This window comes from Phaseolus vulgaris, chromosome 4 (assembly GCF_000499845.2).
Source record: "Phaseolus vulgaris cultivar G19833 chromosome 4, P. vulgaris v2.0, whole genome shotgun sequence".
Lineage (NCBI taxonomy): Eukaryota > Viridiplantae > Streptophyta > Magnoliopsida > Fabales > Fabaceae > Phaseolus > Phaseolus vulgaris.
Window position 1 is genome coordinate 33,495,006 of NC_023756.2, and position 72,089 is coordinate 33,567,094.

At 33.2% G+C, this 72,089-nt stretch overlaps 5 protein-coding genes across 7 annotated transcripts; 2 read left to right on the forward strand and 3 right to left on the reverse strand.

Annotated features, from left to right (window-relative positions):
- Positions 1-6,094: 6,094 nt before the first annotated feature.
- On the forward strand, positions 6,095-11,114 carry LOC137837544 (receptor-like protein EIX2). Of its 2 annotated transcripts, XM_068646562.1 has the most exons (3): positions 6,095-6,488; positions 6,749-9,661; positions 10,788-11,114. In XM_068646562.1, exon 2 carries the CDS (start codon positions 6,956-6,958, stop codon positions 9,656-9,658), a length of 2,703 nt encoding a protein of 900 aa, XP_068502663.1. In that variant the 5' UTR covers positions 6,095-6,488; positions 6,749-6,955; the 3' UTR covers positions 9,659-9,661; positions 10,788-11,114. The 2 variants fall into 2 exon arrangements, with proteins under 2 accessions (XP_068502663.1, XP_068502662.1); XM_068646561.1 differs by having other exon boundaries at positions 6,095-9,661.
- Positions 11,115-12,163: 1,049 nt separating this feature from the next.
- On the reverse strand, positions 12,164-19,388 carry LOC137837545 (uncharacterized). Of its 2 annotated transcripts, none has more exons than XM_068646563.1 (15): positions 18,781-19,388; positions 17,032-17,153; positions 16,849-16,937; positions 16,729-16,764; positions 16,496-16,589; positions 16,044-16,163; positions 15,598-15,662; positions 14,953-15,446; positions 14,802-14,874; positions 14,533-14,670; positions 13,671-14,236; positions 13,426-13,561; positions 13,283-13,351; positions 13,063-13,188; positions 12,164-12,740 (listed from the first exon to the last, which is right to left on the reverse strand). In XM_068646563.1, the coding sequence occupies exons 1-15, from the start codon at positions 18,987-18,989 to the stop codon at positions 12,627-12,629; spliced, it is 2,451 nt and encodes an 816-aa protein (XP_068502664.1). In that variant the 5' UTR covers positions 18,990-19,388; the 3' UTR covers positions 12,164-12,626. The 2 variants fall into 2 exon arrangements, with proteins under 2 accessions (XP_068502664.1, XP_068502665.1); XM_068646564.1 differs by lacking the exon at positions 18,781-19,388 and adding an exon at positions 18,489-18,659.
- A 9,217-nt stretch (positions 19,389-28,605) lies between these two features.
- Positions 28,606-29,076, reverse strand: LOC137838700 (uncharacterized). Its single transcript, XM_068647931.1, has one exon. The coding sequence runs from the start codon at positions 29,074-29,076 to the stop codon at positions 28,606-28,608; it is 471 nt and encodes a 156-aa protein (XP_068504032.1).
- A 567-nt stretch (positions 29,077-29,643) lies between these two features.
- On the reverse strand, positions 29,644-30,720 carry LOC137838701 (uncharacterized). The gene has a single exon (XM_068647932.1). The coding sequence runs from the start codon at positions 30,718-30,720 to the stop codon at positions 29,644-29,646; it is 1,077 nt and encodes a 358-aa protein (XP_068504033.1).
- Positions 30,721-45,085: 14,365 nt separating this feature from the next.
- On the forward strand, positions 45,086-46,336 carry LOC137838702 (uncharacterized mitochondrial protein AtMg00810-like). The gene has a single exon (XM_068647933.1). It carries the CDS (start codon positions 45,086-45,088, stop codon positions 46,334-46,336), a length of 1,251 nt encoding a protein of 416 aa, XP_068504034.1.
- The last annotated feature ends 25,753 nt before the right edge of the window (positions 46,337-72,089 follow it).

A 72,089-nucleotide genomic window follows, 5' to 3' on the forward strand; every position in this document is an offset into this window, starting at 1 on the left:
CTCAAACCTGGGGGCATGATGCAAGCCAAGCCAACAAGAAGATGACCAAGGATGCAAATGACCATTCAAACTATGAGAAGTCATCTCAACATGCAAACAAAGACCTCACCAGAGGGAGAAATGGACAAAGACCAGAGCATTTAATGTTCTTCCTCCTGGTTTCTTTAATAATTAGCATATGTTTGCACAAAATTTTGTTAAGGTTTTCACACAAAAAAACAGTTGATTTATCGAAACAACCAGTTGATTTTGTTTAACAACAAAGTCAAAACAAAGCTAAGCTTTTCCAAACCATTTTCAAAACCATTAAGTGTCAAACAATAGGTTGTTTCGACATTTCAACAAGTTGAATTTTCACACCCTTTTAGAAAACCCATCTTTTCAAAAAGGTAAAGATTCAATTGAGCTTGGATCATCTTAAGGAGTGAATTAACAAGTTTCAAAAAGCTAAACAACACACACACATCACCAAGGTCTTCAAGCTTTCCACTTGGATTTGGAGACATCAAAGCATTTTGTTCAACATCTTCATATAGACGATTTTTTTTCACAAGGTCTACGAGATAAGTATTTCTAACTTATATGTCTCAGTACTTTGCATTGGATGATCTAGGTGTTGCATATGATTAGACGATCTAAAGTTTCTTTGCATATATATAGATGGTATAAAATTTGGTGTATCAAATGATGTTATCTTGTATGCATTAAACACTTATGTTTAGATATGTTGAACAAAGAAACTTTTATGATTCCAAATTTGTCTTGAAAACCTACTATAGCGTGTGTATGTGTGTTTAGTTCGGTAGATTTTGTTATGTAAATTTGCATATCAATATGATCCAAGTAAACCTGATTTGAAATCTCCTTTAAATGTTTTGCTTTCCAAATCTGTGTTTATTTTAATTAGTTGATTCATATATTAATCAGTTGAAATTACTTCTATTCAAGTTTGTTGACTATAATAAGTATTTTAACAGATTGGTTTATCATATCAATCAGTTTAAAACACTTATGGTTTTTAAAGGATTTAAAAATGATTTGTTTTCTTTTATGTCTTTTCTATTAAGTGAAATCAACCAGTTATTTCGATAAATGAACCAGTTTTTAATCTGGTAATTTTGTTAAAGAAAATAGTCAGTTATTTTCATAAATCAATGAAATGTTTTTTAACATAATTTTGTTATGTTAATCGAATTGTTTTTAATTGATACAACTAATTTCATTAAATGATCAAACTGTTTTAACAATCTTTCTTAGCTTATATACAGATGTTTTTTTATCATTTAACATAACACTTTTCATAGACAGAAAAACATAAAGCTTTAAATCATTCTTGGAGATTACATTTGGATCTTGGATCATTGTTGTGATGTGAAGAAGGTTTTTGGGATATCAATTTTGTTGTTCTTCATTTGTATTAAACCCAGGTGTATTCGAACTTCATTCTTTTCACTGTTTTGTACTGTAAACAAACTCAAATAGAGTTTCTAAATTATGTGGATGGTTAAGAGTGTTGTGTATTCTTGTAGGGTTCAAGATCAACACTCTTGGTTGTTCTTGTGTAATCTTGTTTGATTGTTTTTAGTGAATTCTTAGTGGTGTGCTAAGGACTGGATGTAGCTTTTTGTTAAAAGTGAATCAGTATAAATCTCATGTGCATTATCTCTCTCTCTCTTACTCTAATATCTATTATATAATATTTTTTACAGTGTTTTGCGTTTAAATCAATTGATTGAATTCTTGAAACAACAGGTTTATATTTTGATTAAATGCTTGTTGTGCTTTTTATAATCAGTTGAACATGTAAATCAATTATTTAATTTTATTGAGTTTTTCGGTCTAACTCCAGTTTTTTAGAAAATATTGTGAAAACAATTCCCCCTCCCTCTTGTTTCAAGCCACGTATTCTATCAATATAATCATATTTGTATGAGTTAAATGTATCTAAAAATACTGCATACTTCGTAATGCATTTGATTAATTTGCAATTATATTGTGTCTACTTGTAGATAATATAGTATTTTGAAGTATTAGATGGTCTAAGTTATGTGTGCATTTAGATAGTCTAGGCGATAAAAGTGATAGATGATTAAATATCCTTTTTTTTGTAAGCCAAACTTCATGTATTGGGAATGACCACAAATCTTGTTGTACATTTGATTTGAATTTCCTAAATAGTTTATTTATATTAATGAATATTGGTTGATTTCGTGAATACTAGATTATGTTTTGATTGAATATTTGATTGAAAATTGTTTGAGCATGTGATTATTTACATTCTTGAGGGTTTTAATTTCTCTAATTTTAGAAAGAAAAATATGAGTTGTAATCTTTTTAATATTACCATTGCTCAGTTACTATTTTTAACCCTTTCGTATAACCTAAAAATCCTTTTGTATTATGATCTAGAACAACTTAATGAAAGAGGTTTTGGAATTTAGTGTGGATCTTGAACGTTGTATTCAAGGTTTCCTTCTTGAATCAAACCATCTACCCATAATTGGTTAGGATATTTTGGAACTATGTTAGGTTAGTAAAGAAGTGTCCATCAATTTAGTCAGTATCTTTAATGCAATCACTAGGAAAGGGTTCCTAATTGCTTTTATCCTAAGAGGGAAGCGATTTACTATGGAATTGACACAATTGTACAAAAGCTATATGGTGATAACTTCTTAGAAGAGCCTCTTGGTCAGAAGATTGATTACAATAAGCTTTATGCAAAAGGAAAAATATGAACAAAAGTGTAACAAATGATTGCTTCAAAAATATGGTTCAAAATACCATATAGAAGAGTATGGAAGGTTCATAACAGAAAACCATATAGCAGAGTATGGAAGGTTCGTACCATATAATAGAACACCATAGGAACAACACGGATTTAAAGAGAAGAAAATTAGGAGAGAAGACAGTTGGCTTTGAAGAATCAAAGCTCTAGATACCAAATGATAGCATCATCTCATCCGAATTGAGTTTTTCTTGAAATTTGAAGGAAATTGACGGAAGCTTAATGGAAGGAATATGTCAAGGATGGCTCCATTAGAGCTATGGATTCCTTGGAGTTGCATGAAGAGTAGGGAGAGTGATTGGTTCGGACATATCACTTGGAAGAGGTGGAGAAGGAGACCAAAGGTGTCTATTCTAGCGAGGCTAGACAAGAGAGTGCTTAGGCTTGCAATTTGGAAACATAACACTCATATATTGATCTATGTTTTCATGAGCCAAGCACCTCAATTTATTGGAGAAAGGGCTAAACATTTTGGAGCCAAAATTTAAAAATTCAAAATAAAACTCTCTAATGAGAAGGTGTTTTGTAGACTCGTGCTTTCCATGTTTAGTTCACACCTTCCATGCTAAATCCTCTCCACTCCTAGGTTGTCATGTGGACGTCTATGTGCTCTTTACTAAAGTTAATTTTCGTCCTATATTATACCCTAGACGTTCTAGGATCACATTGGGCTAAAAAAAAGTTTAATTTTTACCCTAACTAGACTTATTCTAGTATTGGCCCAAATACAAGCCCAAAAACCTATGCTACTTGGCCCAAACATTTGGTCCAATTATTTTATTCTACTAGACCCAATACATGGCCCATGAAATCCTGAATAAACTTTATACAATTTATTTAAGTTAAAGTTTGGCCAAAAAATAATGTTGACTAGTCATCCGGAACTCAATCTTCTTGTCCTTCTGACCAAAGCTCTAATTTATGTTTTGATAAGTTGGCGGTTTTGAAAGCTCAGCCATCAAGAAGTTTTTGGAAAAAGAATGTTTAAGAAGAACTATGCTCTATTATCTGTTTTTGTCTGTGATATACTTATTAATGCTTTTATGTGTTATCTATCTAATACACTTGTTAATGTTTTTGAGTGTTATTAACTTATAGTTTTTCTTATATAACTTGATTTTGTCTTAATTTTTAGATTAATTGTATCTTTTAAATGTTTATTTTATTTGTATTTTCTATTTTTAAATTAGATTTATTTTCTGCGAGAAATTAGAACTTTTACAAAACTTAATAAATTTACAGCTTAAAAAACTGTATTTTCCTGCGCTGAATTAAGCTGATTGTTTGCTTTATGTTTTTTTTTTCTATAGATGTCTCTGATTTTTGTTGGAATTCCAACTCATAATTTCATTTGGAATATCAGAACATAAATTTTGGAGCTGGGTTGCAGCAAAGAAGTAGTTTTTAGTAGATTTGTTTATAAGGATATTTTTGTAGTTTTACTAGTTGAGTTAGGTGGGTCAAGTTTTGTGAAGTTGTTTAGGTGCATAATTTTCTTTGTTTCAGCACTTTATAAATACAGTGCATCTGAGCATATGAATGACATAGAATAATTTTAGATAGTAGTAGTTTAGTTTTACACTTTTTCAGCTTCTCAGTCAATGTAATACTACTTTTTCTGACTTTTCCCATTCTCTCTTTCTCTTTCTTTCTTGTGCTGTCCAAAACTAATAAATTATCATCTATACTTTTAGAGTTATTTATCTATTACACAAATCCTACAATTATTCTCTAACTAAATACTTAATGAGATAAAACTTTAAATTTTCTTAATTGAGTTCTCGATTTTCTTAAGAGAATAAATCTATATTAATAAAATATAAATATAAATAAATGGAAATCTACTTGAAAATAAATTATACTGCACATTTGAGGATATAGATTTTTGACCATTTGTAGACGGTGATAAATATAAAAAAAGGTAATTATGGTTAATTTTGATAATATTTTGAATTGGTATATAATATATATAATTAAATAATAAGTGAGTTTTTGTTTATAGACGGAATCAATTATCTTTAGTTGTTGGATAATAAATATTTTCCAAGATGTAGGTGCAAATTCATTAAACGCACCACATAAATATTGTCGAGTGTGGTGTTATAAAGTAATGTTAAGATTAGATAACAATTTAAAATTTAATTTTTTTATTAATAATAAAAATTATTTTAAATATTAATAATTATTTTAATTTATAAAATAATGTTTAGTTTAATTTAATTAATAATTATTTTTTATCTTCAAAATTAATTATTATTTAATGATTTTTTTATACTATATGACACAATCAATTTATCCATAGTAAATTCATCTCATTTTCATTATAAAATTCTAAAATATATATTCGATTAAATTAATCCATTTTATTTTATGGATGATTAATGACTTTTTACAATTTCTTAAAATTATTATTTTTACAGAATTCATTTTTAATTTTTTTAAAATGTTTTTAAGTTTTTAAAACTATTGTTTTTATAAATTGTATAAAAGTTGTTAATAAATGGATTGAATTGGATATTTATGAAATCAATCATCATTGAATCGAAGTTTAAATTAAATTTTCAATAAATTAAAATAGATTAATGGATTTTATTTTATCAAATCCATTAAAATATAAAATAAATTTTACCCATTTTAACTAATTAAATATTATTTAGGAGGTAGAGTCAAATTTGGGTGATCACTTGGAAAATTGTGTACTCAAACCATCACATAAATATGATAGGACAAACATTGAAAAGTATGAAATGACCCTCAAAATTTAAATGACCATAAAACAAAAACTACCATTATTCGAACAAGAAATAGAGCACTTATATCTAAAATAATTCAAATCCAATTTAAAAATAGTTAAAATTCAAATTATGCCTTTCCAGTTTAATAATTTTGTATGCAAAACAAATGGTGAATATAAAATAGAAAATGTCTAAAAAGGATCCAACTCATATATCTTCATATACCATTAAGGTTTATTAATATCACTTTTAAATCATTGTTACAATGCAAATTCACAAAGGCTTTCAGATTTTCATATTTAAAATAGAATAAAGCAAATACGAATTTTTGTTTTCTTAAATATTAATTAATTTATATTTTATAGAAAAATAAAGGTATATGTGTTGTTTTGATGCCCATTTATTAATTTTTATTGCTAATAAAAAAAAGAACGTGGTGATTTTTTTTTCATATAATATGACTAAAAAGTTTAAAATGAAAATTAAGAAGTCTTCGAAGTCAATTGATTGAAATAGTAAGTTATATTATTTTGTGAATTGAATAAAATAGTGTGACTAAAAAGTTTAAATACAGAACACCTATCAGTATATTTCTAATATTCAGTCTCTCTCTCTCTCTCACATGATAATGAGGAATTTGAAAGTGATGATGTTTGTGGTGTGTGTGGTGTTGCAGGTTGTTCATGGAGAACACCAAATAAGATGCCTTCCAAAGGAGAGGGAAGCACTCCTCCAATTCAAGGCTGCCATTGTCGATCACAACGGCATGCTCTCCTCTTGGACCACTCCCAACTGTTGCCAGTGGGAGGGGATTCGCTGCAGCAACCTCACCGCCCATATTCTAGGCCTCCACCTTCCTGGACACTATGCACAACCCTCTCTACTTTATATGAGCGGAGAGATCCACGAGTCGTTGACGGAGTTGAGACAATTAGAGTATCTGAAGCTCAATCATAATTTTTTTGGAGGTACTCACATCCCACAGTTTCTTGCTTCTCTCACAAACTTGAAATACCTTGATCTCTCGTCATGTCATTTTAGTGGAGAAATTCCAACTCAGTTTGGCTCTCTTTCTCGTTTGAAATACTTAAATCTTGTTGGAAATTCTCTGGAGGGTTCAATCCCTCCTGAACTTGGGAATCTCTCTCAGTTGCAGTATCTTGATCTAAGAGACAATTCTTTGAAAGGAATTGTACCATCTCAGCTTGGAAATATCTCTCAATTGCAGCATCTTGATCTCAGAGACAATTCTTTTGAAGGAAACATTCCTTCCCAGCTAGGAAACCTCTCCTAGTTGCAAGAGCTCTATCTTGGAGGATATCATGATACTCTCAAAATTGAAGATGGAGGTCAGTGGCTCTCAAATCTCCTTTCCTTAACTCATCTTTCTTTTCAATCCATATCTAATTTGAACAGTTATCCTAACTGGCTTCAAATGATTGCCAAGCTACCAAAACTAAGAGAACTGAGTCTAATTCATTGTGGCCTTTCCAATCATTTTCTCCATTCCTTCAAGCCTTCCAACTTCAATTTTTCTACTTCCCTTTCTGTTCTTCATCTTTCTCAGAACTCCTTCACACAATCAATGATATTCCAATGGCTGTCAAACACCACTTCCAACCTTGTTGAGCTTGACCTCAGTGGTAACCTCTTGCAGGGCTCCACATCAAATCATTATGGCAATATATGCACCCTACGTTCTTTAGATATGACAAGAAACAATATGATCGAAGACCTTCCATCAATTCTTGGTAGTTTGTCTAGTGGTTGTGCTAGATACTCACTACAGGAATTGAGTTTAGCATTCAACCAAATCACGGGCTCGCTACCTGATCTTTCTGTTTTCTCATCTTTAAAAAGATTGGATCTTTCTAACAATCAATTGAGTGGGAAAATAGCTGAAGGCACCAGATTGCCATCTCAGTTGGAGCATTTGTCAATTAGGTTAAACTCATTAGAAGGCGGTGTTCCAAAATCATTTGGGAGCACATGTACTTTGAAGTCATTGGATTTGTCTCATAATAAGTTGAGTGAAGATCTAAGAGTCATATTTAATCATTTGTCCGGATGTTCTAGACACTCGTTGCGAGAACTACATCTCGGTCAAAATAAATTCAATGGCAGACTGCCTGATTTTTCAATGTTTTCCAAGTTGGAAACACTAGACGTATCAGGGAATCAATTAAAGGATGGAGTTCCAAAGTCACTTCACAATGCTACTATTTTGAGAATATTGGACCTATCCAATAACAGTTTGAGTGAAAATCTTCCCACAATAATCCATCACATATTTCGATATGCTAGATACTCATTGCAGCATTTAGATTTGAGCATGAATCAAATTAGCGACACTGTACCCAATACTCTGTCAATGTTTCCATCATTAAAAAGATTGTACCTTGATAGTAATAAGCTAAATGGGACAATTTCTGAAGATCTTCAATTTTCGACTGAACTTGAGGCACTCTATTTATCATCAAACTCTTTGGAAGGTGTGATAACGGACTCTCATTTTTATAACATGTCAAACTTAAGGGAATTGGGGTTATCTGATAACTTGTTGGCTATAGAATTTAGTCAAAATTGGGCTCCATCTTTTCAATTGGTTAATATTGGATTGAGATCTTGCAAGCTAGGTCCATTATTTCCCAAATGGCTAGAGAAACAAAATGAATTCAGCAGTCTTGACATTTCAAATAACGGAATATCGGACATTGTTCCAAAATGGTTTTGGACTAAATCTGAATTGCCAAACTGGATCAATATCAATATTTCATTAAACAAATTACGAGGCATAATTCCAGATTTGTCACTAGATAATCATTTCTATTACCTTAATCTTAGATCAAATCAATTTGAAGGTCATATTCCATCATTTTTACGAGGTTCAATGTATCTTGATCTGTCTGACAATAAATTCACAGATTCTTCTTGGTTTTTATGTTCTAGCAGTGCAACTGAAACTTTATACCAATTAGACATTTCAAACAATAAGTTTTCTGGACAAATTCCAGATTGTTGGACCCATTTCAAATCGTTGGCTTATTTAGACATGAGTCAAAACAAATTTTCTGGAAAAATTCCTACTTCCATGGGATCACTCCTTGAACTTCAAGTATTGTTATTGAGAAACAATAAGTTAACAGGTGAAATCTCTTCTTCTTCCTTGAGAAACTGCACAAAGTTAGTGATGCTAGATATGACAGGAAATAGGTTATCAGGATCTTTTCCAGATTGGATTGGGAGCAAACTGCTAGAGTTACAATTTTTAAGCTTGGGAAGCAATTACTTTAATGGAAGTTTACCATTGCAAATTTGTTATCTAAAAAGCATTCAACTCTTGGATCTATCGCTAAACAACCTATCTGGACAAATTCCTAAATGCATAAAAAACTTCTCCTCAATGACTCAAGTGACTAGAGATTATCAAGGTCATTGGTATTTGGCCAACACAAGCTATATCAAAGGTAATGTTTCATACAATTTGAATGCATTCGTGATGTGGAAAGGATCAAAGCAAATGTTCACAAATACTGGATTATCACTTTTAAAAAGCATTGATCTCTCAAGCAATCAATTATCAGGAGAAATACCAAAAGAAATAGAGAATCTTTTTGGATTGATTTCATTGAATTTATCAAGAAATCATTTGACAGAGAAAATTCCTTCAAATATTGGAAAGTTAACCTCACTTGAATTTCTTGATTTGTCAAGAAACCAACTTGTTGGTTCAATTCCTTTGAGTCTTGCTCAAATTGATCGACTCACTGTATTAGATTTGTCACATAATTATTTATCTGGAAAAATTCCAACTGGCACACAATTGCAGAGTTTCGATACATCAAAATATGAAGGTAATGTTGATCTATGGGGACCGCCACTAAAGAAATTGTACATTGATAGATTGTCAAAACAAGAACCAATTGTTAAATTTGACAAGGAAGACAACTTTATTTTCTATAGTGAATTTTACAAAGGTATGACAATTGGATTTGTTATAAGTTTTTTGGGAGTGTTTGGCTCAATCTTAATAATACGCTCTTGGCGTCATACATATTTCAAGTTCTTGAGTAATTTAGAAGACACTCTTTATATCATGACAACAATGAAAATTTTCAAATGGTGGTTGAGATCATAAGAGGTAATGTTATTTATTCTTGTTCTTACAAACTTGACTTTTCCTTCTTTTTATTATTATTATTATTATTATTTTTACTTTCTCTGTATCGGTAATGTCTCAAAATTGTTTTCTCATTCGCATACTAAGTTGTTTACTCCTTTGTATATTTAAATTTGGGATTACAATGTAGTGTGGGTCGTGCAGGCTGATCTGCAACTTATTATTGAGAATGCGGGATGGATTTATTAATCCGACGTGCATAAATAAAAAAATAATTATTTTATTTTTTATAAAAAAAATATTATACTTCATTCTTTTTATTATTGCAACGTGATCTTTATTTTATTATTTAAAAATAAATAAATTTAATATACTAAAAAATCAATATTTTATTTTAATCATATATTAATAAAAAAATAATATAAAGAAGAGATTTCAATAAGATACTCATAAAAAATAGTCATTTTCATTAAAATATTTTATTACAAAACTTTGATAGATACTTTGATACATTTACACATATATATATAGGGAAAAGATATGCAAAACAAAATTTTAATTATTTTTAATCAAACTTTCTACCAACCCTTATAATTGAATTCATATTTTTATCTTAATTGAATTAATTGAAACAAGGATAAATTTTTCAGCAGCAAAAAATATGTTATTTTATAATTAATAAGATTTTAATTTTTAAAAAAAATAATTTTCTTTATGCGGACTACCTCTTATGCAAGACGGTCAGTGAAATTAGTCTGCATTCCTTAACCCTGAGTCAAACGCGGGACGAATCAACCTGTATGTCAACCTAGTTTAAACATTGCAATCTTTATGTCATGGGTGATAGATATAATTATTTTTATAGTAAATGAGTTGTGATTCAAGAAAAAATTCTCAATCTAAGTTTTAGTATTTTCTAATCTCAATTTTTCCTTTTACAAATATTTATTTATTTATTTTTATAATCATATAAGATAATTATTTTTTTGACAAATGACTTTTGTAAAAGTATATAATAAATTGAAATAATTTAATTAGTATTCACTTCAATGATAGGAGTTTTCTACTCCTTTTGCTTTTAATATTTGAGTTTTCTTTGGATTTATGTTTTTTTTTTCATTATTCTTATTATTTCCATTTTTGGCAGAGAGGAAATCTGGATAAGAGTTGTGAAGTAGTGTATGTGAGAAATGAAATTGTTATGGAAGATTGAAAGTGTTCTGAGGGTATCATGTGGAAAGGACATCAAAGAACAGACCAAAGAGCCACGGAACTGAGGAAGGGTTGTTGAACTCCTTTGGACTTGAGGATTCAATTGTGATTGTGATTTTTTCATTTTCCTTTTTCTAAAAGCATTTTGTTCATAGCTTAGCCTTTAGATTTGCTTACTCTTTCCTTTGAAATTGTTAGTCATACAATGATTTAATGAATCTTCATAATGTTGGAAATGACATGTATGCCAATTAGAAAGAAAGGAGCTCTCGAAATAACCCACTTTACCATATCTCTAATTTTATGAGTTTATCTTTATACCTTCAAATATTTAGGAAGAAGGATAACTATTTTTAATGCACTGTACTTGTTGAAACACTTCACACACTCGGAAGCTTGGACATTTCTCTTAAATGACGTGTCCGATACTCGGACATCGACACTTGAATGACACCTGTAGGACACCGACACTCGTATGACACTTATAGGGCACGTATCCGTGAAGTGTCCAATTCAAAAAGTATTTGTTAGATTTATGACAATTCTAATACGATTCTAACACAATTTTAAAAAGAAAACTTACATTAATTTTTTAAAAATTCAAACTTTATTGTATAAATTGTTATTATGATTATAAAAATAAAAAACAAATCCTTGTGAAAACAGTCATGGAAAACATTTTTCTGCTCCAACAAATAATCTGAAACATATGTGCACATAAATCTTTATTATCAATTTATATAATTTATAATTATATAATATATAGATTTGTATCTCTGTATCCTAATTTTAAAGATTTTACGTATCTCAATAGTGCTACATAACTCACACGATCTTCTATCGTTTTTAAGTGCGTCTGATATTGCGTCTAATGCGTTACAAAGATCGTTTATTACTTGATCTAGTGTATCTGGTTGTTTTAACGGCCAATTTTTTATGTTTTCTGTTTTATTCTTGTTAGTAACTTGATCCACTCTTTATATATATATATATATATATATATATATATATATATATATATATAATTTCAAGTTACTCACATCACATTAGTTATTAGTTTTCATATCCTCTGTTGTATTCTATATATCCAAATCAAAAAATCATGTTTCAGTTCCAGTGACTTTTAACGTATTTCAAGTTTTACACTCCATATCTAATGTTTGTTTTCACTTTCTGAAATATGATGAACCGTATTCAATAATACTAAGAGTAAAATCTTCATTAGCTAATTTTATATAATCCAAAATTCACAGATATAGTTTCTATCATTTTTATGACTTCGTCAAAGCATTCATTAAGAGACAATTCACATAAATAATTGAACCAAACTATATGAGTAGTACGGTAACACAACCAATTTACAAAATTCTAATGTTTGAAAATTCTGATCATATATAATACAGCATACCTAAGAGGTTGGTGTAAAACATTCCTATTCCTACAAAGCCATTGCATCTTCCAAAATCGTGCATGACAGAAGATAAATCCCCTAAAACAGGTCTTCATTTGTTTGTAGAAAAATCCAAACAAAAACTAAGAACCCTCTCATTCACACAATGCATGATGATCAACACATTCTTTAGAGAATACACATGTGCCACAACTTGTGCTTTTCTGGGAATTATAAGATCTGTGACATTTGGGGTATACTGAGAAATTTGGCCATGCTTCATTTTGATTTCAACATCTCTGGTGTAAGAGTCGTTCCTTTGTTGAAATGTATCATTGAGGATGAATGGTGAACGAATCCAAAATATAAGTAGTATTCTCCAATCTAAAGGAAGTAAGTGAGTTGTTGTTTCTTCCTTGAACCTCCTTCTCCATATAAATCATTCCATTGCTTCAACTCATTCATTACGGATCCTTCTGATGCAAAACTTGCAGCCACCTGTGTTTAGTCAGATATTTGTAAGTTCATGTACATGGAAAATTATATTCTACATGATATAACACAGTTTTCTTCTTCCACTTCTGTGACATTGTTAGTATTATATCCTTAGTTACATGTACAAGTTACCATTTTAAGTCTTAAAAATGGACTACATGACCATGTAGTGCTAGATATCTATCATCATATTCAATTGAACCACTGTTTTGAAATGCTAGATTTTACAAATCCAATTTCAAACACTGCATGTAGTATTGTACAGATTCCCATGTCTAGTACTCTCTCAAGCCATTTGAGTGAAAAAAAATTGAGTTCACCCTACCTGACTCTTAGCCTGCTTCATGTCTTCCATATTCAAAGGCCTGAGGGTAATTTCTTGGTCTTCCTTATCTTTATTGTTTGAAGCATCTTCAGAGTTTTGGCCTTCAGCCTCTCTTTTCTTCTTTTCCTAAAATATGATGCAATTGATATTTAGTTAGATCTTCATCTTGAATTGCATACAGATGTTAATCTTAAAATAGTCCAAGTTGTTTAATAACTACCATTTCCTTCATTCTCTCCCGCTGTATCAGCTCTCTAACAGGTCGATAAGCCGCAGTGATGCACAAATTCTGTTTACAGACAATAACATCAACAGATTTTAACCCAAAAGAAAACCAAAACAGTAATAACTACCAAAACTCACCTTAAGATCACTTCCAGTATATCCTTCTGTCATGGTTGCCAGGTCTTTGAAGTCTAAGTTTTCATGTTTTTCTTTAGCCAGAAGAGTCTTCAAGATCTTTTCCCTGTTCTCAGCAGATGGAAGACCAACCAGGACCCTGCTCAATGACACAAAGGTTATTGACATTGCATTAAAATATTACAACGCCAATACTAATTGAACTGAAAAGCAAAGAATATCACAATAAGGCAAAAGGGGGGTCCTACCTGCGTTCAAACCGTCTGATGATAGCTTCATCAAGGTCAAATGGTCTGTTGGTTGCAGCGAGAACCAAAATTTGCTCATTAGGTCCTGTTAATAGCCCATCCCAGTGTGTCATGAACTCATTTTTTATCTTTCTCATGGCTTCATGCTCTCCTACTCTAGTCCTCTGTCCAAGCATGCTATCAACCTCGTCAACAAAGATGATTGTTGGGGAAACCTTAGCTGCCAGTGTGAATAGAGCTCGGACGTTCTTTTCATCTTCTCCAAACCATTTTGATGTAATAGTTGACATTGAGACATTAATGAAACTTGCACCAGCTTCATTTGCAATGGCTTTTGCTAGCATTGTTTTTCCAGTACCAGGAGGCCCAAAAAGCAATATACCTCTACACGGCTTTAGAAGCCCACCTTTGAAGAGGTCAGGCCTTCTAAGGGGAAGCATTACCAGCTCTTGAAGTGACTCTTTGATCTCATCCAATGCACCAATATCTGCAAATGTAACCCCTATCTCATTTGCAGGGATAACCTCAGGTCTTATGCGCTTCTCAAACTCGTTGTCAGGAACTTCCTGCAAACAAGCAATTATAAGAACACAAAATGGGATAGTGAGTAAAACAAAATAGACTTGAAGAAGATACTACTTTAGACGTTAGATCACCCAGCTCCGTCTAGATAGATGACTGGTAAATTGTTAATTATAGTGTACCAATTTTCCAAAATTGAAAGCATCAAATTTGTAATGTGATTGAAGTATATATAAGGATCCTATTCATTTGTTGTTCTTTTTTTCTATTACATGGGTAGAATTTGACAAGGTGAGAAGTTTTTTTTTTCTGCCTAAGGTGCTAAGAAAGATGATCTTACCGCTTTGGAAGGTGCAGGATTTTCGCCATCTTTCTTTGTTACCGGGATGGATTTCTCTGTCTCATTCTTGTTTTCGGGTGCTTGATTGTCAGACTTAACTTCATTCTTTGCACCAGAAATATCTTCCCCAGCATTTTCCTAATGTTACAGAGAAATACATCAATAAATAAAAACTGAACACATACAATGATACTCACTATTTATCATTATTTTTTCCTTAGATTTTCTTGATACTCCTGCAGTAATAAATAAACTGTAAACAAGCATACCTTGTTAGATTCATTAGTCTTCAGATTCCCACTACTCTTGCCTTCCTGGAACAGACTCAATCCATGGGACAAACTGTCCACAAACAAAATCAGTAACTGCAAAATATTTTCATGTAATCAATTGCTTACAGTCATCGGACTAGATATTTACCTATTGGCTGATATAACTAGCTTTCCATTTCGGTATTCTGGATCCTTGGTTTTCATCAAATGGTAAGATATTGCAGATACTACAATTTCTTCAATATAATTGCTGAGTAAGATAGTATCTGAAAAGCAGACTGAGTTCAAGTCATCACAGTCAATGTCATTTGCTGCTAGTACTTCAGCAATGTGGTTTCTGTTGTCTTGGAACTGAATAGCTTTCATATCCTCTTCCAGTGATCCTTTCCAATTGCCAGAATGAGTTTCATCTTCAGGAGCTTTGATCTCAATGTTGTAGGGGAATAACGCAGTGAGCCTTTCATCAACTTCTTTGCAATCGTCATCTGAATCTAATATCTGGGACCCAAGTATCAACACCGAGCCTGATAGTTTATTTATCATTTTTTGTAGTAAATTATATAACCTTGACTGAAGAAGGAGCTTCTCAACATCCCTTATGTATAAAATGATGGAACTAGTTTCTGAGAAAGAAACCAAAAGCTGAAACAATTACAACGATCTTGTTATTAGAGTGAAAACTCTATGTGATGATGGCCATATGAAATTTCATGATCTATTATACTCGTCTTATGTAAAAGTTGCCAACAAAGGTTGTCTAGACACAATTTTAAAATGAACTTTCAGTAATTACCTTGTAAAGTGCCTGCACAAAGAGCTTCTCATCAAAACACAAGCTACTTGTGCGCTTGAAACGTGCTGAAATCATAATTCAATGAAGTGAGCAAAATGTGGGAGGAGAAAATTCATATTTCATGCATTAGTGACGACAACAAAACAATGAATCAAGCCTTTAGCTGCATGACATTTTTCTTTGTTTAGAAGAACAATAAATTTATAGATAAGACTATTTTCCTGCTGGAGTTTGCAGAATAATCATGAATTCATAACATGGATTTTGGTGTATCAGATTAGTTCTTGTTAACACTAATTCAAAACTTCTATAAACATCCTTGGAAATAGTATCTGCACCCTTCATCGTACACTACTGAATTCAAAGCAGATGTTCACATTAATCTTTGATTGGATTAGCAACTTAATACTTGCTTAATAAGATAACCTATAGTTATAAAGTATAACCTGGAAATGTTGGACCACACTGGGAAGCAGTGCTACTTATATCAGATGCAGCAGAAGCATTCCTCTTAAGCTTTGGAGGATTGGAACTTTCAGTAGCACTGCTTTGTTGACGCACAATTCCTTCAAAAGAAATTATCAATCAAAATCAATGAAGTAATAGCTCTATATATTAAGTTAGCAACATAAATATTACAGCCAATACAGGTATCAATGATTACAATATCTTGAAAAATGAGAAGGGATAATATGGAGTCTCTACAACCATTTGCAAAGTCAAAACTCTGAGCACTGTTCATTATACTAACAAAAAACAAAACCTATTACCAGATGTCAAAGCAATACATGAATTATAAAATCTTTCATATCTTCAAGTCTTCAACATTTAAACATTGACATTTATTATTGAATAAAAAAAGTCATACTTTAAACATTGACTTTTATTTCAATAGTACCTCTTGATTCTCCTGCTGAAGAAAGCATTGAAAAGGAACCAAACAAAGCAGACATTGTCTCCAAGGTTGCCTCCGAGATTGACCTTTTCAAACACTATGTAACAGAAGCAAATAAGTCAAACCAAAAATTACATGATCTCAATGTTTCTATTTTTAGTAAATATAAAATGAAGCTAGCAAGTTGCAATTTCATCATGTCAACAATGACATAGAACTGAGCAGGGTAAACTTACTGTTTCTTTTCTGGAACATCCAAATTTGTTCTGCAACTGTTCAAGGGAAAAACATATAGGGTAAGAATATATGTACATGACCAGCTAAAGCAAATAAAATGAGAAGCAATGAAAAATTACCTTCACAGAGAAGTCAGTAATATCTAACAACAGCAGCTTTGATTCAAAGTAATGAGCTAAAGCTCTGGCAAGGGCTTGCTGATAAGATTCTTCAAAATTTATAAATAAATAGCGTTAGTCAAACCAACTTGAAATCAAAAAAGAAAATTCTGCAGGACAAGATTAAATTCTACCACACTATACCTGCTGGACCAGATAGCAAAATAGCCCTGCTTCCTGGCGAGAGGTTCCTGGTGTGCTTGGAAAAGTGAAGATGTTTCAAATGAATATATGCAGCACTTGTCAACAAAATTCGAATTCTTTCACTGCATGGTCACATTAAAAACATGCGTAAGATATGGTGCTATAAGAGGGTATTACTATATCAAATTCCTCAATGATTAGATCAAATCCACCTGGGACAAGAACAGGGCATGAGCTCCACAATAAATATAGACAATATCTAGGGAATCAATACTTTTACAAAAACCTGTTTTGTCCTAAATAGAAAACTAATTTAGAAACTAGAGGCAGGAATCATATGATGGCTCATTTAACGTAGCATGTAATTCTTGGAATATAAAATCAGAAGGCAAAAAGCTAGAACTTGAATTCAGTTAAGTCCAAGATCCACAATTAACAATAGAAGGAATTCAATTTCTTTCTTGCAGTAGACAACAAACAATACGACATTCCCATATCTAAACTTTCCTTAGTAGTAGTTATATACCAACTTACTGACCTATGAACTAGAAAATATTAAAGCAGAAAAGGAATATAGAAGATCCCAGTTGCTGTTGTAAAGACTGTATGAGCATCTTGTATCAGGAATTTTCAAAGACTATAGAATTACATAACATTTTTTTTTTCATTTTTAGTACATCAAGGTATTGTTAGATTGTGCCTTTGCATCATGGAGATCATAACTTGTAGATGCAGAAAAACCTCAGAACACACTCCAAAATTGTTTACAACTGACCCTCCTAAGCCACACAATGGTGAGAGTCTTGTGCAGTTGGTCACTTTTTCACATAAGGGGTTGTTATCACAACTTGAATTAGAGTCTCAATCACTGTAGCTTTTCTGAGCACACAAGTGTGATCTTTTAATGTTAAAAAGTATTAATAATTTGAATTAGGGTGTGCAGATTTACTGTGATCACCATTTATATGTTCTGAAGCAGAGTGGAACCACCAATATTAAGTAGACAAGAAACAGATAAGTCTAAAAGACAATTGTCCCATAATCTAAGAAGAGGATGAAGTTAATCTGAAGTATACATGTTTAATCAGAAAAATAATATGACCTATAACAAATCTACAATCAATGCAAGTGCACATAATAAGCACCAAGTACAATATTCAAATAAGCTATCCTTTGATTACAAAAAGTACAAATTAAAAGTACGCTATCCGATTCATTCTTCGATCTATTTCAGTGAAACTGCACACATTTATCAGGAAAAAATGCATCACTATATCAGCAGCTTCCCTGTTTCAAACCCAACATATACTCAAAATGCAACAATTTTTATTTTTAAAAACCACAGAAACCTATGGCAAGAGAAAATCTCTTGAAGCTTGGGTTTAACAAAGAAGCAAAGATGAACTCAACAACAAACAATCAATAAAATCTCAAAGATATAAGAAGATCAAACCCACCATAGAAGCCCCATATTGAGTATCAAAATCATATCTACCAGAAGATTCATAGCAGATTGCCATGAAATTTATAAGTCAAACTGATGAGAGATCCATGTCTAAAACACCTTTGACACCCAAGTTTATCATAATACACAACTATATCATAAATTCAAACATACCCTCAGAAAATGCTGTCAATGCTTAAATATCAATCTGAAGGGTCAAAATAGTAACAAAAACACAGAAATCAATAACACAAGTTTGAGTCATATTATACCATTATTATATTCCAATAAAATCTCAAAATCACCTTAAGTAATATGGAAACTCCTCAAATGTACACTTTCCGTCCCTTCCTTCTACCACCAGCCTCCTGAGCTCCTGCACAATCTGCTCCATGGAAATCTCATCAGAGTCACGATTCCCGCCAACCCATTTCTGCCCTGAACTCAACCCAAGCCCCACACCTAACCCAACCCCAACACTCAATGCTGACAACAGAACGTGTTTCTGTTCCATCACGACCCTCAATCCAAGCTTGGTCCTTTAAGACCCCAGAAGCGATTTTTCACCAAAGGGTATCAAGATTTTTAAGCAAAGTATGACTCTGAGAAACGGGTACCCCGGATATTGTGGATGACAACAACAACAACAAAGATAATAACTTAACAACCTATGTAAAATGAGGCTCCGAAGACAACGTTGGTCTAAAGGATTTTGACAAGGCAATGACTCGCTCTGTGTGTGTCCCTCCTCAATGCCTATATATAGCATGCCACAACTAATGGACGTTAAAACACATTGCTTGCCATGAACCCAATTTTCAAAAAAGAAAAAAAAAAGTTGAGATTTTTACTTTTCCATGCTTCTTTTTTGGCATAGTGGTGAGTGGTGGTAACACCAAATCTTGGTTCTCTCTCTTACTTAGATTAGACTGTCATGTTTTATTAGTTTTTATTTTTTATTATTTGTCCACTTGGAAACCTTTTTTTAAAGGCTTTTTTTAATATATCATGGCTTTGGCTAATAATTTCTTGTTGTCCCTGGTTTGCTTGGTGCATTGTCATTTTGGTTTCTTCTTAATAAATAAATGTAAAGGCAATGAAACGGTATGGTTGGTGCCTGGCTTATTTGTTTTCTATAAAAGCATGTTAAAGTCAGGACCATTCATGAAGATTTCGAGAAAAAAAGAAATTGTTGCATACCTACCCTTTCATGGTATACATTCTAATTTTGCATATTTTACTAAGAAGGGATCGTGATTTCTGCAAGAGTTAGATCAGATTCATCTCCCACATTTTCTGAGAGATTAGACATTGATCTTGAAATCAATTCACATAACTTATCAGAAAATACCATAACTATTTTATTTCAATAATATAGAGTGATTTACTATAAAATTATTTTAACATTTTTCAATTGAAGAAAAATATATTTCAATAGTTCATGATTATTATAAGTAACAAATTGTATTAGTTTTTTTATATTTCATATGAAAAAAAGAAAAGAAAAGGAAGAAAAGATAATAATATATTTCATTAATAAAAAAATTGTTATACTTACTTACATTGAGCTGATAAAACAGTTATAACTGATTGAGTATATAACTCAGAGTAGTTATAGTAGTTATAACTGAGTTATCTATACCTATATATAAAGGACTCTGACTGCTCTAAATTGTTTTTCTATTTTATCCTTACTTAATATTTTATTTTATTAATTTATTTTGGTTATTTAGACATTTTATAATTTTAAAATTTAATAAAGCAGTTTTTTAATTTTTAATTTATTTGTTCTCACTTAACTACTTAACTGAGAGGAGAGTGAAAAGATTGAAACGTTAATTTTATTTTGTAGTCACCTAACTAGCATGAGAGTGGAGAAATTGGTCATTTTTCTGTTTTAAACTGATATTCTTCTTTATTAAATAAACAATTTTTTTAATTTTAAAATTTTATTTTATTTGTTCTCACTCAACTAGCAGGAGAGTTGGAGAGATTGGTAGTTTATTTTATTTTATGTGTGGTCACTTAACTAGCAGGAGATTGATTATCAGAAGAAGTTTTGAATGTTGAGCAGTTTTTTATTTTTTCTCTCTCTTAGTTTATCTCTCTCCTTCCTCAAATCTCTTAAAACTCAATAACATATCTCTCATACATACAAATACACATAAATTTATATATATATATATATATATATATATAATTATTTTAAAAAAAAACTAAAAAATGCACGGACTATGTTTCCATTGATAACTGATAAAACAGTCACAATTAATAAAAACATTTACAATTGAAAAGTTAGTAATAACTGAAAATCTAAAATATTATATGAGATTTTTTTTTATTATCTAATAACGTCAACAAATTAACATGTATATACTTCATGTTCAGCTTGGTTAAATTATTTTAAATTAATAAAACCTTCTTCAACTCCAATATTTTTAAACAGTGCTTGATATATTAGGTATTTTTAAACTACTTCATTCCAATTTTATTATCAAATCATAGATGAAGGATAACTTTATCAGATTTTATAAAAAAAAAAATATGTAACTTAATAATGTAAAAAGATTTTACATTCTCTTTTAATTACAATGGTATAAATTAACATTGTTCATTCCTTGTGATTTGATTAAATACTAATGGACAATATAAATACATGAAAAATCAATTACTTCTATAATAGCTACTTTAAAAAATTGTAGCTGAAAATATTTATGATTTATTCACTATGTAAAATTTTACGTGTTTAAATTAATTTTCAATTACTCCATTTTTTTTTATTTCTAAAGTGCATTTTGGTGGCACCACAAAAGAGACTCATTCGTAAACATGCAATTGTCGTTCCTTTTGTAAAAGCCTATGCACCTTAACAGAGGTCATATCATAATAAAACTTTGCGGCTTTGCCATTTTCACTAAACCCATTTTCTATATCGTTGGGATTTTTATTTTTTTTCAAAATATACCCATTCAAAAGAAATTTCCTCAAATAAACTTTTTTCTGCTTTAATTTCCAAATTTATTTTATTTTGTTTTTTATTCATATTGAGAATTCAATTTCTAATTAATTAAATTTTACTCAATTTTTAACCATGAATAGTGTCATTATATATTTTTTCTTTTTCCCTCTCTAATTTTAAAAAGAAATTTGAAAAATCAAATTATATTTTAGCTTTTCAAGAATAAATTTTTGATTATTTTTTAGTACAGATATGTGTAAATTGAGAATTTAATTTCCTAGAAATCGAATTCTCAATCTAGTCACTCCCACACTAAAAATTGATCTGAATTTGATTCTCGAATACCCTAATTTGAACCTAATTCTTTATAAAAATGAAAAAAAAATGTGAGCTATTTCATGTTGAGAATTTTTTATATTTTTATTTTTTATTTTTTTAAAAAAACTTTCATCTTGACATCTCAACTAGGCTGACAGTTCCGTAACAACAATCATTCGTCATCACATGAAAAAAATATTATTAAAAAACAAAAACAAAAATACAAAAATATGGAAAAGCAGAGCAAAACTCATATGTTAACAAAAACACAACAATCATTTTTCATCACATGAAAAATGTATTATTAAAAAAAATACAAAAATATGGGAGAACTAGATCAAAACTCATATATTAACTGTACCTGAGTGGAGAGATGGGGCCCAGACACGGTCGGTTGATGTAGTATAATTACTGATGTGTCGATCTTCCTCTTCTTCGGTCGGTCGTTCCTTCTTGGTGTCTCCTTCGGTCGGGCGGGGGAGGGTACCTGCGAAGGCACTCCGACGCTCAAATAAGTGAGAGATTCTAAGTGTGGTTTAGTAAGTGGATGAAAAACGTACCTTTCTTTGGCCTGAGCACAGTATTTATAGGATTGCCTAGTGGACTTTCTGTTCCTTGGGCTTAGGGTGGTTATGAGTAAATCTTGTCAGTTATGTACCGGGATACCCGGAGAACATATCTTCTTTAATCACGTTCTCCTTATTTTTCGGAGGTGTATCTTAACCGCTTTAGGTTATCGCGTAAATATCATTTATTATGAATTTGGTCGGTCGGCCACGTGTGTCCGTCCGGTGCCTACCGGTACACTTTCCCCCCAGGCTCGAGGTGAATAAAATCCGAAGAGTCGTAATGATTGTTGGGGTTTCCGAGGTGTCAGACATTAATTATAACGGTATGATTGGACGTTCGCTTTTTGTCGAAGGCGACGGAGATGGATCTTACGGTGTAGGTTAAGTGACGATTCGTCTTCCGGCTGATAGAGGTCCTAGGATGAATTCATATCTAACGGATGAGGGTGAGAAGGAAATGCTATAAATAGCGCTCCCATTTGCAGGGATACCACGTTTCCTTGAATTCGGCATCCGAGTCGCTCCGATTGCCGAGTCCATATTGCGAGTTGTGTTGCTCTACGATCTGTAATTGTTGACCGAGCATCGATTCGTGAACGAAAGGTTAGTTATGTCGTCTCAACTTTCTTGAAATAGAATAGTAAGTAGAGAGTCGAGCGAGAGTGGGGAGTCATCGTCCGGTAGTAGCGAAAGTACTAGTGGGTATATGGGTCCGACGAATGACTGGGTTGAGAGTGCCATTAGAAATACCGCTACGACGCTTAGGAAATCTGATGACTTGGATAAAGTGATAGCAAAGGCCCCCCTCGTACGTTCGGGTCTACCGTCGGACATCGTAGTTGCCGAGATATGTGGGTACACCGACCGCGTGTGTCATGGGAGGAAAACGCCCCGGTAGATTTTTTTCTTTGTTTACAACACTTTGTTTGTTGATTTAAGAGTGACCTTGCCATTTGATGAGTTTACGGCGGATGTGCTAAGGTTTCTCAACCTAGCACCTACTCAGCTTCACCCGAACTCATGGGCGTGCTTACAGGCCTTCCGAATGGTGTGTCAACTTTTTGACCTGACGCCTAGAGCGGAAGTTTTCTTGTTTTATTACAACACGTATCCGTCCAACCCAGTGAGTTGGGTTTCGTTGGTGAGTCGTCCTAGGAGTGTGCGTTTTGCGGCTTTCACCACGTCATACAAGAACTTCAAGGAAAGATATTTCAAAGTGTTGTGGAGCCGGACGACCGAGAACATTTTTACCTGGCCGAGGGTGGTACCAAGTTTCCCTTTCATTGGACGCAGAATCCAACCTCTCTTACTACTAATTCCCGAACGGCCGTGTCGGTGTTGGGCAAGGCTGAAATGGCGGTATTCGACCAGCTCCCTCACAAGTTGCCCACGAGGGAGATAATATTTCATTATATACGTCGTCTGACCCTTGGGCGGATTTTGTTGGTATGTTACTTTGCAATTTTGGTTGGTCGGATTGTTTCATTAATAGTGTATAATTCATGTATGTTTTGCAGAGATAATGACTCGGACGGATGCATCCCTTAACGCTTACATGAACGACTTACGCCGACAAAGGAATCGGTAGGTGGGTTCGCTTGAGGCGAGCGGGGCATTGGCAGTTCGGCCGGCCACGACGGTACCTGCTGTGGGTGTTTCGGCCGCGGCGGCTGCCAAGAAGAGGGGACGACCTTCTAAAGGGAATCAAGAAGGCCGAGCCGGGCCCTCCCGAGCGACCTCTAAGCCAACATTGCTATCGGCCGGTATGGAAGTAGCGGCCCATTTGCAGGTGGAACTGACCGCGGAGGAGAATGAAGTTTTTTCTACCATCCCCACAACCAAGTTGATGGTGGAAACGTTGGAGTTACAAAGTCGAGCGCTCATAGCGAGCCGAACGGTCGTCGAGGAGCTCGAGAGAGTGACGACCGTCATTGTTCCTCGTTTAAAGAAGGAGGTAACCGAGGCCAACCAAGCTTCGAAGGTGTCGACCGAGATGGCCGAAAAGCTGAAGGGCCAGATAGAAGAGAAACAGGCGGCCATAAAAGTGCATGAGGAGCAGAAAAGGGGCCTCGAGGCGCAGCTAAAGGAGGGGGCCGACCGGGAGGAGGTTCTAAAAGCTGAAGTGGCTAAGTGTCAAGACTTCATGCTTCGCATTAGTGAGGAGTACTTCTGGTTGGGCATCCAACAAGCGGCTTGTTTGCATGGGATACCGGCGGAGGACGACCGGTATGATATAGAGAAGGTGGTGGTGGATGGAGAGCTGGTGCCGACCAACCCCATTGACAATCCTAATGAGGAGGCCGAGGCGGAGACCCCTGGGCCACAACCAGACGCCTCGTTTGATGAATTGATGAACAATATTCAGTAAAATATTGTTGGACCCGACATGTGGGCAATATACACTTGTATTTTGAATATTTATAATTTTAGTTGGTATGTTTATGATCAGTCGGGTAGTATATGTAACTACTTTTTGAGGAGAAGTGCATAGGCCGAAGGGGTTATAATTTCTGAACCTGGGTAATAGATGGTTTAGTTTATACAAGTAATGATTTATTAATGCGGATACCGAACGAGGCATAGATTGTTCAGTTGACACGAGTAATAATTTGATAATTCGGATGCCGAACGAGGCATAGGTTGTTTCAGATTACACAAGTAATAATTTAATAATTCGGATGCCGAACGAGGCATAGATTATTCCAATGACAAGAAGCAATAATGAGTGCCGAACAAAGAATAGACAATTCTAATTACGTTAAAGTAATAATTTGATAATTCGGATGTCGAACGAGGCATAGATAATTCTGATTACGTTAAAGTAATAATTTGATAATTCGGATGCTGAACGAGGCATAGATTGTGAGTAATAAAAGAAATAGGAGAGACTTGGATTCTGGTTTATAGTGCCTCGTTAAAACCTTCTCGGTCGTAAACCCTCCTTAGGGAAAAACCGACCGAGCGAGGAAAGAGTACACCCTCATTAATTCAACTGTAATAAAATTTGAGATGCGTGGCATTCCACGTTCTCGGTATGTCCTTCCCAGATAAATGTTCTAAGTAATAAGCTCCACCAGCCACTGTATCTGCTATGCGGAATGGTCCTTCCCAATTGCTAGAGAACTTGCCGCCTTCCTTCCGGGCGTCACCTCGCATTCGCCATACTAAGTCACCTTTATGGAACAGTCTCGGTTTGACCTTGGAATTGTATCGTCTGACTGCCCAGATTTTGCATGCTTCCTCTCGAATTTTACACTTGTCCCGAAGTTCGTTGATGAGATCTAGGCCGACTGAGAGACTTTCCTTGTTCAGATCAAGATCAAGGGCTTGCCGACGGAGAGAAGGTTCTCCAATTTCGACGGGGATCATGGCTTCAGTGCCATACGTTAGGCTGTACGGCGTTTCTTGTGTAGTCGTCCGAGGGGTACAGCGATATGCCCATAAGACTTCTAAGAGTTCTTCAGTCCAGTTACCCTTGGCTGGGCCGAGACGTTTCTTCAGCTCGTTCAGAATGACCTTGTTTGCAGCTTCTGCTTGGCCGTTTGTTTGCGGATGTTCGACCGAACTGGCGATGTGTTTGATGTGGAGCTTCTCGTAAAATTCAGCTAACGTCCGGTCGGTAAACTGCCGACTGTTATCGGTGATGATGATCTGTGGAAGGCCGAAACGACAAACAATATTTTTCCATATGAAATTTTGGACATTGCGAGCGGTGATCGCGGTCAGAGGCTTGGCTTCAATCCACTTGGTAAAGTAATCAATGCCGACCAGTAAGAATTTACATTGGCCTTTACCGGGGGCGAAAGGGCCAATGATGTCCATACCCCATTGGACGAACGACCAAGGTGATAACATAAAATGAAGTTCCTCAAGTTTTTGGTGGGACAAAGTACCAAACTCTTGACATTTAAGGCATTTCTAGACAAAATTGGTGCAGTCGCCTTGGATGGTCGGCCAATAGTATCCGGCTCGGAATACTTTGGCGGCCATTGTTCGTGCGCCTGAGTGAGTGCCGCAAATACCTTCATGCAATTCCCGGACGACATAGGAATCTTGATCGGGTGTCAAACATTTAAGGAGTGGTCGGGTATAACCACGACGATAAAGATCGTCGTCGATTAAGACGAACCGAGCAGCCTGTTGCTTCATGGTTTTTTCACCTTGAGGACCACATGTACCATCAAGTAAATATTGCTTAATTGGGGTAATCCAAGTAGATTCCGAGTCAGTCGTTAGACATTCCTGTAGGTCGATGCTTGGGCGTGCAAGCGTAACATGGATGACCGACCGGTGTATTCCTTTACATTTCGTGGTTGCCAGCCGGGACAAGACGTTCGCGCGAGTATTGTGATCGCGTCGAACGTGTTGCATGGATATCTCTGAAAATGTGCTCATCAGCTGTTTGACTAAGTGATAGTATCGCTGCAGAAAGCTTTCTCGGACTTCATACTCGTCATTAAGCTAACCGATGACGAGCCTATAATCACTTTTACAAATTAACTTAGCGATTTCCAATTCTTGAGCGAGGCGTAAACCGGCTATAATGGCCTTATATTCGGCCTGATTGTTCGAAGTTTTGAATTCAAATTTTAAGGCTTGCTCGATAACAATCTCGCCGGGTCCTTCCAAAACGACTCCAGCGCCGCACGACCGCTTATTGGAAGAGTCGTCCACGTATAAAATCCACGATGAGTGTGCAATCCCGGACGAGGAAGGAGTGAGTTCGGCTGCAAAGTCAGCAAGGGCTTGCGACTTGATAGCCCCTCGTGGTTGGTACTGAATATGGAATTCTGATAATTCTATTGTCCATCCAATCATTCGTCCGACTAAATCTGGTTTAGTGAGAATTTTTACAATAGGGTAATTTGTCCGAACAATAATACGATGATTTTGAAAATACATACGCATCCGTCGGGCGGTAATGATGAGAGCCATAGCCACCTTTTCAATCATTTGGTATCGGACCTCGGCGCCATGGAGGGCGCGACTAACGAAATAAACCGGACGCTCTTCAGAATTAATCTCTTGCACCAAGACTGAACTAACAGCTTCGTTAGAAATAGCTAAATATACTATAATCGGCTCTCGGGTATCCGGTTTCTGGATGACCGGTGGGGAGGACAAAAAGGTTTTCAATTGGAGGAAGATTTCCTAACATTCAGCCGACCACTCAAAGCGAGATGCTTTTTTCAATAATTGGACTATGGGTCTTGTTTTTTCTGCAAGCTTAGGAACAAATCTGGACAAGGCGGTGAGCCGACCGATGAGTCTCTGAATTTCTTTAATGGAGTTGGGGCTCCTCATTTCGGAAATGGCTTGACATTTTTCTGGATTAGCTTCTATGCCACGGTGAGTAAGCATAAAACCTAAGAACTTTCCTCCCTCGACGCCAAACGCGCATTTGTCAGGATTGAGTCGCATCCGGTGCTGCTGGAGAGGTTGGAAAACTTCTTTTAGGTCAGCAACATGTTGCTTACATGAGTCAGATTTGACAACAATGTCATCGACGTAGACTTCAACATTCCGGTCGATCATGTCGTGGAACACATGATCCATTAACCTTTGATAAGTGGCCCCGACGTTTTTGAGTCCGAAGGGCATAACTTCATAGTAGAAGTTGTCGGAATCAGTCATGAAGGCCGTCTTCTTTCGGTCGGCCGGGTGCATTTGGATTTGATTATAACCTGAATAGGCATCGAGGAAGCTAAGAATGTGATGCCCGGTCGCCCCGCCAACTAGACGATCAATGGTAGGTAGAGGATAAAAGTCTTTTGGGCATGCCTTATTGAGGTCCGTGTAATCAACGCACATTCACCATTTTCCATTCGCTTTCTTTACCATAACTACGTTGACTAGCCATGTAGTGTAATGGGCTTTCCGAATGAATCCAGCTTGTAACAATTTATCAGCTTCGTCACGTGCGGCTTGACGTCGTTCCTCTCCTAGATTTCTTTTCTTTTGAGCTATTGGCCTAGCTTCTTTATATAGTGATAATCGATGAGTAATGACCTTCGGGTCTACGCCAGGCATGTCAGCTGTCGTCCATGCGAAAAGATCAGCATTTTTCGCAAGCGTCATGCCGATGGCTTTTCGGTCGTCCGGCTTCAGTGAGGTGCCAATATGTGTAGCATGGCGATCATCACAGAGTGGGAATGGATGTAAATCTTCTCCTGCTTCCATACGGGGATTGTCCATACGAGGATCGAGGTCAACAAGGGCTATCATATGGCGACGGGACATACGCCTTCCTGAATGTCGAGTCGGGGATCATCCTCTTGTGGGAGTCAGTCGTCCGGATTGACCGTGCAGAGCCGCCGAGTTGGCTCACTTTTCAAACTCGCAACATAACATTCTCTAGCAGTTTTTTGATCGACATGGATTGTTGCAATGTCGTCATTTGTCGAGGGGAATTTCATGGCTAAGTGTGGGGTGGAAACAATGGCTTTTAACCTGTTGATGGACGGACGACCGAGGAGGATGTTGTAGGAAGTTTGGGCGTTAACTAGAAGATATCGTACGTTTATTGTTTTATGGAGACCGTCTTCCTCGCCAAAGGTTGTATATAAGTCTATATACCCCTTAGTGTCGACCCGTTCACCTGAGAATCCTACAATTTGTTCATTGTAGGGTTGAATATCTGCTTCTGAGATGCGCATTTTCTGAAAGATTTCCCAGTAAAGTATGTCGACTGAGCTACCTTGGTCTACCAAAGTCTTGGCAATTGCGAACTTGTCAATCTCCACAGTAATCACCATAGGGTCGTCCTGGGCTGGATCTATGGCTGTGAAGTCGTCATCAGTGAAAGTGATCGGAGGTATGTGTGGACGCCTTCTCGTAGTAGTATGAGCGGACTAAATGGCCCGGAGATGTTTCTTTCGGGCGGAATTAGAGCATCCGCCACCGGCAAAGCCTCCTGCTATGTAGTTTATTTCGTGGTTTGGTTCACCCAAGGTAACTGGTCCGGCAATCATATTGATAACTTCGCAAACTCGTTGGCGAGGTCGGGCGTTTCGGTCGGGACTGGTGCTGCGGGCGCCCGTACGCCGAACGGGGCTTTCACTGCGTTTTCGTGAAACCTAGCCATGGTCAGTTCAGCGTTTATAGTCATTGCGGTATGACCGGTCGTCGCCACGGGACGAACGATCGGTGCTTCGTGGTGGGGATCTTGAATTTCTTGTCTTCTTGATGAACTGCCGCAAATGGCCAGCCTGGATGAGCTCTTCGATTTTGTCCTTCAACGCTTGACATCCCTCGGTCGTGTGACCGAAATTACGGTGATACTGGCAATGTTTAGGAGTATCTGCATTCGGTGGTGTTTGATATCATTTTAGTGTCGGAATTAACTTCGTTTGTAGTGCTTCATCTAAGGCTCGCCCCCTGGGAACAGTTAAAGGGGTGTAACTATTGAACCTGGGAATTCGAGCTCCTCTGTTCCGGTTGGACCTCGGAGTGGTCCGGACGGTCCGTTCTGTCTCGATTTCTCTTTCTTTGCTCGGGGTTTGATCCTTGAGGACTCCGGTTCTGACGGCTTTGAACCGTTGGTGATAGTCAATGTGTTCCTCAATTTGCATGAATTTGGTTGCCCGAGTGCGAAGATCTTCCATGTCTTGAGGTGGCTTCTTGATGAGACTTTCAGTAAAACGACTCGGCCGGATGGCCGAAACCAAATGGTGCAATGCAACTTCCTGTTTGAGCCCTCGGATATTCATACATGCTTTGTTGAACCTATCTAAAAAAGTTCTAAGAGATTCACCTTTCTCTTGTTGTACCGCTAGGAGAGACATGGAGGACATGTGATGCGGTCGGCTGGTGGCATATTGAGTAGAAAACTTTACGGCTAAGACGTTAAAGTCATCTATGGAATTCGAAGGCAGCTCTGTAAACCAAGTAAGAGGTTCTTCTTGGAGCGACGTGGGGAATACTTTACACCACACATTGTTGTCTGTGGTATACATAGTCATTTGCGTTTTGTAAACATTTAAATGCTCGTCTGGGTCGGTTGAGCCGTCATAGAGTTTAATGGTGAGGCCTCTCCACTTGTCGGGAAGTGGTGTAGTGATAATTTTGTCTGTAAAAGGATGACACCTTTTACTTAACTTTCTTTCAATAGTTTCAGTTCTGGAACTAGGATTGGGGTCAGTCGGTGTAGGTATGCGAGAAGCGGTTCGGCCGGCCGTATGGGATTGGCCTTCTCGTTCGGGATTATCAACCTGTTGCTGGAGTCGTGCATTTTGCTCTCTTAATAAGGCAATTTCTTCCTCTTGACGGCGTCTATTCTCTTCGTGTTGGCGGCGGTTTTCAATCCCCTTCTGTCGCAATTCCTCCATCTGAGCTTGGAGGGTTTGAATCATAGTCATCTGTTCTGCCATAGCGTCGTTGTTGTTCCTCGTTGCAACCATTATGCCTCAAAAATTGAAATCTTGCCTCGGCCCCACGGTGGGCGCCAATTGTACCTGAGTGGAGAGATGGGGCCCAGACACGGTCGGTTGATGTAGTATAATTGTTGATGTGTCGATCTTCCTCTTCTTCGATCGGTCGTTCCTTCTTGGTGTCTCCTTCGGTCGGGCGGGGGAGGGTACCTGCGAAGGCACTCCGACACTCAAGTAAGTGAGAGATTCTAAGTGTGGTTTAGTAAGTGGATGAAAAACGTACCTTTCTTTGGCCTGAGCACAGTATTTATAGGATTGCCTAGTGGACTTTCTGTTCCTTGGGCTTAGGGTGGTTATGAGTAAATCTTGTCAGTTATGAGTAAATCTTGTCAGTTATGTACTGGGATACCCGGAGAACATATCTTCTTTAATCACGTTCTCCTTATTTTTCGAAGGTGTATCTTAACCGCTTTAGGTTATCGCGTAAATATCATTTATTATGAATTCAGTCGGTCGGCCACGTGTGTCCGTCCGGTGCCTACCGGTACATTAACAAAAACGATACAGGTAGACTATACATATTAATAAAGAATTTTAAGACAGATTAGATGGAAGTCTATTATACCTATTAATAAGAATTTTAAGAATTTAAGAATACTAAATTTTCAACTTGAAGAATAGGTCCAGATTAAGAATTAAAGTGGAAATAAATTTATTTAAGTAAAATAAATAAATAATATTGTTTGGGAGAAAAAAATAATCTATGGTTGGATGTTTGAAGGAACTCAATGTACACATTTTATACAAGTAATGAAAACTATAATGATATTCATAAACCCTAAAACACATCCTACACAATCTTCGTATATGATATTCGCGTTGCATTGATGGCATCTAAAAATAGTGTTCCTTCATTTATTGTTATGTATACTATAGTGTTCATCAAGCATAAATTATCAAACTCAATTCATTCATTCACCTCATGTCTTAATTTCTTTGTCTTATTATGTTATTGTTTATGGTTTGTTTTGGAGTGGATAAAAGCTTGAAAATGAAAAGAAATAAATGAAAAATTTATAATTTAATTTTATGAACATAATTGAATAATTTCTTTATTTTGTATATTAATATATTTAAAAAATAATTTTTAAAATAATTTGATATAAAAATAATTCTAAAAAACTAGAAGTAAACAAGTTTTACTAAATAAAAAAGATATATTTTGAAATAAAAATATATTAAATAAATTAATTTACAAAATTTAAATTTAAATTATTTTATTTTATTTTATTTATTATTTTAATTGCAAATTTTATTATAATGAAAATGTAATTATTAATAATAATTAATTATATTAAAATATAATCGTTTATATATTTCATAATTAATGCTTCCACATAAATCTTCATTTCATTGTGTAGAAAATTTTAAATGAATAATGACTTTTATTTGAATCTTGATAGGTGACATCCAATTTTTCTCTACACCCTAGCAATCAATAATATTATTATTTTTATTTGAATCTTAATATTTCTAAAAAAAAATCATTAAATAAAAATTAATTTTTAGAAAAATAGTTAATTATTATATTGACTAAATTAGATACTATTTTAAAAATTAAACAAATTATTGATATTTAAAACAGTTTTTATAAAATTTATAAGTTAATTTTTAAATTAGTATTTAATTAGTTACATAATAATTACTTATTTTAAATTTTAAAGTTGATAGCTAAAACTTTATTATCTAATTAAATATTAATTTATAAATTTATTTATAAATTTTATTATTAATAAAAATTATTTTAAATATCAATAATTTTCTTTATTTTTGGGTAGTTGCATATAACTCTGAATTGACACCGAGCCTAAAAAATTGGCTATTATTATTTTTTTCAATTCTTTTTGTCTTCTCAAATATTGAAACTACCTATTTATAATTATAAGATTGAAACTACTTGTTTAGAAATTTAAAATCTAAAAATATCTTCATTTAGCAAAAGAATAACAACTCAAATTATTTATTCTCTTATGTGGCAACTTAATAATTTGACATGTATAACATCTTCATGAACTTTTTTTCCTTTGAAAACACAGTTTTTTTTTCTTTTCCTAATCTCCGTACTATCGTGCATCACAAAATATTCCACAATTGTTTCATGAATAATCCATCCTAACGAAAAATGTGTTTATGGCCATTTTGATAGTATTTGTGCTGAGATTCACTCACCCATAACCTTGTTTCCAAACCAATTCTACTTTACTATATGAGAAAAAAATATGGGGTATATTTCAATTCTACCATAAAAAATCTTAAATCATTATTTATTTTGACCATGCTCCTCTTTCTTTGTAGATATTCTGTTGACAATCTCTTATTAAATGGTTTCCAATTGACAAAAGTTGCTTTTGAAGGGATTCTCTTCTACCACATAACTCTAAAAAATTTCATATTGATAGGCTAGTTGCCTCCTTTTATTTTATGAATGATTTTATATGCATATTTGAATGACTATATATCATTATGTTTCTCCTTCCAAACTTATTTAGCTTGATAGACCTCTCCATCTTATCCCTTTCTAATTTTTCCATCAGATTTAATAATAATTCTTTTTGCATTCAAACAATAATTCCATTGAAAAACTCATTCTTATGTATCTCCATTCCAAGTTCTCATCTTACCCCTCTTTTCTTCTTTATGTTCAAATACAATATATAACATATTATATCTTCATTCAATATTTTGTTGTTGTCCAAAGCCAAATCAATCCAAATCTTCACTTTGTTTCCATCCTCTAGCTTCCTAGACATATCTGTTGGAAATTTCACATTGACTAGAGATTAGAGCCTTTCATTGTATATAAGTGGGTGCAAACCTCAACCCTATGAGCCGATTTTATGGGGTTGAGTTAGGCTTAAAGTCCACTTCGTAATATGGTATCATATTTGATTATCATTTTCACACACATTTTACATCTTCTTCCACCAAACTAAGTTATTTTTATATACATCCCTTTATTGTCATATTTCTTCAATTCTTACACTTCAAACCTACACTAGTGCAGAAAAGGCATATAACACCAGTTCTAGGAGTCATATAACACCGGTTCCATCACCGATAGAGATCTTAGCGATGTAAAATGTCAATTACATATAACACTGATTGTAAAAACTGGTGTAATATATCCCAAAATCTGAATAAATTATTCAAAAATATGTTATCCAAAAGGCACATATAACACCGATTGTGGCTCCCAACCGGTGTTATATGTGCTCCCGAGTCACATATTAAATCCCAAACCCAATACCAAAGCATTCAACGTTGCCGAGGGTTGATGACCCCCAGATCCAATACAAAGACGTTCAACATATAACAATTACCCAATTTAAAGCATAATACATTATATTCCAAATACAATATACCAAAACTAATTATCTATATAAATAATTATAAACCAAATAATAATTAAAATTAAAATTAAAATATTTAAAAATAAAAAACTAACTTGGAGCATGAACGTGAAGGGAGCTTTGACGGCAATGTGACGGCGATAGAGGCGGAGATAGTGGCGACAAGAGCGACGACAAGAGTAGAAACAAAATAGCAAAGTGTGAATGGAAGAATCTCGTTCAATGTGAATGCTCTCATGATGAAGAAAACGAAATAAGAGAGAAGTGGCACGGGAGCGGTGGAGGCAGCGACGGTGGTAGCAATGTTGGTAGAAGAAAAATGAACCCTAGAGTAAGAAAACTTATAATAGGGTGAATGAAGAGTGAGGGCACGAGACAAGAAAATATGGTAAAAACATAACTTAAACCTTTTTTTACTTCGAAATAACATATAAAACTTTTTTTAATCTGGAAATTACATATAACACCGATTCCTCTATCCAACCAGTGTTATATGTAGTGCCAAGAGTTAAATTTTTCAAATTTTTTTAAAAACTTTTGGAATGGCATATAACTAGTGTTATAAGTCATTTTTAAAAACTTTTATTTTTTTTTTAATCTAGGAGTAACATATAACACCAATTCCTCTATCCAATCGGTGTTATATGTAATCCCAAATATAAAAAATTTTAAAACTTTTTTTTTTGCTCTGAGTAAGACATATTACATTGAATAGCCCAACCGGTGTAATATGTGTCAAATATTTATAAAATGTCACCGTATTTTTGTTTACATCGGTTCTCATTTAACCGACCTATTATGTCGTTGTAAACAATGTTATTTGCACTAGTGATATGATCTTATTCAACAAAGAATTCCTTTGAGTGTACCTTCATTTATCCAATAAATCCTCATTGAATGTACTTATTTCTTTAACCATCTAATCCTCCATGTTTATTTAGACAACATACTTTATCCCACCTCACCTAATAAATTCTCCTTTTTTTTTATTCACTCTCAACGATACAAAACTATTTTGCAAGTATGTTAAATTTCTCACTACCTCTTTCAGTATTTTAAAGAATGACGCATAGAAAAGAGTAAGAGATGTCAGCATTGAGTTTACTACACATGAAATCATTTTATGTTCCCACGATGCTAGTTTTGTATTGAAAGTATGGATCACTAGTTTCCAAATTTCCAATCTTCTAAGATTAACCCTAATATGTATCCCTAAATAATTCAAAGGAAAATGGGATAGAAAAGTTCAACATATCAACAAAAGTTTTTGTTGTTCTTTCCTCCAACCCAAAATCTCTCAACCTACTTTTAAAGTGATTCATCTTATGTTCAATATCAGCTTAAAGTTTCTCATAATACCTTTATGTTGTCTCTTATATCTTTCCTAAAATATTGTTTCATCAACAAATTGAAGAATATTAACTTTCACCATCTTTTCCACCTTATACCCTGAAAATAATTTATTTGTATTTTCCTTTCATAAGCTCATTTAATCTTTCACCTACAATTGTAAATATGAAAGACAATAGTGAATCTCTTTGTATCAATCATTTTGTCATTTTAAAGTTTTTTTTCATAAGAATGGAAACAAAATTACATTAAAGGCCCTTCTTATTCAATGTATCCATTTTTTTTTATAGAACCTAACATTTTCTAAGCATATAGAAAGGAAACTCCCAATTCAAAGAATCATAAGATTTTTCATGGTAAGATTTGAATACCAAATAACCTTTCTTCAATATCATACCCTCATCCACTAGCAAATTTTTCGCTAAGATACTTTGTAACAAATTTATCAACCTTAGCCACTAATGTGACGAAAGAAAGAGTACCTCCTCTTTAAAAAAAATCATTATTAAAATCTTTATCCAAAATCTCATAAAATATCCTTCTATAATCTGAAAGTTGTAGTTATCTAGGTTAGGATTTTTACTTTATCCACATTCTCAAACTACCTCCTTACTTTCATTGTATGTTCTAAGAATCTTTGTTAAATTTATCCTTGAAATATTTTAAAACTTCTTTATTTTACCTTTAAAGGTTCTTGTTCAAACCTTCCTTGTACATATATTCCTCTCAACATATTCTTATTTTATTTTCCAATTTAGAGTTGAATGAAAGAATTTGGTATTATTGTTCCTTTCTTTAAGCCTTCTAATTCTAGCATTTTACCTCCAAATAGACTATTGTATTTTGTGACATCCCATAACTACTTGTTTAGATTCCTTTTAGTTCATACTTCCTCATTCAAACTTTGTATCCCCTTTTATTTTTGTCTAACCCTTTCAATTTAAAACACATACATCGTTGTCCCCAGTTCCTTCCCATCCTTTGTTCATAATTTTTTAAAAAATTTTCTCTAACAAACAATATAATATCCTAAAAAGTTTAAGTCCCAAACCTCATTATTCATCCTCCATTAGAAAATTCATCAATTCTATATATACAAACATCTTATCAATTTTAGTTTTCACTTTCCCATTGGTTTTATACTAAGTTAAAGTTCTCCCCCATCATATCTTCCATTCTCATATAACTAATAAATTCATTAAATTCATCATAGGTGTTCTCCATAATCCTTTGTATTACTTCTTTTCTCTCTCTCCCATGGTTAAAGTTCCCAATAACACATGATAAACTAAAAGTGCTACACTCATTTTTTTCCTTCAGCTCCTGTCACATCCTCACATTTTCTTCATATTGGCAAAATGAAGATATACAATAACAACATTTTTTTCCTTTGTTCTTCCAAGTCCCTTCAAAACCTAAATATCCACCTCCAAAAAAGTTCCAATGATAACTCACATACCTCATTACCCATGTGTAAAGTAGCCCTCTACAAAGTTCACTTTTGAATGCTTTGCCGTCCACAAGATCAGCCTATAATTATTGACAAAAACTTACCTCTTTATTTTTCTTTTTCATTTCTTGAAGACAAAGAAGTAGATCTTCTTATTTTGAAAAATTTATTCACTTGATTTCCCCTTGATACCACCCAAGACTCCTCACGTTTTAAGATAACACTTTCATCCTCACTACGTGTAACACCTGATTTTCTACCCATGTTCCACAAATGATAAGCCTTAAGCACCTCATTTTCAACCAAAAGATTGTTGGGGAATAAAATATATAAGCTTAACAAATTATGGATATACTTTTTTCAAGTTATATTGTATAGAATTAAAAAAAAAATCTTACTGTTTATCTCACAGGTCCTGAAAATTCAGATGAACAAGGAAGCAAATGCTTAATGACGTGTCTGTACAGGGGTTTTATTACCTTCAAGCATTTAAATTTAGTGAATTTGATTTTTCTTTTCATTCCAAATTATTCAAATTTTAAAGTATTTTATTTTAATGGATCATTTCAATCATCACAAAATATAAAAATATTAATATTAAATAATACTTAATAATTTAAAATATTAGTTAATAGTAATTTTCAGTTAATGTTAATTAAAGTTATTTTTAAGTTTGCAAGATTTTTTTAGATAAGATTGACAAGGTTTTTTTATCAAATAACGTTCGCGGTTAAGATTATTTTTCAAATGTTAATTATAATTATTTCAATTAATATTTATAAAAAAATTATGATATTGTTGGTTAAGAATATTTTATGACTTTTCAATCAATGTCACTAAAAAATATTTCGATTCATATTGATCAAATCAATTATAATTATGTTTGGTAAAAAATTTCTCATATTGATATTTTAAAAGAAAACATGTCCAACTTCGAAAAAAAAAAATTGGTGATGTTGATGGATAAATAATCATAATAGATCAACAAAAATATAATCATAAACGATGTAAATGCAAAATTTCTAACTAACATTTATGGAAAAATAACTTTGTTGACATGACTGAAAAATATTGATTAATGTTGATCAATAAATAATTTTCTCTTAATAACAATCCTAATAGTGTCAACCAAAAAATAATACGTATTAAAGTTGACTTCTACATTGTTTGAAAAACAGTTTCATTATTGTCAATAAAAAAACTTACCTAACATTAGCCAAAAAATAATCATGTTAAAAAATTGATTTGTGTGCGTGGCTAATTTTACTCTTGATAATCTATTTGAACTCTTATGTATTGAGGTGATATTTAATTATTTAATATTTTGTTCTTGATTGATTATTAATATTGTTGTTTTACTTCTAAATCGTTCTGACAGTTTGATAATCTTAAATCTGACCGAAAGGTATTTTTAGGGTTCTGACCTAAACAAAATTTGAGTGCTAGAAATAGACTTCAATTGTTAATTGCCATTAACGTTTAAGTGTGATTCTAAGTTTTTTTTATAAGTATGCGAGAAATTGATATTTAGAAAACATTCTTAAGAATTTTATATGCGAGAAATCGATATAAATGAATTTTCTACGAGCATCAATTTCAATCAAAGAACTTAATATTGACATGCTAATCAAAATAAATAAGAGTGAGACAGATGAAACATAATTCCCATTTTGAGTGCTAGAAATAGACTTCAATTGTTAATTGCCATTAACGTTTAAGTGTGATTCTAAGTTTTTTTTATAAGTATGCGAGAAATTGATATTTAGAAAACATTCTTAAGAATTTTATATGCGAGAAATCGATATAAATGAATTTTCTACGAGCATCAATTTCAATCAAAGAACTTAATATTGGCATGCTAATCAAAATACATAAGAGTGAGACAGATGAAACATTTCAATTGAAGCAATTAGTCTTTGATTTGTTTTCTTGTTAATTTTTGTCATTATAAAAATCTTCAAACCAACTTTTTATTGTTCAATTTTATATTTAGCGCAATATTGTACTTGAATAGTTAATTGTTCCTTATGGGATCGATATTCATCCTTAAGGACAAATTATTACTTCTGACAAAGCGGTGCACTTGCCGTAAAAAGTCATCAACCACTAAGCACACAAACTCTTGAACAAATCCGTCAATAATGGTCCAAATATTTTTTACAAATTGGGAATCAAAACATATCATGATTTGTAACTTTCTACATATATGTACACTTTCATTAGTTTTAATTATACTATTTTGATTACTTTCAATTGCATGTTTTTGTTGAAGATAGCTGGAGTCTCAACTCAACTTGACAAAAGAGTGTGTTTGATGAAAAAAATCTTTTTGAAGAATGGTGTATTGTATTCATGGTTCCTATTAGGTTAGAGGTTGTTTAAATATGTCTTTTGCAAAACATTATATATGTTATTTTATAAAACAATATATTCTTTTTGTACTGGTGCAAATCTGATAAACCTTTTTCAAAATTATGTTTTGGGACCAAAATCAGATTGGCTCATTGTTACAATTATAAACTGATCTGGAAGTGGTTATATAACTACCAGCAATATTTTCAAAAAAACAATTTGTTCATTTAGACTTCAATATGTTATTTTGATAACAACTTTTAAGTGTTTTTGAAATTCTGATTTAAAACGGAAAGCTATAAAGGGATAGGTTTATTCCATATTAAACATTTGTTGAGACTGTTTAAAGAGCTTTCAAGTGTTTGTTTGAAATTTTTATAGTTTTTGAAAGGCTTTCTCAAAAACTTCAATGTGTGCTTGAGTTAGTGCTTCTTGGTTAAGGAATTAAGGTTCTGTCACAGTGGTGCTGCAAAGGGAGCTAGTGTTTCGTTGGATGGAATCTTATTGACTGGTGTTTAAAAATATGTGGCATTATCACGTCCACAAAATTTTGTTAAGAAATCCTATCTCGCGGACTCAACATGTAATAAAATTTCAAACATTATATATAATTTTAAAATCTTTCTATGTTTTATTTTTTATTTTATTGGTATATTTAATAATTTCTCTTATGATTCTTATAATTAAGAAATGTTGTTTTCTTAATTATTTTTTATCTTTTTATTTATGTTTCAATTTATTTTGTGATATTTTATTTAGTCTCTAGAAAATTTGGTGTATTATTAACTCTGTTTACTTATTGTTTAAGGAACAAATAATCCTTAAGTAAAAACACAGTATTTTAAATTTAAATTATTTGGTTTTAACTATAAAACGACTGTCGAATGTTATTAATATTGAAATTGTCAAGTTTTTATATTGATATGTTAAATTATTTTTTATTAAATATGAAAAATATTATTGGCAGAAATTTTTTGGTGATAAAATTAAAATTTATATAGTTGGAATTTGAAATACACATAGGATTTATGTAAATTTTTGGAATTGAAATTATTAGTAATTTGATTAATGTATAAGAGAAAAAAAATATTTTTTTGTTATTTTAATTTTGTTTTAGTATTATTTGAATGTTATAATTCAATATTAGATGACAAATAAATAAGATTGAAAGAGTGTGAATCTGATAACTTAACTGTGACTTGCGATTTATTTTGTTCATATTAAATTATGTGTTTCACTTAGTATGAGGGTTTTCAACATTCAACAAATTATTTGAAATTAATAGTTATTTTATCTAAGCTTGTTGAGTGTTTTGATTCATTGAAATTTTTGGAAATGTTAAATCTATATTCTTTATGTTGTTTGTTTGATATTGTGAATTTTGTTGTTTTTGTTGGTTCTTCATACCTCGTCCAATATATGACAATTCTCTTATCGAATCTCATCCCAGAACAATGAATTATTTTGTTATTTAGATTTATCAATTGAATTATATTGTATTTAATGAATTTACTTTATTTAATACGTTATAATTGATATATCTATATATATATATATATATATATATATAATTTGTATCCAATTGAAGTGTTTATGTATAAATGAAATTGATATATGGGTTGAATGAGATTTAATGAATGGATTGAAAGTGAAGTTCATGTATTTTTGTGTTTAACTAATCAATTTGTATGTGTGTAATTATTTGACAATATAATGTGTCGAAGATCGCACATCGACTAGAGATATAATATATAAGTGATGTGCAATTCTCATCTTTCTAAAATGATTTTATGAAATTAAGTTAGATTATTCTACTTTATGATAGTATTAGAGTTTATCTTAGTAAAATTTGTTGGGCATATTCTACTACTCGTCATTAGTTCTCCTCTATTTGAGTGTGTTGAAGATGATTGAGTTAGACTTAAAATTCACTTTCTAAGGTCACAAGTGAGGTTTGTAAGGACTATCTTCTCATCCATTATTAAAACTCCTCTATTGTCATGCTTGATATCGTGATCTGATATATTAAAAATTTCACATTAACAAAATGTGTAGTTGAATTAATTTATATAAACGGATACAAACATGGGTGCACTTTTCAAGATTGTATTAAAACTAATTATAAGAACATATCTTAATGAGATTTTTTAGATTTATTGTATTATTCATTATTGAATCTCTTCTTAATAGATTGGTTTTGTGATATTGAAATAATATTAAGTTATGAGTATATAACATCTTAGTTAATTTTATTATATAAGTATATATATATATTTATTTATTGAAATATTTTGGTTATATAAGTATCTATTAGATAAATGGAATTTAATTATTTATTTATATGTTATTATCATTTACTATGGTAAATACTAATTAATCTAAAGTTACATCATACATGAAAAGTATATAGAACAATTAATGTTAAAAGAAATTTTTTTTATCTTTCTGGGCCTTTTTTCTGTTTTGTATGGGCCAAGCCCAATTGCGTCCCGATTGCATCGTCAGGGTGTATTTAGCATATACACATTTCTCTTGTAATCAATCAATTGAAGTTTAATAAAGTTTTTTTCTTCTGTGATTAATTACTGTGGTTATTCTCTCTCTGCCCCTTTACCACCGCACACCGCTCCCTGTTCCTATCCTTTTTGTCACTGCACCGCCAATTGCCATGTACAAGAGCACATGAAGAACCTTCAAAAATCCAAGATGGTATCAGAGCGGGTGTAACCCGCTCTGCTCTCCGCTGCCAACGATTCTGTTTTCCTTTCTCTACTTATCCTTTTCTTTCTTGTTTTCTTTTTCTCGCATTTGTCTCCATGGCTGAAACCCAGGAAAATCCTTCGAAGAATGAACAACAAAATCCTGCTAGTGCGTATTATCTACACCCGGGAGAAAACCCTGGGATGGTCTTGGTCACGCCACAATTGGATGGTTCGAATTACCATTCCTGGAGCAGAGCGATGAAGAGGGCTTTGCTCTCCAAGAATAAATTCAAGTTCGTCAATGGAGACCTACCAGAGCCATCCCATAGCGACAATCAATATGAAGCATGGGAGAGATGCAACATCATGGTCATCTCTTGGATAACACGGAGCATCACGACCCAAATCGCACAAAGCACGGTGTATATAGACAATGCGAAAGAACTGTGGGAAGATCTCAGAGAAAGGTTTTCAAAAACCAACCATTTTCGTGTTTCAGATCTTCTACAAGAAATAAATTCCATCAAACAAGGGGAGAGAAACATTACAGAATATTACATTGACTCTAAGACGCTGTGGGAAGAACTTGATGCCTTGCGCCCCTTACCTACCTGTGTCTGTAAGGTGAAGTGCGGTTGTAACATGATGAAGACCATGTCCAGCTATAGGGACTCCGAACGGGTAATGTGTTTCTTGAAAGGATTGGGAGAAATGTATAATGCTGTTAAAACGCAAATTCTTTTGACAGAACCTCTACCAGGAATCAACCGTGTCTTCTCTTTGGTTCTTCAACAAGAACGTCACTTGAATGAAGGCATGGGGGTAGATACAAAGATAATGTTCAACAGTGCCAATCAGAAAATCAACAAGCGCAACAACACCAGTCAAGGTGGGCGTAGTTATGGAAGAGGAAGAGGAAAAAATTATGGAAAGCAGTGTTCTTACTGCCACAAGATGAACCACACTGCTGACGAGTGTTATTCAAAACACGGGTTCCCACCTTGGATGAAGCAGAAGATGAATTACACTGCAAACGCTCTTGAGAAGGAGGGTGATTTGGTGTCTGAGACTGAAAAACAAGCACACAATGAAACTCTCAATGAGCAAATCTTTAAAGCCTTTGGACCGGAGCAACTTCAACAACTGATAAATATGATTCAAGATTCAAAGAACAAAGACAAGGTGATAAACAACACCATAGGAGATTCTTTTGCCATCAAAAACAACATAGGTAAGAGAGGTATGCACTCTTGGATCATTGACACTGGGGCTACAGCTCATGTTGCCTGCTCCCTCTCTTATTTCACTAGCTATTATAAAATTAAACCTGTAAAAGTTAAGCTTCCAAATAATCAAACTGTTACTGTTGCATGTGCTGGAACTGTTATATTGGCTAAAAACATTATTTTGTATAATGTTCTATATATACCAAATTTTATGTTGAATATTATCTCTGTTCAGCGACTGACAAACTCTTTAGGATGCTAACTTCTTTTCTCACAAAATGCTTGTCAGGTACAGGAGAAGACTACTTTGAAGATGATTGGTCGAGCTGAGATCAAGAATGGTCTTTATCAACTGTGTGCAGATAAGGAAGACAGTCTTGTTTTTTTCTTTCAGAATGATAACACTTTTAAAGCTGTTGAAAACTTGAACGTTTGGCATTGCAGAATGGGTCATCCATCAAATAAAGTTTTAGAAAATTTAGCCAAGAATCATGCTAGTATACATGCTAATGACATAACTGTTTGTGCTCCTTGTCATCTTGCAAAACAGCGTAAGATCCCTTTTCCCCTTAGCAAAACTAATAGTCAATGCATTTTTGATCTTGTGCTCATGGACATATGGGGTCCTCTAGGTGTTTCCTCCATACACGGACACAAGTATTTTTAACTATAGTAGACGATTTTAGCAGATATACTTGGATACACTTAATGAAAAGTAAAAGTGAAACTAGAGAGCATATGCAACGTTTTGTCACTTATGCTAAAAGTCAATTTAATAAAGATATTAAAACTGTTAGGACTGATAATGGAAAAGAATTTTGTTGGAAGGATTTCTACGATAAGCATGGCATAATGCATCAAACTTCATGTAATGAAACGCCACAACAAAATTCTACTGTTGAAAGAAAACACCAACATGTTCTTAATGTTACTCGCTGCATAATGTTTCAATCTAATTTTCCTAGAGCTTTTTGGTCTTTTGCTGTTGTGCATGCTGTCCATTTAATAAACCGTTTACCCTCACCTGTTATTCAAAATAATTGTCCTTATAAGCTTTTGTATAATTGTGTGCCCGATCTTTCTGATATCAAAGTGTTTGGTTGTTTGTGCTTTGCTTCAACTCTTGAACAAAACAGAAGCAAACTTGATCCTAAAGCACGAAAGTGCATCTTTCTCGGTTACAAACAAGGAACAAAAGGTTACATTGTTATGGATGTGCATTCTAGAGAAACCTTTGTATCCAGAAATGTGATTTTTTATGAGACTTATTTTTATGATTTAAAAGAAAGGAATGAGCAGGTGATTGCAGAAGAGACCAATGATCCAATGAGGTATCACTGTGATGATCCTGAGCAGATTGGAATTGACAAAAACTTAACAGAACAAGAAGAACAGAGACAAAGTCAAGAACAAGATGAACATGGAATTCTGAGACGATCTACAAGAGAAAGAAAAACACCTGCGTATCTGGAAGATTATCATCATCAAATCATGACAACACCATGTAACAAGACTCTCAGAAACAATGATAAGGTACTCTATCCACTCAGTTCTGTTATTTCTTATAGAAAACTGTCAGAAAGACAACTAAAGTATACTTTGTCTATTTCAACACAAACTGAGCCACGATGCTATGAAGAAGCTAAAGAGTTCCCTGAATGGGTAAAAGCTATGGAGATGGAAATTAAGGCGCTAGAAGTCAATAAGACCTGGGAAATCATGGATCTTCCTCCCAACAAAATGCCCATTGGCTGCAAATGGGTATACAAAATCAAATGAAGAGCTAATGGAGACATCGAGAGATACAAGGCTAGGCTTGTAGCGAAAGGATATACGCAGCGTGAAGGTATTGATTATATGGAAACATATTCACCCGTAGCTAGACTTACTACCATACGAAGTATTATGGCTATTGCATCTATCATGGACTGGCACCTAGAACAGCTGGACGTAAACAATGCTTTCTTACACGGTGATCTACAAGAAGAAGTATACATGGAATTACCTCCTGGAGTCATCACTAAAAAATCTCATCAGGTTTGTCAACTAACCAAGGCTTTATATAGCTTGAAACAAGCTAGCAAACAATGGTACGATAAACTCACTTCCTTTCTTCTTACCATTAATTTTGTACATTCAAAAGCTGATAGTTCTATGCTTATAAAAAAAACTGAAACCTCCTTTATGGCTCTCCTCATATATGTTGATGATATTCTTATTGCTGGAAATAATATGAATGAGATCAATAAAGTGAAAAGCTCTTTAAATGCTTCCTTTGAAATCAAAGACCTCGGTAATCTTAAATTCTTCTTAGGATTAGAAATAGCTAGAACTAAGAAAGGTATCCATATATGTCAAAGGAAGTATGCTCTTGAGATTTTGGCAGATGCAGGTATGCTAAATGCTAAGCCAACAACAACTCCTATGGTTAAAAAGAATGAGAAGCTTTTCAAACAGAACCACCCTGTGCATGACATTACCGCATATCGAAGAATTATCGGAAGGTTACTTTATTTGGTGCACACTAGACCAGACATCAGTTTCTCTGTTCAGTTCCTCAGTCAATTTGTTCAAGCACCAACAAAGCTACATCATCAAGCTGCTCAGAGAATTCTAAGATATGTGAAATCATCACCAGCACAAGGTATATTCTATCCTAGAGACACAAACATTCAAATTCAAGCCTTTAGTGATTCTGACTGGGCCTCTTGTATTTCTACTCGACGGTCAACTACTGGATACTGCATTTTTTTTGGAGAATCTCTTGTATCATGGAAAACAAAGAAGCAGAGCACTATATCAAGGTCTTCCTCTGAAGCAGAATATCGAGCACTTGCATCCACATGCTGTGAAATTCAATGGCTCAAATATTTGCTTGAAGACCTGAACATCAATAACAACAAAACAGCAAGCCTCTACTGTGATAGCCAATCTGCGAGGCACATTGCACATAACAACAGTTTTCATGAAAGGACTAAACATCTTGATATCGATTGTCATGTGGTAAGGGAGAAACTGCAACAAGGCTTATTTCACTTACTCCCTATAAGCACCGAAAACCAGCCTGCAGATCTTCTCACAAAACCACTACACAGTGAAGTTTTTCATAGGCTTCTTAGCAAGCTTGGTGTACAGAACATTCACCCACTAGCTTGAGGGGGGGTTTTATCTTTCTGGGCCTTTTTTCTGTTTTGTATGGGTCAAGCCCAATTGCGTCCCGATTGCATCGTCAGGGTGTATTTAGCATATACACATTTCTCTTGTAATCAATCAATTGAAGTTTAATAAAGTTTTTTTCTTCTGTGATTAATTACTGTGGTTATTCTCTCTTTGCCCCTTTACCACCGCACACCGCTCCCTGTTCCTATCCTTTTTTTCACTGCACCGCCAATTACCATGTACAAGAAGCACATGAAGAACCTTAAAAAATCCAAGAAAATTCATAAACATTGTCAAAATTGAGTATACTAACAACCGACAAATTAAAAATCCAATATAATAATATTTGTTTCGATTATTTGAGAGACTCAACCTTTACATGAATTTCACTCTATTTATGATTGCTCCCTGTTCGAATATCACATTAGTTACATAATTTTCTTCTTGATATATCTAATAGATGTCTTGAATCAGTTAAAAAATAATTCAAAATTTTGTTTTAAAATTGAGAACGATAGCTATTTTAAAATGACTAAAATTTTGTCTGATGTAAATTTTAAAATAAACACAAATTTAAAAGATAAATGTGAAAAATATTTTTTAAAAGATAAAACATTAAACTAAAATTTAAAGAATAAACATATAATATAACTATTATATATAATAGCTTCAACTATATAAGTTTCTAAAAAAAAAATGTAAATACAATGGTAGAAAATTAGATTGTTGGTTATAATTATTCTGCATTATGCATACATAATTGATCCTTACGTCAGACAAGGGTGCTGTGGATTTTTCGAAAAATTCAAAAGTATTCATTATCACTTGAGGGATTTTCTTCACTGCACGTTTCACAATGCTCCTTTAAATATTATTTTTTATATTAAAGGATTTTTCTTCGATTTTATCAATATATAAATTGTCATCAGAACTTTTATTTTATCTAAATTTAAATATCTCCCACGTTTCCCTTTTCTTCTAATAAATAAACCAAATTATCTGTGAAATTATTTTTAATTAAAATTAAAATTTCACCTCACTAAACTATACCTGAAATATCGATATTAAAAATTAAGGAGTAATTATTTTTTTAATTTTAATTAAAATAGTATTGTAAATACGTGTTAGATAAACCTAAGATATATTAGTCAAAACATATAAACTATCTGAAGTTAAAAGTTAGGAGTTAAAAATTGAAAATTTATAAATTAATCAATAAAGTAAAAAAAAATATTTGATAGGATTAATCAATGAATTTATTCATAAATATAAAATAACATAAATAAGAAAAATTGATTTCAAATAAATTAGTAAATGAATAGAAAATAAAAAAAGGTTACTAATTTATAACTTATAAACTAAGTAAAGTAGTTTATAAAAATAAGTTAAGTGTTATTAAAATAAATTATTGGGTCACCATATTTGTTTTGGTAAAACAATTCACTATAATTGCATTAAGTTATAAGTTGATGTAATAAATAACCAAAAATCAATTATCTCTCTTTTAAATCTTGTGTTACTCAAGTAAGTAATGCAAATTCACTTAAGTGAAACAATGTATCGTTCACAAGGTGAGTTCATAGCTTGAGCGAGGGAGAATCACTAATCTTTTCTCCTTATTTTGTGAAAACATGTTTCTCAAATAAAAGTGTTTCGTTCCAGAAACATGTTTATGGTTACAAAAATACTTGTTATTTTTAAAATATAAGTTATGTTTTTATTATATTATTATTATTATTATCAATATTATAATTATTATTAGAGATTATTACATTTACGTGATGATTAGATTGAATGATAAATGCAGTTAGTAGAGATATGTGATGAGATGAATTGAATTGAAAAATGTTTATGATAAGTCAGTATTAGTCTATATATATATATATATATATATTTTTTTTTATTTTTTTTTTATTTTTATTTTTTAAAAAAATATCAAATTATAACAACTAATATGCCACGAGGATTCAATTGAGAATTTTTGTAATTATAAATCTAAGTATAATTTATAGTTGTTATGAATTCATTTGTATCCAGATGTGTTGTGATATAAATGATATAGAATATTGTGAGATGATATAGTTGTTAATAAAATATGTTTACATTACTTCACCTTTTTATATATATATATATATATATATATATATATATGATGTTATAAATGAAAACAATCATTTCATTAAAAGTATTATTTTAGTTATCTATTTATTTTGAAGTACTTAATGAAAACAATCATTTCATTAAAAGTATTATTTTAGTTATCTATTTATTTTGAAGTACTTAATGTATATTATTAAGTATATTAAAAATTATATTTGTAAGACTTGTATGGTTAGTTATATTCAGAATAATGGTTTGCATATATGTTCTATGTGTACGCTTTGTGAAAAGCATGAAGAATCTATTCAACATCTATTTTTTGAATGTTCTAATGCATTACATATTTGGAGTTGGGTTCGACAGATTTTTCTTACTTCTCATTTCTCTAATAAGGATGATCTTCTTTCTTTTATTAAGAGCGATGGTAGTCCTTTGGTTAAATTGATTAAGCTTGCTGTGACAACCTTTTCTATATGGATGATATGGCGTATGAGGAATTGTGCTAGATTTCAGGATAAGATTGAGGTTTCTAAGGCTATTTCGGTAATCAAAGATTTAACTTGTCTAGTGGGAAATTCTTCTAAAGCTTCAATGAAGAATGATATGTTGGATTTCAACGTGATTAAGTTTTTTGGTATTAAGACTCGTAGTGGGAAAGTTCTTCGTCCTCTTCCTGTTAGATGAGAATTTCCTTCACCAGGCTGGGTTAAAATTAACACGGATGGGGCTGCTAGGGGGTATCCTGATCTTGCTACTTGTGGAGATATTTTCCGTGGGAGTATGTGAGAATTTATTGGTGCTTTTTCAGGGTTTCTTGAAGTTCAGACTACTTTGGTTGCTAAGTTTTATGGAGTTATACATGCTATGGAGGAAGCTCAAAAGATGGGACTTACTAATGTTTGGCTTGAATGTGATTCTGTCTTGGTTTGTGTTGCGTTTACTGCTAGAACTAATGTTCCGTGGATGCTTCGTAATCGATGTAATATTTGTCTTAATTACTGTGGAACAATCAGGTTTAGGGTTACTCATATTTTGCGTGAGGGGAATGCATGTGCGGATAAGTTGGCTAATTTAGGGTTCATTCATAGAGAATCATTTCATTGGTATAATAGACTTCCATCTAGTCTGTTCTTAGAATTCTTTTTGAATAGGTATAGTCTACCTATGTATCGTTTTTGTTAACATGTGGGTTTTGGTCTAGTCCCCCCATATTTTTGTATTTTTTTTATTTTCTTTTTAATAATACTTTTTTCATGTGATGACAGATGATTGTTGTTACTTGAGGTGTCAACGTAGCTGAGATGTCAAGTTGCATAATGATGCCTAACATGAAAACTTTTATATATATATATATATATATATATATATATATATATATATAAAAGATAACTATATATTTTCTAAGATGTTACATAACATAATGTGTATAATAATGCCTTTATAAAAAAATAAGATTATAAAATGTATTTTATATCTCTATCCTATAATAGATTATGAATCAAAATTATTCATTTCAATTTTTTTAAAAAGCAAAATAAAAAACATTTTACAGAAATTAATATAAAAAATTAACTAAAAGTAAAAAATTGTTAATTTTTAAGATACTAAAAGTTTAAAAAAGTTATAAGAATAAAAATCAAAACACGATTTTCATAAGAAGTAAAATATATTTAATGTTTTAGTCTATTTGGATAATTTGGTAAACACACTTGAAAGGCAAAACTTCAACGAAATTTATAATCTTCCTAAGTCAATGCCTATTGTTGTTTTAAATTGAGAAAGACTTAAACTTCACTCTCTCTCACCATATCTCACACGCTTTCATAGCAAATGTTTAAAATAATACATGGAAATCATGATATTTTTTTGTTAAAGTATATATTTCAATTTATAAAATTTATTTTTTAACGTCAACCTCAACTCGTATACTTGCTGCAATTTATAGCTATTTTTTAAGCCATAAAGGGGTTTTAAATGGGGGAATGATTATTATAATATGATAATAATAAAAATTTAGTTTGACCAACTTCCTCTGATATAATTATAGCAAATTATTACTTCCCAACATTGTATAAATAACAATAATAGAATATTTGATAAATTAAATTATAGTTCACAAGCTTTACGTAGCTAGTAGGATGGTCCATGCACTACATAATGAATGGTTAAAAAGTTCTTTATATGATTTATAAAATAAATTATATAGTTTAGCCAAGCTGAAATTCCCAAAATATATTATTTATAAAAGTGCTTTCGGTCATTGTAGCTTTTATAATGCACATGGGAAGAGGCCAAACACAAAGTGTCTTCTTTGTTTTTCTTGCACGTTCTATCTATATTTTAAACCTTGTGTTTCTACTATGAATTTTATATTCCTATGCTCATTCTTTTTTATTAAAAACAAAACCTGATTATGACCTTCGTACTAAATATTATACATAAATTTATTATTATTATTATTTTATTATAAATTAAAGTATATAATTTAGAGAGTGAAATCTCACTCTATTTACTATTTTAGTTAGATGTTCTTAACATTTTTTTTTCTTTAAAGATTGTATTTCACATGTTACACTCACAACTACTTAAAATGCTTTTCTTTCTATTATATCAAAGTTTCTTTATTTTATTTTCATTTGTATTGATCTCTTCTTAATCATATTTTTTAATCTACTTTATTTTCTCTATCCCAGTGTTGAATTCAATAGTCTTTTACTAATCAAGTTAAAATAGTTCTATATAAGAACTTTAATTGCTCATTCTGAATATACAATATAATATAATCATTATTAATTTTAATTTTAATTTTAATACAATTTATACATTAAAAATGTTTTATTTACTGCGATTTCTATTGATATAAAAATAAAAAATATATATTACAATGCATAAAATAAAATACTATGAGTATGATTAACCTACAAATAAAAGATGAAACGCGATCCCATTTCAAAACCAGATAAATAATTCATTTTTAAATAGTTGATACTCTCAAACTTAAACCAAATTGAATCTATTCTTAACATATCAACAGTGTTAAAATTGATAATGATATCTAACATTAGTTTTATATATAAAAAATTAATCTATTCTCAACATGTCAGCAATGTTAAAATTGATAATGATGTTTAATAAGAGTTTAAAAAAAAAATTTAATCTATATGTAATTTGTATAGAATAAATTAATAAATAATAAAAATTTAATTTGGTAACATTATTACTATAACTATTTTATATTATAGTTACTCAAAATATCTTTAAAACTAATTATTAAAAAAAAAACCTTCCATTTTCATAAAATTAATGTTAAAAACTACATAAATTTATATAATTACATTACTTGACGCAAAAATAGTATTATTTTTTATTAACTTATTTATGTACAGTTATATTACTTCTTCCAACCATTGATCTTCTAAAGAGATGCAATTCCTTAATGTGCTTAAGAAATCCTATTAAAAAAATTATTAAATAACAATTAATTTTTTTAAAAAATTAATCATATTAATTAAATTAGATATTATTTTAAAAATCAGAAGATTATTAATATCTAAATTAATTTTTATTATTAATAAAAAATTTATAAAATAATTTCTAAATTAATATTTAAATTAGTTACCAAAATTTTAACTTTTAGTATTTTATATATTAGTATTTTATACCGTAATAATTTTTATTTAATAATTTTTTTTATAGTGAATTATCCACTAATAATAATGTTAGTGTACTTTAATACGTGACATATAAATAATATTTTTATTAAATTTTCTTATTATGGCATGCAATAATAAATAATAAACAAGAAAAATAAAAGAAGTAATGATAGAAATTGTTAATAAATTTTGTTATTAACTTAAGACACATGAAAGATGAAAGTTAAGACAATAATAGGAGTGTCCGTGGATAACAGCGAAGTGAGGTGCGGCAGTGCGTGCCACCACAAAAGCAGCCAAAAGACACAGAACACATCAAAAGGCGGCTACACAAGCAGAGGGGACCAATTTCTTTGCCACCATTAGGGTCAAATTGATGAGACCAAACCAAAGGACGTTTCGTGTCCTGCTGCAAATTCATTGGATAGTGTAATAACAAACCACATAAGATGCATTTTTATTTTATGTCGCTTTTTATACACTGATTTTTTTTTTACTTTTTTTTTATGTTTAGTGTGTTTTGAAGTCCCAGTAAAAGAACAACCAACAGAAGATCACAACTCAGACAAAATAAATGCATTACACAAAGGATAGAATGACAAAATGAAAGAATGGCTAGGGTTAATATGAATAAGCATTATTTTCATATTATTATATAAAATTTGAGTTGTTAAATTTTTTTTTTCAGCAATGAATAAATAAAATTAAAGGGGATACTTCAGGAGTATCCCAACCCATATACAGTAACCAGAAGTGGACTTCCTATATCATCCACAAAAGAAACTCTCCTTTATGGTTGGAGCAGAACAACCTTAAAGTGAGAAAACCATACCCAAAAATATAACCAACAGGTTACCTCAAAGCAACATTCAACTTTACCGAACCACCCAGAACCGAGGCCACCTACATTCACCTCGCCACGCGACGAGTTACTCATGCACGTTGCATAACTTCGGCGACCACCGACTACACACATATGGAGAACGCCGCTTCCTTGACCGACGATCATGTTGACCTATGGAGAATGCCGCTTCATCAACCGACGATCATGTTGACCTTTGCATACCTTTGGCGACCACCGACTACGCACGCATGGAGATCGCCGTTTCATCGACCGGCGATCATGTTGACCTTTGCATAACTTCGACGACCACCGACTACGCACGCATGGAGATCGCCGTTTCATCGACCGACGATCATGTTGACCTTGTATAACTTCGGCGACCACCGACTACACGCATATGGAGAATGCCGCTTCATCGATCGGCGATCATGTTGACCACGCCGCTTCATCGACCGGCGATCATGTTGACCTTTGCATACCTTCGACGACCACCGACTACGCACGCATGGAGATCGTCGTTTCATCGACCGGCGATCATGTTGACCTTGCATAACTTTGGCGACCACCGACTACACACATATGGAGAACGCCGCTTCATCGACCGGCGATCATGACATCCTTCCCCATTTATTTGTAACTTCTAATGCAGATAAGGGGATTCAACATCCAATCTGTAAAAGAATAGTTAAAAGAGGAGCCCCTGTGCTTTAGCCACTGCCAGGATTTAAGCTGGACTTTCTGAACAATCTCCTCCACATCTACTTTCCCTTGACTAAAGACAACGGAATTCCTTTACTCTCAAATACTTGCCACTGTAGTTGCCCACACTCCTTTCCAAAAGAGGTTTTGTGTACTACTAAGTTGGGGTAGGTAAAAGCTTTCAAAATGAGATAAGATGGTATTCTGCTGGACCGACACAATACCGATCCATCTAAGACATAACACCCACACCCTCTGAGCAGCATCACATTCAATGAATGTATGTTGACATGTTTCCTCCTTTAACTCACACATAGCGCAGAGAATTATATTCAAGATCACCCCTCTTCTGCTCAAATTTTCTCTTGTAGGTATTCTACCTATAAGGACTCTCCATGTTGTGGTTAACACACTAGGGAAGGTTTTGATTTTCCAGAGATAACTGAATACAACATTTTGGGAGCTTCTAACCGGGTGAGCTATACATTCATACGCAGCGTTAACAGAAAAAAGCCCCGAATCATCGAACCCCCACACCCGAATATCTTCCTGATCCCTTGATAGCCTAACTCTTGATAAGTGCATAGCCAGATCTGATTCCAACATGCTTTCCCACTCAAATCTAGCTCTTCTCCATCTATGTTTCCATTCCCATATTGAGTCTGCCCAAGAGCCAACCTCTTTCACTTTTTGGCCCTGGTTCAAAGAGATTGAATAGAGCCTAGGAAATAAGGTTTTGAGACTACTATTACCGGTCCATGCATCCTCCCAAAATCTTACTTTGTCTCCACTTCCTACTTTCCATACAATTTGTTGATTAAACCAACCTTCTCCTTCATCCTCCGTGCACACTTTATGTAGGTCTCTCCACCACCAGGATTGGACTTTTATTGGTGTTTGCCGGCATTCTAGATCCACCCCATACTTGGAAACCAACAACTCCTTCCACCCCCCTTTCTCTTCAGATATCAAGCGCCACCTCCATTTAGCCAGAAGAGCATAGTTGAACTTCCTTATATCTCTGATTCCCAACCCACCTTCCTCCTTTGGTTTACACAGTACTTCCCAGCTTACCCAAGCAATCGGTTTTTTCTCCTTCCCCCAACCCCATAGGAACCTCCGTTGTAGGCTGATTATGCTTTTGCACACACAATCCGGTGCTTTATAAAGCGAAAGATAAAAAAGAGGGACAACAATTATAACTGATTTGATGAGACAAATTCTCCCTGCCAAAGATAGAAATCTCCCTCTCCATGCATTGAGTCTGGCTCTCAGCTTACTTAGAACTGGCTCCCAGAAAGTAGTCTTTCTTGGATTCCCCCCCACCTCCAAGCCCAGATATTTAAACGGGACTCCCATCTGATCACAATTCAATGTCTTTGCATAGCTTACCATGGCATTTCGGTTAACATTTACACCTGCAATTCTAGATTTATGGAAGTTAATCTTCAGACCTGAGGCTAGCTCAAACCCCCTAAGGATTGCCTTAATAGTGACCACATTCCTATGAGACTCCTCACATAAGAATAAGGTGTCATCTGCAAACTGTAGAGAACAAAGTTCAACCTTCTCTCTTCCAATCTTGACACCTGATAGTAGGTTAGCCTTCTTTGCTTGCCTTACTAACCCGACTAAACCCTAAATTTTTACGAAGTAGATTTTGAGTCTAACTCAATCCCATAAAACCAGCTTATGAAGTGAGGTTTTCACCCACTTATATGCAATGAATTGTCCTCATCTCTAGTCGATGTGGGATCTTCAACACACCCGCTCAAGCCAAGAATGACAACTCATGCGTGAGATAATATATTATAGGTGGTCCGATAACGACCCGATAGTGGGTGGCCTAATAAGCCCAACAAATACTCATTAGGATAAACTTTAAATGACTCTGATACCATATTACAAAGTGAACTTCAAGCCTAACTCAACCCCATAAAACCGGCTCATGAGGTGAGGTTTGCACCCACTTATATACAATGAATTGTCCTAATCTCTAGTCGATGTGAGATCTCCAACATAAATCATAAAAATGAATGTTTTATTTATTTTAAAAACAATTTTGTATTAATAAGTTTAAAATAATATTTAAATATAATAATTAAATCATATTCTAAAGAAAAAAAAATTTAAAGTTTAAATAAGTGAGATTATTATAATTTGAAACAAAATGTGCAATATAACCTTAAATAAATTGAGTGTTATGATTATTTATTGAATGTCATTGTGATTTTTAAACATGAATTTGAATATCAAGCCCCTCCATATTAATATTGCAAGGAAACTACAGCAGCCATGACTCGAACCCAAGTCCTTACAGGAAGGAGAGGAAGAGTTAACAACTAGACCAGGCAAGTTCTTTGGTCATATTATCATTTTTATTATACTTATTATTATTAACATAATTTATACATATTAATATAATTATTATTAATAATAAAATAAATTATATTCATATTATTAATACTAGCGGGAACACAGGCACTCACGTGCTTGTGTACCCGCATTTTTCATTTTTACTATTTATATATTCATATAATTTTAATAAATATTAAATTATATGAGAAGATATGTAAATTATCTAAATGCACCATTGATAATAGTTTTATTAAGATTTTATGTTAATTTTTTTATATTTTCATTTTATTGTTTTTGAATATTAAATTTTGATTTAACTTGGGTGTAATCTTGAACTTTGTAAGGTTATCTAGATTAAAATTAAGGTTTAAAAAAAATGGACCAGCAAACAATGTCAAAACATAATGCAAATGGTTGTATGTTGGAAGTTTAGAATCTATCACCATATCAATTGAATCCACATCTTCCATGGCAAAGAAGTTGAAAAAAATAAAATAATAAACTAAATACAAATTACCAAACTTCCAACTTATGTAATATCTAATAGATCAAAGCACCAGTAGACATAAAAACTTTGCCCGCAAAGTTGGGCTTAGGATTCATACAAAAATATAAAAAAAATGAAGAAAGCAATAGAAACAAAAATGTTCAAATCCTATAACAATGAGACACATCTCTGCTTCGAACGCTTTGGGAAGTGCGAGAAGGAGGAAGCAATGGTGGTTGTTGTACAGTGGTGATTGAAGAGGGACTAAGATGGGTGAGAGTAGGAGAAGAACAGGGAGCGTAAAGGAAGAGGGTTCAAAATGTGTCAAAATTTATGAGTATTTTTTTTTCTTTGGATGCAACGGGTGAAAACTATAAGGAGTGGATGTAACTGGTGAAAACTACTCATTCGTAAGAAAGTGGATGTAAATGGTGACGGTGAAAACTACTGAAGAAAATGGTAACCGCCCAGTAATAATCAAATTGTTCACGTTTGGCCACTACTCACATCTCCTAATATTTATTTCTCTCTCATAAAACAGACACCCCCTCTCATTATGCAATTAATTTTCAAAATAAATTATCTCTTTCAATTCAAACGGTTGCTCCATTTATTTCAAATATTTTATTAAATTTATTTTTCTCTCATACAACAGACACTCTCTCATTATGCAATTAATTTTCAAAATAAATTATCTCTTTCAATTCAAAACCGTTTTCCCACCTCTCTTTCAATTCAAAACCGCCCCACTATGTATACCAAATATTGTAGAAAAAATAAGAAAGGGCACAATGACCATAATACAATAATAAAATTAAATATTAATATAAGGATAAAATGGAAAAAAAATTAAGAGCAGTTAAGAGGGGAATAAGAAATGACACAATGACCATAATACAATAATAAAATTAAATATTAATATAAGGATAAAATAGAAAAAAAAATTAAGAGCAGTTAAGAGGGGAATCCCCTTTATATATAGGCATAGATTATTCATATTATTAATATTTATTAATATAATTCATATTATTAATATTATTATTATTATTAATATTATTATTAATATTATTATAAATATTATTAATATTATTATAAATATTATTAATATTATTATAAATATTATTAATATTATTATGAATATTATTAATATTATTATGAATATTATGAATATTATTATTAATATTATTAGTATTATTATTAATATTATTAGTATTATTATTAATATTATATTCATATTATTAATATTATATTCATATTATTAATATTAATATTGTTAATAATAATAAGTATAATAAAAATGATAATCATACTAAAGCATTTTCAATAGGTATGTAGTGAATGTAAATGAGCATGTGGAGAGGAGTAACAAAGAACTTTTTGTGAATGGATGAAAGTGACACTATGGTAAAGGAAAATTTGTCACTTTTAATGACGGTTCCTCATGAACCATCATCATTTCTCAATTCCATCACTTTTAATGACAATTTTGTGCAACCATTATCATTTTTTTGAAATTTTAAATAACTATTGTCGTTTTTATACTATATGATTTTTAACGACATTAATCATCATTAAAAATTCCACTACTTCTTCTTACGATAGTGCTTCCTCAAACGTATGTTTTTTTGTCGTTGGTTGCCTACTTTGTACTAGTGATTACTTTAACCTTATCATATTATTTAAGTTTAGTGGTGTATTTAATTACCCCATTATTATTATTTTATAAATTTTATTTATTTATTATGAGCTTATAATTTTTTTTTGTATTTTATCATTGTTATTTTTTTAATGTTTATACGATTTATTGATGATTAAATTTCTAATTGAGAAATATAATTTATATCATTATATAAATGATATATTTTTATAATTATTTTTTATTTCACTTCTAATAATAAGGTAATCTTATCTTTTTAATAAAAACTATTTGGATAACTCTTTAACTAAAAAAAGCTTAATTAAGTTTCAAGTTTCTCATAATTTTTGGTTTATTGAGTACGCAAGAAAAGGTAGTGAACTTTGGTCCTTCACTATCTTCACACATAACTCCAACTTCACGCTTTCTTTTTCGTTTCCGTTCATCATTATCTAAACAATAAAAACTTTTTGTCACGATAACCACAAAACTACATTGTTTAATATTAACACAAAATAACAAGTAGACACAAGATAATATCTAGAGACAACTAAGATAACAATCATGTCATCCAATTAACAAAAAAAATTAGACTATAGATATTCAATTGAAAAATATAAAATTTTAAAGTACTCAATAGAAAAAAAAAATTATAGGAACTTAATTGAAAATACTTAATTAAGCCACTAAAAATTCCTTCATCCCCGTCCTTACAAAAGTATTCATGATTTTGTTAATATATAAAAAATGCATATAGACGTACAACGCAGGTAAAATAGTAAACCAATTCAATATGTTAAGAAATTAATATATTGATAAAGTCTAAAAAATATGAAAAAAATAATAATAAAATTTGTGAAAAAAAATTGAATTGTAAAATTTGTAAAATGATAATAGTTGTGTGGTAGAACATATAATTAGTTTTATTATTTATTATATATACTTTTCTTTCTTTATATGTCAATTAAAACTGGATGATTTTTTAAATATAAAAAAGAAATGATTCTCTTAATAAAATATAAAAAAGACTAATTAAAATAAATGAATGAAGTAATTTATAAAGTTACATTAAAAATTTCAATAATGTACAAGGCTGATTAATCATAATAACATGCATGAGAGAATCTTGGCATATTTTAATATTCCTTTTCAAAATGCAAAATATAGACACCTAATAATGGTAAATGGTTATGCTATTTTAGGGTTATTTAAACATCTATAAGTGAAAAAATATTATGTCACAATTTTTAAGTTAGATCTATTCAGACAAGACATAGAGAGTATAGTAACAATATTAAAAATAAAACAAAGAGATTTATATTGAATTATATCAAATTTTTTCTTTTATTTTCTATTTTTTTCACTTTGGTGGCAAATGCAAATAAGTTGTAGAAGCTTTCATATTGGTTGACTCACTTGCTCTATTGATTTTCTATGACTGGTTTTGTACATTGGTCGTTTCTGTCTTATTGAATTGAGTTTCATTCTTCATTGAGATTAGCGGTCTAAACCTCACAATTGTTTTTAAAATTGATATTGTGGTTATTTTTGTGGATCTAAATAATGACAATGCATGAATGTCTCATTTAAATTATTGTTGATTACTTATTAATTGTTATTAGTTACTTGTTATGTGTTATGTTATTTAAATATATAAATTTAAAATTTTGAATATCCAAATTAATTGTTAAAATTAATTTATTATTATACATGAATGTTAATTATATTTTTAAAATTAAAATTAAAAACTTAGAAATATAGAAAACGATAGGGACTAATTAATTATTTTAGTTTCTATCAATGACTTAATTAAGTCACTAGTTTGTTTATAATTTTAGATATTATATTATAGATATTTTGTATGATATATTTTAGGAAAATTATATAGAAAATTTTAATTGTTCATAGAAGTAAGTTGTATTATAATATATTTCGGTGATATTGTATGTTTGTGTTCTACTAATTTTATTTATAATAAGTATTATTGATGCATACATTGAATGAACCTTAATTCTTGTTTGAGATTTAGTGCAAATGGGTAAACATTAATTATTTGTACTAAATTTTGAATTGTACATTTGGAGAATTTGGGAAAATTATTTTTCATAATTTGGTAAAACATACACATTGAAAATCTATCCTTAAATTTGATAAACTTTCGGTCCAAACTATTTTGTGAAATGACTTAGTATGACTTGATTATCTTATATTACTACAGGATGGATTATTAAGGAGAGGATGTAGGTTGACTTATATCCTCGTTCGAATAAGCTGTTAGGCCTAAGTGCTGCTAAATTTAGCAGCTACTTGGGACTAATAGCTCAATGTCATGTATCTATTATCATTCCAACATGATATGAAGTTGAAGAGACGAAAAAAACCCTAATGTGGTAGAATATTTAGGTATTACATCCATTTTACCACCTTGTTAGTTAATTTGGTTATTATCTGGCATTCTTAATTGGTTATTACTTTATATGTCTTTTTTTCTACTACAAAATTTTGACATTCCAAATATTGATGTGATAAAAAAGGTCTTATCAACCATTGCACAAAGTGGAGGAATTTCAGGACTTTTTTGACATGTAAGTACGTGCTCAGGAAACATACATATGACAGTCCTTGTGTCAAGTACCAAATAATTAAGGAGGATTGCATGTAGTTTTGTGCCACTTGATTGGATATGTCTTGGCAGGTTAGTTTTTTACAACTTTTGTACTTAACAAATTTCTATTGACAAATTTTGGTTGTCTCATATTTTTATTTGCATTGTAGGGGGGGGGGGGTGGTATGAAATGTGTCTTAGCACAGCCTAAGGTGTAATTGGTAAGCAACCCGCTTAAGAGTCTTTCACTAAACGAGTTTTAACATCTCTCTAGGACAAGTATTCTTACACCTCTCCAGGTACACCGAGTTTTAACACCTATCTAGGAACATGTATTCTTCACCTCTCCAGGTACACAAGTATTCTTGCACCTCTTCAAGTCACCAAATATTCTTACACCTCTCAGGTCCATAAGTATTCTCTACCTCTTTAAGCACACACAAATATTCTTACACCTCTTTAGGTCACCAAGTATTCTCTACATCTCTAGGCGACCAATCCTAATTTTCCTTGAGATTAAAACCTCTTAATGATTAAGAAAACACTCCCTATAGAGAGAACAATGAAAGCTCACAGGGTATACTTCATAGAGTGAAAGATCCAAAAGGTTTAGCACACAATCCAACTCACTAGATGCTCTACGAAGCAGATATAATATGTACACAAAAAAAACTCTCACACATACTTGTATGTATTGTTTCTATATCACTGTTTTGTATGTTTCTTCTTTTCCTTCTAGATGTTTATATAGTTGCAGAATGTGACCATTGAAACTTCATGTATTCTCTTTCTTCAAGCATTCGATAGACGCTTGAAATGGGATCTAATTGATTCTTCTGCGTCTTGAACGTGTAAGACAATTCAATTTGTTTCTATTTATTCCTCATAAATGGTCGTTGTATCATTAATCTTAATTCAATCGGTTGATGAAATCTGCCACATTGTTCCTTCATCAATGCAGTAGACGCTTAAATAGGAAACATTTGTTGTGATGCAATTTGTGTGTCTCTTTAGCATACATTTGCACTTTAAATTCTTTCTTTATCTGTATAAATTAACTTTGAGGCTTGATACCTCTATATTTGAGTTTTTGCTACTTCTTTCTCATTTTAGTGTAATAGACAAACAAACTTGTTTAAATTTGACTATTATGTGATGTATTGGATGATAGTCATTATTTAAGTAGATATAATTGAGTCATTGACAAAAATAACATCATAAAATGATTTTTATTTTACCTTCATGGTCATGACATAATTACATGAGTGAAATGCTTAAGATATTTAACAATCAATCTCCGTTGTCCCAATATAAGATCCAAAAGTTGAAAAAATATATATGCTACTTTCCTTCCAATATGATAGTTTAATTTTTTTTGTTGATAAATTTTTCAGGTTAAAAAAATATGATTTTGTATAAATTTTTTAGTTGAAATATTTAATTATTGTTATTTAGATTTTTCTTTAGATTTTATTTGAAGCTAAAATTAATATTATTTAAAAAAGTTCAAAAATTATCTCACACCATGCTGGATGGATAATTCTTAGAGAGAGAGGTTTTCATCTCTTTCAACCCTGTGGTTTCTATCTTGATGAATATCACAGTGTCTCTCAATCGTTGGCAAAAATGCAGCTTAATAATGTAAAACAACATTACATTGGTAATTTGGTGGGGAGTAATCTATTCACACTTTTGAGATCATCACTTTCAGAATATGGAAAGTGCACATATTAGCGATCACGTATAAAAAATTGTTCTATTCAATTGTAAAATATTCTTCAATCTTTTTATCTTTATTAATTAGGTTTTTAATTCCACTTCTCCCTTTTGCTTTTCCACCCTCTCTTTTGACCAGCAAAGCTTTACTTAGCGAAACAGCAAAGGAAGCAAAACAGAAAAAAAAAACAATAATATATATATATATATATATATTTATTTTCGTACGTTAATATAGTCTCACATCACTGAGAAGTCGAAATCAAGGTCAGATTATATACTCCCTCCCAAGCCACCGAGATGGCTTTTAAAGACAAAACCATAATGAAACACTGAACTCCAAAGCGGACAATACCTCAGATGCAATGATTGACTCTAACGATACTTTCTCTCATACTTGTGTTTGAAATATATATATTATGTAAAGTGCTTTTTGATTTAAGTTTAACGTGAAAAACGTATACTGGTGCATAGCAAGAGGGGGAATTATGCATGAGTCAAAAGGAAGTTGAAATGACAAAAGTTAGGGAAAAATAAGTTACAAAGAGACTTTGTTATCTAACCAGTAATTGTATCTTCTGGTTTATGTGTTACCCTATTTAGTCTATATCATCCACAATGAATTTTCCCTTAAAGGAAACTAAACTATAGTGTCTACAAAGATATCTCTTTGCATATAAAGGTTCATTAATGTGCACTTTCCATCACGAATCTCACTTATAATCTATATGATAACTAAAAGATAACAGTTAATTTTTAAAATTTTGAATATCCTACATATTCTTAATTATATCTATGTATACTGTATCACATAGTTAATAAGTTAATGGCTATTTATGTATGATTTATTTTTTTTGCATTTTGTATTGAGATTCTAAAAAGCACACCAAATAGCGATTGATATGCTTTCCATGTCATGATATTTTTTTCCTTTAGTGTATAATTAATAATTAATGGCCGTAAAATCTTGGTAGTAATAAGCTCCATGCTAACTGCAAGTTGCATTAATTTAATAATTCCTATTACAAACCACTAATAAAGATTGATTATACAGGGCCTAAGACTGAAGCACGATCGTGACTCCAAAGAAATCAGTAACATTGGTAACAATTATATGAGTCATTTGACAAGATCTTGATTAATGTGAAGTCTCCGTGTGGATAACGATTATGTAATTTAATAATAATATTATAGGTTAAATATATATTTTTCTCTAAAACTATGAAATTGATTTTCGTTTATTCTAAATTTTATATTATTTAAGAGTTTTAGTTTAATTTGAGGTTTCAATTTATCTATTGAGTACTTACAGGAACATCTTTTTAAAAAAACTAATAATTTTTAAAAAAACTAACAATTATTTCATATATAAAAGATTCATTCTAATCATTTTCATATTATAAGTATCTTAATGGTCTAAAGTTTGAATTAGGAAAAAACATATTTAATCCTAATATTATTTACATAAATATGTTCTCTCATATATCCTACAAAAATTTAATCCCCATATTTTATTATTTTGTTTTCTTTTTCTCATTTTCCTCTATACCTGCAAATTTGTCTTAATTTTATATGAATTATAGTTGATAATATATATTATTACAAGTAAATCATTAAATAGAAATAAACTTTAATGACAAAAAAAATTAGTTGTTATATTAACTAAATTAGATACTATTTAAAAGATTGAAAAAATTATTGCTATCTAAATTAGTTTCTATGTTGATAAATAGTTTATAAATTAGTATCTAACTAGGTTTTTGCTGGTTTTTTTTATGCAGATAAAGTCTCTTATGGGGTCGGGGCTCCTAAATAGTTTGAGTTTTGTTGTGTTAAGTGCTTTACCTCTTAACTTTGCTTTGCTCTGTTGATTTCTTAAGTTAGAAGTGGTTTATGTATAAGGGTTGGGACACCCCTTAAGTGTCCCATTTTATTTTATTAATTCATTGTTGACACTACAACAATTATTGCTTTAGGCAACAGTATAAAACCGTGGTCTAAAGCATTAAAATCGTGGCCTAAAAAAAGTATCTAACTAGGTACTAAGGTTTTAGCTACCAACTTTAGAATCTAAATAATTGGTAGCTAAAACTTTGGTAGCTAATTAGATACCATTTAGAAACTATTTATCAACAATAAAAACTAATTTAGATACCAATAATTTTTTAGTCTCTAAAATAATATATAATTTAGTCAATATTTTTTTTGATCGGCAATAACAAATAAATAAATTTTGAACCACTTCAGGGGTGGTTCAACCCTTATACAAATTGCTCACCACCAAATACAACAGCAGACCGTCAAAACAAACAAACCAACTCCTTGCCCTTACTTAACCTAGAAAGAGAAAAAACTTCAAGAAATTAACCTCAAGCACTCCAATGGTTCCAAACACCAATCAGAGAAGGAGAAAGAAGCTAACCTGGAATTTGTAGAGACCCAGGACCAAACCTTTACTTGTACCAGCGCAAAAACTTCAGACGCATCAACCACTCCTCTTTTGAAAATTATTGTGTTCCTATGACTCCAAATTTCACTAACCACCCCTATCCAAATTGTGTTCCAAACAAAAGAACCCGTCTTAGAAGGAAGAATCAACCTGAACTGATCGAAGTTAAACCTTGGCTCAATATGAGCCACAAATAGAACCCCAAGCCACCTGTAGCATAAACACCAAACACGCCAAGCGAAAGTACAACCAAAGAACAAATGACTACACGACTCTTCCTCCTTCCTGCACAGAACGCACCTCAAGCTTTCTAACTGCACCCCTCTTCTACTAAGATTAACCCTAGTAGCAAGCTTGTTTTCCAACACCCTCCAAGCCAAAAGAGCTGCAGAAGGCACAACCTTACTCCTCCATATCTTACTAAAAACCGACACAAAATCCGCCTCATTGTCCTTCCTGATAAATTTGTAAGCTGAACTTACTGTAAAAGATTGTAGATCCCCAACCTTCCAAACCCAACTATCAGCCTCTCCTGGGGCCACCCCAACCCCAACCAGGAGCTGACCCAACTGCTCCGCCATCGGATTCTCCCACTCAAAGAAAGACCTTCTCCAAGCTAGTTTCCAAACCCATCTTCCATTAGACCAATACCCACACTCCAACAATTTTGCCTCTTTGTTAGAGCTAATAGAGAACAATCTTGGGTATACATTTTTCAACGCCTCGCCCTTCAACCATCTATCCTTCCAGAAATAAATATCCTTCCCATCACCTACTTTCCAGTCAAAACTGTCTTCAAAACTTCTCCCCCACCCCTCCGTCGACCACACTTCCTTCAAATCTTTCCACCAAAGAGAGCAACTCCTATCTTTTCCCTCCACTCCCAGAGATCTCCACCCACCATACTTAGACAAAAGAACTTCCTTCCAAAGACCGACCTCAACCGAACCCAACCTCCAGATCCACTTCCCCAGCAAAGCCAAGTTAAACAGCTTTGGGTCTATGATTCCTAGACCCCTAAACTCACGAGGCTTACACGCTAAGTTCCAAGAAACCCAAGCAATCTTCCTTCCGTCTGCACCCCAACCCCAAAGAAAATCCCTTTGTAACCTGATCAACTTCCGTGCCACCCCAGCATGCAATTTGAATAACGACATAAAGAATAGTGGGATGGAAGAAAGCACTGACCTAATCAGACAAATCCTCCCAGCCATCGACAAACTTCTTCCCTTCCACCTACTTAATCTCGCCTGCACTTTCTCAAGCACCCCGTTCCAAAACGCGCCGCGTTTATGACTCCCTCCAACTGGCATTCCCAGGTAAATGAAAGGAGATACAATCGTATCGCAACTAAGAATCGCTGCGAAACGCTGAAGTGTGACCTGGTCCATCCCCGTTCCTCTGATCCTGCTTTTCGCAAAATTAACCCTTAACCCCGAAGCGAGCTCAAAACATTGCAGGATCGCCTTTAAGTTGAAAACGCTTTTGGTATTCGCTTCACTGAAGAACAAGGTGTCATCCGCATATTGTAGCATATTTACCTTTACTTTATCCTTTCCAACCTCCAAACTGTCAATCAACTTCTTTTCTTCTGCCACCCTTGTCACCCCAGCTAACCTTTCCGCCACAATGAGAAAGAGAAAAGGAGCAAGCGGGTCGCCCTGTCGAAGGCCCTTCCTAGGAAAGAACTCCCTAGTTGGACTTCCGTTCACCAAGACAGACACCGAAGCTGACTCCAAACATCCCTTTATCCACCGAATCCACCGGTCGCAGAAACCCAACCTCCTTAACATATAGTAAATAAAGTCCCATTTCACCGAATCATAAGCCTTCTCATAGTCGACTTTAAAAAAGATACAGTGCTTTCTCTTCCTCTTGTACTCCTCTAACACCTCATTTGCAATGAGCACACTATCCAATAGACCTCTCCCTTCAATAAACGCTGACTGTCTTACATCAATAATTTTTCCAATCACCTTTTCCAGACGCAAGGAGAGCACCTTAGAGATGATTTTGTACAAGCAACCTACTAGAGAAATAGGTCTAAACTCCCCCAGCTGTTGAGGGTTTTCAACTTTTGGAATCAAACTGAGAAATGACGCATTTGAACCTCTTGGCCAACAACCAAACCCAGCAAAGTCTTTTACTGCTGACATCACATCCTTCTTTAAAATTTCCCAGCAGGATTTTATAAAGCCAAAGTTGAACCCGTCAGGGCCAGGACTTTTTGAGCTATCACACCCCCAGATTGCTGCCCTGACTTCTTCTTCAGAAAAATCACTGACTAACGAAACGTTGTCAGCTTCCGAGATAGAATTGAATCTAACCTTGTCAAGTCTGACCTGACACAAATCGTTCTTGGCGAACCTTTCTTCAAAGAACTCACACACCTTATTTTTTACCTCCTCCTTACTATCGCACCATTTGTTATTATCAAAGACTCCGTGTAACTGATTCCTTGCCCTCCTCCATTTTACCGCAGAATGAAAGAACTTTGTATTAAGATCCCCCTGCTTTATCCAATTTTGTCTTGCTTTCTGAAAAAGAATCGCCTCTTGCTTAGCTTTAACCTCGGTAAGTTTAGCAAAGAGAGACTTTCTTTCATCCCTTTCTGACTCTACTAACCCATCTTCCTCATCGCGAGTGTCCAGTTCCTCTAACCTTTTTTGGAATTCCTTACTAGCCTGATTTACGTCTTCGAAGACTTCCCTATTCCACACCTTTAAGTCAGCTTTTAACTTTTTCAGCTTTTCTTTAAACACAAAAATTCCCCCTCCTGTCACCTTGTAAGAAGACCAACACGAGCACACGAAATCCTTGAACCTGCTATCTTTCAACCACACATCCAAACATCTAAAAGGTTTTGGGCCCCAGTCAACAGAAACTTCTTTCAAAATAATTGCACAATGGTCCGATATTGACCTGTTTAAGACGTATTGTTGACTGTTTGGCCAGTACTCCAACCACTCCTTAGATACCAACACCCTGTCAATTCTGCTTTTAACCAAACCATTGGGCTTGAACCAAGTAAACTTCCTGCCCACCAACGGAATATCTGCCAACTCTAAACTTTCAATGAAATCATTGAAAGCCTTTATTTCTCTAGAATAATCTGTAATCGCAACCACACTCTTCCTTTTCTCCTGTCTTCTTACAGAGTTAAAGTCTCCAATGATACACCAAGCCTTTGATAATTGACCCTGTCTGAAACCGCTGATCTCGTTCCACATCTATTTCTTCTCCCGCAAAGAGCCTGAGCAGTAAATATTCACAATAGTAACGTGAATTCCAATGCCCCTCTTCCACACCCCTTCTAGCACCGAAAAATTCCTACCATTTACAAAACTGGACAACTGAAAAGCCCTGTTGCTCCACATCGTGATTACTCCGCCTGCGCTGTTAACAGCTTTGTTTTCCACCCAATCCACTTCGTTGGTTCCCCAAATCAGACACACCTTTTCCAAACTGAAATCCGAACACTTCGTCTCCTGTAAACACACCATATCCACCTGCTCCCTGCTGATCAAATCCCTGACATAATTCCTTTTATTTACCCCGCCTACCCCTCTAATATTCAGACTAAGAATCTTCATTGACAAACTTGCTCCTTTCTTTCCACATTTTTCTCGTAGTCACACCACCTTGATTAGATAACGAATAAAGACCATTTAAGACTACTTCTTCTAGACCAGGAAACGAAAAACCTGTTTCTTTCCCTACTCCCCAGACGCTTGCAGCAACATTCTTGTCAGTCTTCACCCAAAAAATCCTGTTACAGTTCTCAATTGCACTGTTAGAAGGGATTAAAGGATTCGACGAACTACCAGTTTGGTGAACCAAAAACACTTGATCCACTATGGGACGTTCACCTTCGACTTCCCCAACCAAACCCGACAACCTACCCTTCGAAGAGACAATATTACCCCCGCCTTCCAAAACATCTTCCGCACCCGTCCCCAACCCCGCTGACAACCCTCCCAGAGAAACGTTTCTCCCACTCTCCTTCGTAGCTGGACTTTCAGGCCTTTTCACTTCCTCCTCTTTTTCTAACTTATCCAAATCTGCATGCCCGTTTCCAGTAAAGCTGTGGGAAGTTAACAACTTTGGATGAACTTTTAATCTCGACCACCCGACAGCTCCTTCTCCCTCCACCTTGGCCCCAGACTGTTCCACTTCAACTGTTCCGAATCGAACTCACCTACCACGTTCTCAAAACCAGCATCCTGGACGCACTTACTCTTTAAATCCCTTCTAGACTCCGAAGGTTTCGGAAATGTAGCTTGATCATTAAATGCGCAAACCACTTTTTTCCCACTCACTGCTTCTCTTTCCAAACGTCCAATAAAAGGTGCGCATTCCTGTGCCTTAGAGTGGGACCCACGATCAACATGCAACTCTCCTTGCACGTCTTCTACGCATAAAGACGCTCCTAACCGTTCAGATACACACCCTATTAAATGGCTCTTGCTGCACTTGTCCACGCGTTCTCCAACAACTCTCCTTGCCTTTTCGTCTTCTGCCTTGGTCTCATTGGTAGCCACTACAGCATTAAAAGATGATTCCACATTCTCTTTCATATAAGAGCTAGAAGAACTGTGCCCAATCAATGATTCCACTTTCTCTTTCTTAGAAGAGCAAAGAGAACCGTGCGCATTCAATGCCTCACTTAAAAGTGCTTGAGCAACTACCCCATGCAACTCACGCTCCTTACCAAGAAAATCCGAATCCAACTTACCCTGAACCATCTCTTCATGCCCCAATCTTCCTCCTCCGACGACGCCCCCCTCACCTTCTCCGGCCTCACCAAAATCCGACCCCACTGAATCGCACAAGCTAGCCCATAGTCTTCCTTCATTTGAGCTTGCTTCAGTGTCTACCTCTGATCCACCGCCGTTCCATTTGCCAATCCACATCTCCGGGAAGCTCACCTCTTCTTCGAAGGTCACCTTGCACTGGCAGCCATTGATAACAAAAACCTTCTCCATATTAATAGTACTGCTTACCAATGTTTTCACCCTAACACGAGCAAACTCCAGTATTTCTCTCTTCTCGGTTGCTTCATCAATCTCCACCACCTCCCCCACCACTGCCCCTACTTTGGAGAAACTCTGATTGCACCATAATTGAAGCGGAATTCCTCTGCACTGAACCCATGCATAACGTTCCTTTAATTCAAAAGAACCATCCCATGGGGTAACCGACGTGAAGATTTCATCAAACCAAGCTCTGTTGTTTGCTAAGATCTTTCGCAGACTACCTTCTTCTTCACATGAGAGCAGAGCAAATCTTCCTCCAAGATATCTCAGCTTTACTAAACTGAAACCTCCCATCACAAAGCTTTCCTTAATCGATTGCAAGCATGGAAACTCCTTAAAACTACCAACATAGCTTCCTTCTAGCCAAGAGTCCTGATTCATTTCCACTGTGAACTGATAAGCTGTCTCGTCCCCCTGTGAACTACTTGCGTTCTCCCCTGATCCATTCTTGACTGCACCACCTGAAACTACGTGAGCAAACGTGAGCTGCTCCGTCTGCTTCCCCTTCACCTTCCCCGCATACCTAGGTTGCGTTATGTTCAGCTTTGAGTCCCACTCAATCCTTGACCCTTCAAACCTCTGCTTCCTTGGTCCATCCTTCCTTTGATATTTGGGAAGGTTCACCTGCAACTTCCAAGTGCCAATCCAAATTGCATCCAGCTTTCTTTCCAGAGAAAAGACATCATTCACTCCCTGAAACTTTACAAACCCAAACTTCTGTTTCCTTGCATTAAGTTTTCTTGAAACGAAAACATCCAGAACCCTTCCCCACCTTTGAAAAACCTTCCAAAGGTCTCTCTCCATAAAATGATCAGGGAAGTTAGTAAAGAAAAAGGAAGTATCCGCCATTGACTCCCCTCCCTCGCCGGAAAACCTCACTCTACCTATCCCTCGCCGGAAAGCCTCACTGTCAATATAACAAATAATTATTTTTTGTCTCTAAAATTAAATTCTAGTTAATCTTTTGTGGTTAACACATGTAGGTGATTAGGGTTGGGTAACTTGGTATGGTGTGGTAATAATAGATGGTTAGAGAAAATTCTATATATGTCATGATGGTTAGTTGGCTTTGGTTGTTTCTTTGGGTAGAACTACTGGTTGACTTACTTCTGTGTAGGGATGAAAGTGTTTTGTGAGCTGATTGAAGTCTGTACTGTAAATGCAAAGAGCTATTTTTAAAGAGTCACCTCCTAAGTTAGGATTTATGCAAATTACAAGTAGCATATGTGGAGTCAAACAACATGTATTATGGATGGTATTTAATGTTCTAATTATGAAGGAGATGATCTTTTTTTTTCCTCGAGTGAGTCTTTTTCTGTTGTGTTAGTCAGAGTGGTCTAATCTTGGGTGACTTTATTTTCACCCTATATGTTTGCTACTATATGAGTGAAATGTGAAAGAGAAATTTATAGGTTTATGGGAATTTTTTATGAACATTTTTGTGGTCTCATTTGTATAGAATTGATTGTTTGTAGATGGGTTGGGTACCCCAAGTACACTTTTATTTATTTATATATTCTTTTTTGCTGATAAAAGAACAATAATTTAGGTTTCAATAAATAATAAAATAAAATAAAAACATTTTAGGGATACTTCAACCCATAAACAAAAGATAAACATGAAACTTTTAGAACAAATCTAAAAACAAAACAAGGACCTAACAAAATCAGCAACATAGCATTATAGTATACTTAGGCAATATAGTAAATAATTATTTTTTATCTCTAAAATTAATTTTTATTTAATGATTTTATTGTAATATTTACTCAATTATATAGATAATTTAATATTTATATGATTTATTTGAGAACAAACTAAGAATAAAAAGGATAAAAAGGAGGGATTAGTTAGAAACAGAATGAAAATTTCACAATATGTTTGACACTATAAAGCACAACACCAATAAAATTGAATCCGAATGTCCCATGAAGAGGGCCTAACTAGAAAAAGCTCACTCTCGTGGGTTTAGAATATACCATGGCTCTTGACTAGAACCACTAATGTTGTCTCTGTGTTTCTACTTTCCGAGATTGTTTCATTTTTCTTTTCAAAAAGAAGGTTTTGGAGTGATGCAAGCTTTCCAGGGTAAAGTAAATGTATAGCATTCAACAAAGAACAGTAGTGGCATTGCGTGTAACCCACAAATCAAAACGTTAACAAAAAAAAT

What these genes read in the sequence shown, in the direction of transcription:
- LOC137838702 (XM_068647933.1), top strand. Translation starts at nt 45,086, where the DNA reads ATGGCTATTGCATCTATCATGGACTGGCACCTAGAACAGCTGGACGTA.
- LOC137838700 (XM_068647931.1), bottom strand. Translation starts at nt 29,076, where the DNA reads ATGGTGATTACTGTGGAGATTGACAAGTTCGCAATTGCCAAGACTTTG.
- LOC137838701 (XM_068647932.1), bottom strand. Translation starts at nt 30,720, where the DNA reads ATGGTTGCAACGAGGAACAACAACGACGCTATGGCAGAACAGATGACT.
- LOC137837544 (XM_068646561.1), top strand. Translation starts at nt 6,956, where the DNA reads ATGATTGCCAAGCTACCAAAACTAAGAGAACTGAGTCTAATTCATTGT.
- LOC137837545 (XM_068646563.1), bottom strand. Translation starts at nt 18,989, where the DNA reads ATGGAACAGAAACACGTTCTGTTGTCAGCATTGAGTGTTGGGGTTGGG. An exon ending in GGGAGAGAATGAAGGAAATG is followed by an intron (nt 13,189 to 13,282) that starts GTAGTTATTAAA and finishes ATCATATTTTAG; the next exon opens with GAAAAGAAGAAAAGAGAGGC. An exon ending in TGAAGCAGGCTAAGAGTCAG is followed by an intron (nt 12,741 to 13,062) that starts GTAGGGTGAACT and finishes GACTAAACACAG; the next exon opens with GTGGCTGCAAGTTTTGCATC.